This window comes from Corvus kubaryi, unplaced genomic scaffold (genome assembly GCF_017639235.1).
Source record: "Corvus kubaryi isolate FWS band 111438036 unplaced genomic scaffold, C.kubaryi_AGA036_p1.0 76, whole genome shotgun sequence".
NCBI classification, from domain to species: domain Eukaryota; kingdom Metazoa; phylum Chordata; class Aves; order Passeriformes; family Corvidae; genus Corvus; species Corvus kubaryi.
Genome location: NW_024582063.1, coordinates 1,820,389 through 1,890,242, shown reverse-complemented (window position 1 = coordinate 1,890,242; position 69,854 = coordinate 1,820,389). Strand labels below are relative to the sequence as shown.

Sequence of the window (69,854 nt, the reverse complement as noted above, 5' to 3'; positions counted from 1 at the left end):
GCAGTTCAGGACACAATTGCCAGGTGTAAGGATGAGGTGGCTGGGAAGGCTCTGACATAGTTCTGGGAAGAGGCTAGCTGGTTGATGAACTGTGCTTCAGGCAAGAAACACAAGCTGTGATACTGCAGGACCATTCTGCAAAAGCCAGAAATAGTGTGTTGTGTTTCCTTCTTGGGCCTGCCTTCACTTAGAACAACAATAAATTTTAAAAATCCAGGGAAGCTTTCTTTCCTGTGGATCTTGAGGGCTTTGCAGACTCCCTGATGCCTGACAAGGATGAAATGCTTCTATCTTTTTATTTTGCTTGGGGCACTGATAAGGCACTGTCCAATCCTGGTTTTGCAGGACTTAAAAGAACTAAGCAATTTTGAGGCCCCTCTCTTCATAACCTGGAGTTAAAATTGCCCCAAAACTTCAAAAGACTGCTTTGAGCAGTGAGGATTAGTATGACCTGGTTGATAATGTTCCTGTGCAAGCTTTTTCCTTCTTGCAGGAAATCTGAAATGTGGCCCAAGACAATGAGCTCCTGTCTGTCTCATTACGTGTTCTGTGGCAAAGACATTCAACAGCTGCTGACAAGCCTAGTTTCTGCAAGTGTGGAGCTCTTCCTGGCCTCATAGTGACTTCCTTCCCTACCTCTCTCTTGTGTAAGAATTTCTGGTATATGTAGGAAAGTGTAAGGGGAGAAATCTCACATTTGCCTTCCAGCCTTTTGTTTACTGAGTGTTGCTCTTACTTGAATGGATTTCTGTGATGACAGTAAAATTGCTGCCAGGCTGCTGCTACCTTTTTACTTAAAGGTTCTTCTGGTAGAAAGAATATTAGTGACTTTATTATCTCTGATCCCCAAGTCTAGGCAGAGGTTGTTTGGGAATGAGGCTTGACAGAACATCCTACTCTGGGTAGAGGTGATGTGAAGGAAGACCTCATTCACACCATTCACAGAACACTTCCATTGCTATGCTGCATCTCTTTCCTTCTGATGCTATTTCAAGTGTGATTTCCTTAAGTTTGCATGGCAGCTCCTCCTTTTAAAAAGGAGGTGACTAAGAGACAGCAGTCTGTGCCTCTTAAACATGGCATTTCTCTCTGACGGACCTGAAATACCTACAGATTAGCACAGAGTGCTCTGTGTGCTGCTCACTTGGAAGGGGCAGGTGTGTTCCTGTTTGACTTGTTCCTGCAAAAATAAACCCCAGTGCTTGTCTAAGATATGGCCAAAAATCTCCCTTCATTGGGAGTTACGATATAGAGGAGAAACCTGGGTAAAAGTGTGTCTGTGTGTGTGTAATTCAAGTCTTAACTGGTCACTCTGAAGCAGCAGAGGTGGGAGAAATTCTAGAGGTAAGCTTGCACTTTTCCTTTTTGCCTTGTGTGGGTTCAGGGAAAGTGGAAATCACTTGGGCACTGTAGAGCACCTAAGGTCCCCTGATAAACAGAGGAGTGGGAAGTGCAGAACCAGGGCTAACTTTGGTGCAGGCTCTGTGTTCTGTTTGGATGAAGGCAGCTGGAAGGTATTTGTCCTTCGAAGTAGGTTCTGGTTTTGTTCTCATTATCTGAAGCATTTAATACTATCAGGAACTCGCATTTGTTATAGAAGTAAAAGTAGGAGAAAGAACAAAAGGCTGTGGTAATAATTTGCATTTCCTAAGCATGAGGGTTAGGTGGGAGAGAGAAAGGTGTTCAGATCTTGTATTTTGACTCTGCCCGGGAGAGAGATGTGTGTTTGCCTGACATGAAAATCCAGTGATGTTTCTCTCTGGGACTTGGGGATGTTTAGATATGGGATTTTGCTTTGTCTTTTTGTAAGCATTTGATTTGACTGTTGTAAACGTTTACAGGTGTTCGAACCAGTAAGTTTACTGGATTACGACAGACTGCATGCCATAGCTGTTTGCACACTAATGGCAGATCTTGCAATAGATACAGTTAGAGGAGTAGGGAGATCCCTTTTCTGTGAGGGGAACACAAAGCAGAATGGCTCATACAAGGCTGCTTTGCCAAAGAACAGCGTGGTGGCTTTCAGCTGTCTTTAGAGACAACAATCCTCTGTCCTTGGAAGAGTTTGAAAACTGATATTCCAGGCACAGCTATATGGCGAGTATAAAAGGAAGAGAACATTTGTTATTTTTCAGGGGTAGATCTTGGCACATGTATACAGTCAAAAAGGTGGGATTCTCTGAGTTTGGTGGTGAGAACTCAAGTGCATCCCATGGACAGAATGCAGAGAGAGCCCCTGTGGTTATGCTGCTCTCGGTATTTGGCCAGCAGATCTTTTTCCCCATCCTACCCATTTTTACTGTCTTTAGTCTGGTCTGATGTTGGAACCCTGGGTTTAGAGAATTTAGGTTTTTGGGATATAATTATATATAAGTGTAACAATATGGAGGATTTGGGGTGTGGATTTATGTCTTCTTCTTTCTCCTTCTTCACAAATCTAGGATTTATGGTATTGGGTCAAAAGTTCTGCACTGCAGGACATGAAAAGTTAGTCATTAGATTGTAAGTAAAAACATATTACTTAGCATGTCATAATTGGTTAATTTAGACTTTAAAAAAGCTTGGAAGTGAAAACTCACAGCCATTTTCCACCCTGCCAACCTTGGAGGCACACTGTGCAGCTGTGTTACTGATAAGATATAATAAACAACTAAGTCCGAACAAGAATTCCGGCATCTCCTGCGTTGTAATCCAAACTCGGAGTAAAAGAACTCGAGAATTCAGAAACAGAGACAATTAATAGTCTGTAGTGATTGTCGCACCTTCCCTACAGAATCAGTGCAGCTTAAGGACTTGGGGAAGTGCCTGCTTTTGGCAATATTAGACGGTCACTTCTACCATCCTCTACTATACCAGTACAATGGATTAGTTGTCGCAGCTCAGAGGGATCCACAGATTGTCTGTTGCATGTCTCCCTGCTGAGGAGGGATTAGCTTAGTGATGTAGTCAATGAGGGTTCATTCTCGGGATGAAGTTCCTCAGCGGGATTTCTTATGGTAGCCAAAAGAACATCAGAGAGATATGTTTTAGGTCACAGAAGCAGAACACTTGAAAAATGCCAGGTTTCCAATGGATTGGGTAGCACATGGTTATCCTGTCCCTGCATACATACTTGGGGATAAAAGGGTCATGTGATCACAAGAGCCAGCATGGCACCATCATCACCCTTTTACAAGGTATGCATTGAACTTGCAGCTACAGCCTCCATCCCACCATTGCTAACTCCAGACTGCTGGACTTCTTATTAATTTTGTTTCTAAAAGCAATTTGAAAATGAACTTTCTGATGTGCATTTAAATGGCAAAAGTAAAGGAAACTGAGATTAAGTATTTGTAATTGCTGGTTTCTTCATGACTGGGATTTGAACTGGGAACCCCATTTGGTGCAGTAACCATTACTAATTAAGCTCCAGGGCTGACTGCTGCTTAACCGGCAGGTGGAGGAAGCTTTTTGGTGAAGAAAGCTGAGCAGATGACAGAAAAAGGCTTTAGAGGGGTTCATTTGATGTAAAGTTTCAGTATGGGACAGGGTATTTTATTTTCAGTTTGTATGCTAGTTCTGGTTTGGCTGATGGGTTTGTGGGTTTTTTTGTTTTGGTTGTGGTTTTTATTTTTCCCCTTCTGATGTGTGGAGTTGGTGAATTTCCTGCTCCATGTAGGACTTTGGAGGAAGAGATGGAAAGATGAAAATTACACTGTATGTCCTATCCAAGCTGCCTAACTGACCCTTGCTTCCAAGCTCCTGAGCTTGGGAAGGTTCCTGCTCCATGCATGCTCCCTGTCAAGGAGAGAACTGCACCATGATTCATGTGCCACATTCCTGGGAAAGGGAGGAGCAGTGGGAGGTAGCTTGCTGTCCTTCTCACCCTGCTTCATTTGCTCTATCAAGCTGCAGGTAAGCTCAGGGCTTCTGGAAGCTTTGGCTGCCTGTCAAAACAAACCAGAGGCACAGAAAAGTAACAGCTTTTAACACTCAGTCCAGTGCAAATTTAGGACATAAAATTCCACCGTTATTCCTAAAAATAGACACAAAGCCATTTCCCCCATAAAACTCACTTCAGCAGCATTGGTATCTTTTTGTCAAAAGGTTAAAGGAGAAGCTGGGGGATGTTTGCCACAGGAAATGAGGGGAAGCAAAGGCAGAGGATGCTCTGCCAGAGGTTTTGCTGTTACTTGCCAGCAGTGTTGACGCTTAGATACCGGCTCCAGGTGGGGAAGGTGATGCTCATCACTGGCTCCTTTATCTGTCTCCTCCTTTTTGATCCCTTCTCTCCCCGCTCTCTGCAGCCCCAGCGTGCTTTGTTCCTCCCGCAGTCCGTGTTTTCGCCGCTTGTCACCTCCCCGCACTCCCGCTGGCTCCTCTCTCTCCTTCCTGCCCCGCTCCCTGCATCCCTGCTGGGTTTCCAGCCGCATGCTGCTCCTCCCCGCATGGCCCCAAAGGCTGCGGTTCTGGTGCCGGGCTCCGCTCTCGCTGCAGGCTGCTGCTCACCCCGGCGCTGGCGGCGTGGCCGTGCGGTGAAGCGGGGGCACGGAGGGGCTCTTGCCGGTCTGATTCACCGGGCTGTCACGCAAACAGCGCACACAGCCTGGCCAGCACACTGCTGGGAGTGAGGCACGGGGCACTGCGTCAGAAATCAGGTTTTTATCCCTGCCCCTCCGTGCTGCCAGGGAGGTGTGAAGGACACACACACACACGAGGTGATCCTGCTGTTCTCGGCTCCTGCCCCGCTGGCAGTGACGCTCAGCAGGAGCAGGTCTGGAGAAGGCTCTGCTCATCTCTGCTGCATGGGGCTGGCACCCAGGGTGTCCGAGGAGCTGAGATGGACACCACACACCCCTCTGCAGACACACACATAATGGCAAAAGGCTTCTACTGGCGTGACAACCCTACCAAATTTCGAGGCCCAGCTCCAAAATGTTGTATCACAGCTTTTTAACAAGCTAATGGGACACTTTGTTTTAAAAGGGCAGAATCATGTAAATCCCCTGAGCCTGGTTTTCAGAAATGCCTGTTTCTAGAGGAACTATTTTAGAACATAATAACCTATCCCGACGCAGACCTCCAGCAGGAAAAACTCCCAACTGTGTAATGCTTTGTAAGCAAAATCACAGCCAGCTGAAAAGAGCTGTGTGTTGGCAAGTGCCAAGCAGCCTTAATTTAGGAGTCATTTTTTGCACAGACACTTCAGTTCAACAGAAAAGAGAGCCCAGCTGCCAACAAGTGCATCAATTTGGACAAGGGAATGGGAAACTATGGGTTTTTTCTTTCATTTGCTATGCATTGATATGTCCTTTCAGGATGCATACATACATCTGGTTCTTCTTGTCTTCAATGGCCAGTTTTGTAAAGTCTATCAGAGACACATACTTTTGTCCATCTTTTAACACTGTAAAATTGTTCATAGTATTGCCTTGGAAGTGGTTTAGTTCAGTGACCTTTTTAAGCACTGATTAGCTGCCAAATAATCGGTGTTTGAAAGACTCTGGACCAGATTGTTCTCTCCTTTACACTGTTTTTTCTCTTGACACCTGCTGACTTCATTGGAGCTACTAATTAAATACAGGTTTGGTACGAGTAGAAATAAATCTCTATATATAGAGAGAGATATATTTCTGTATGTATGAATATGTATATATCTATAGAGAGGAATTATATAGAATAGAAATGTAATCATAGTAACGGGTGGGTTTTGGTTTTACTTGACACAGTGCACATGTGCTGGGGTTTCCAGTCTCCTGAAGCATGCTTGTAAGCACCTCTTCCCTAAAGAATACCTTCTTTACATCTGTTCTTTAGAGTGTTTTGTGACTTGGCTGTTGCCTGTAAATTTTCCTGCCTGCATCAGATAGAGGATCAGAATAAAACACTTGTTATAAAAACACTAAATCATTTCTTTCAGCTTTGTAGGCAGTAAAATTCCAAATATTAACTCAGTTGTGCCTCATGCAAGGCTTAGACTGGTGCTGAATTAAAAAGCAATGAAATGGGGTAATTTTTCAGTCACCTTTCAGAAGGAGTCATTTTAAGTCCTCTTAGATAAGCACATTTGGTGATCCACCACCTTAATTTTTTCCCTGCCTTTGCTTCTGTCTTTTATCTCCATCTGTTCATCACAAGCTGAACACTTCTTATTGTGACATCCTTCCAAACTACCATCCTTTTTCTAGAAGACCTTTTGCTCATGGTTTTCCCACCCACTCTGACCTTCACCAAACGCATCACATACTTTATTTTCTTGGCTTTGGCTGTTCTCTCCATCCTCTTTCTACCTTACCAAATCCATGTTATTTCTTGCTAGATCAAGTAGGGTTCAGAGCTTTTACTGACTCCTTTTTTTCTAGGTAGGATTGGTGTGAAAAGTGCTGGAGACTCAAACAAGGGTCCTCAACAGACATTCCACCTTTCTGTTTTGAAACCAATCCTGGAAGTCTTTAAGATTAATGTAGGGTCCTTTCCATGGCTCCCTCAATAAATGCAGTACTTCTGACTAGACTGCTGCCTCTGTGCTTTGATTGTGTCTGATAACCATCCCCAGCTCACCTTCAAGAAAATCCCAAGCTGCCCTGGCTGCAGCTGGTGGGGTGTGATAGAGGTGACAAAATTATTTTCCACAGAGGTGAAGCGAGCAGTGACAGGGACCCCTGAATAGAGATACCATTATTTCCCTGCCTCAGCCTAGGAAACAAAACAAAAGAGAATGCTGCAGCTGGGCACTGCAGTGTGTATCCACAGACAGTGGATTGCCTTGCATACTCCTTTCAACATCTTTTTTAATAGAGGAGTACTTTGTGCTCCTCTGCTATTTTTTGTGACCAGACCTCAAAGAGGGATGCCAGCCACTGTCAAATGCCTACTACCCGTTTTGCTTCGTGTGTGTGTGGATAAATCCAGCTTCTCTGCAGAGCATCAGTGTTTCACACATCAGTGCTATTTTAAAGGTTTCTGCCACTAAAAAAACGCTGTTGCACTCCCTTCCAAAAGCATCTGCGTGCTGACCCTCATGGCATGGCATGAATCCAGCTCAGTGCCAGCTCACCTCCTGGGGGCATCTGCATGTCCCTTCCCCCGTCATCAGCTCTGCAGGGAGATGTGCCCATTCTAATAGTCAAGGTCTGTGTTTCAGAAATATTAATGGCTGGGGATATACCACATGCCATACCTTAGCAACCCTGTGTTTTAATGAAGAGCTATTTTCTGACAGCACAAGAGAGACTGTGGGAGTTTCAACATCTAGGAATGTTGGGGAGTGAAACCTGAAGCAGAACTTAGCAGCCTGCAAATTATTTATTACCTGGGAGCAAAAGAAGAGTGGGCAGAACTTCCACTGAATCACTGTGGCCTGGAGATATGGCCCTGCCTGCTTTCTTGGCCTTTGCCAGATCTCCTCTGCCTAACCTTTAGCTGAGAGGGTTGTTGTCTCCCCTGTTCTTTCTGGGGTGAGCCTTTCTCTGAGGAGTGTACCTGGGCCTCAAGAGGAATATATGTCCTTAAAAGATTTTCCTGGAAAATTCTCATTTTATTTTCCTGAGTGGTCAAAGCTGCTAACAAAGATGCTTTGAGTTGTCCTCACAGAATTACTTCAGTCAACCTTCCCAAGGAAGCTGCAGTTGCAATTTGTGATTAAAGTGATTCATGATCCCAGCTCATCCTGATTTGGCTGAACTAGACATCCATGGGATTTGAGAGAGAATCCCTGTTTGTGACTGACCTGAAGGATATGTAATACCTGACTATAATTTTAGGGTAAAACTCATCTGCATCTCTTCAGGTTCTCAGGCCAGATCCCAAGTTCGCATTTGTTTCCTTCTGAAATAAAACTTGGGTCAGGTTCTTCCCAAAGCTGTGCTTCAGCGCTGTTTATTGCAACATCAAGCTTTGGGACAGACATTGTTAGTCTCATGTTGGTTGAAGAAGTATTTATAGGAAATCTGAAGCAAGTTTATTTCCCCAGGGTTCCACACAGAGAATGTCAGATTTGTAGCTTTCCAAGGCAGCTGCCTGTTAAAATAGACTGGGAGAATTCCTATTGTTCAGGTGACATAATGAGGCTGAGATGCAAATGCAGAGGGAAGCAGTAGCTGGTATGTTTTGACTGATTTTTTTTCCATGACGTCTCTCTCTCTGTGTCTCTCTCTCTCCCCCTCTCCTTAATAATAGGTTTTATGGGGTAGAATAGAGGAAGATCAGGGGCCAGCTTCTGGCTGGAGAAGTTGGGATGTACAGCCTGCACAGAGGGTGAACGTGGCTTAACGCCTACATCTGACAGGAACCGATTTAGACATTTCCTCCCGCTCTGCAGAGGGCTGCACTGCAGTATTAAACACTGGTGCCTCCCTAGATCCCCCTCCCCTCTTTCCCAAAGGAGGAGAGGAGGAACAAGCAGAAGTTAATAGCTGGTGGCCAAAACATTCACTGTAAATTCAGAAGCACTGAATTGAAGTCCTTGCCCCAAAATGTGTGGGTAAGTTCTGATATCCAGCATCAAGCCTGCCAGAGTTCAAGAAATATTTGAACAACACTCTCAGACACATGATTCTTGGGCAATGTGCAGGGTCAGGAGTTGAACTTGATGATCCCTGTGGGTCCCTTCCAGATCAAGATATCCTCTGATCTTTGCAGACCATAAGCATTGCACTCTGGGGAGAGTGAGATGGCTCTGTGTGTCACCCCACCAGAAACCCTGCTGAGGCACAGGAAAACATATCGGTCAAACTTCATTGAATCCAGGACACTCTCACAGATTGTCTGGGTGAATCAGCAGTTACCAGCACTGGGCTACATTTTGTTGCTGAAAAATCCTGCTTGCATCAAGTGGAGTCAGAAGGATGGCAGGTGGTACAGCCCTGGGAATGAAGAGGCCTCGGGCCCATGTCCACTGCTGCCACCAGCTTTCCCCTATATCCCCTTTTTCCTACAAGGTCATTTTACTTTTTGTCTTTCAAGTTACCACCACCTTGTGTGAAATAAGAGAACTGTGAAAGAAGTAGAAGTTGTCTGTCAAAAGTACTATTTTGTCAACTAAAGAAGCCATGGCAACGTAAAGCTACAGCACAGTTTCCATCACAAGACTAATTTGAGTCAGTTACTGCCTTTGAAACATCTGTGGTGCAGGCTAAAAGTAGACTTTTCTACCAGAATTGAAGGACATTGAAGGAGTCACAAAAAATAGCCTAAAATAGGGTGAGGAAAAGAGGAATATCAGATGGGGGGGATGGGGGGAGGGCAGGGGGAGAAGGAAGAACAAAGGAGTGCAACAACAAGTGCCTCAAGTTTCCCTGCTTTTGTTGCTGTTATTCTTTTCCAGCCAGACTGATGAGTTTACAGGATATGCTGAATGGCGACCTAGCAAGTGGAACCACTGTTGAGACTCTGGTTGCTAAGATTCTTAATAATAACAATGCTCCTGCCAGGAATTACCTGCAGCTGGGGAGTTATACCACTGCTTACTTCTGTAGGGACTGGGAACTTGTAGGAGTCTTACCTGAGGGTTTTTCCAGATGGGTACCAGTTCCTATTTTGCCTTTGTCCTATGTTATGCCAACTTCTATCCTCCCTGCATTCCTCCTTGTTCTAGGAATGCATCTATCTGCAGCTTGGAAATGTGAGAACATGATAACCAGTTGATATTTTACCTGTAAAAATGCAAACATACGTCCTGGAAACATATGCTTTTCTATGAGAGAGATTTGACATATCTGAAATAGCTGAGATGAAGCGGGGAATATTTTGGAATAACTTGGTGATGTGACAAAACAGGCCACTTTGGGGCCTGCCTGTATTAAGGTAGCCTGCCCTTAGACACATCACACTTGCTTGGATGGCTAAACTGTTTTTTTATTAAAGAAAAACATTTCTACAATGTTTTTCCCTTGAATATTTCCAAGTGCTTTAATAGGCTTGGGAGATGCCGGGGAACAATCGACACAGAAGCTGTTCTATGAATCTCGTGGCATTTATTTCTATGAATGTAAACTTTCCTTACTCCCTTTTTATTCAGACATCAAAAGGAAAAGAACAACAAGACAAAGGGAAAGGCTGAGGCTTATGCAAAATATTTTTCTCTATCGTTTTTGCCAAAGAAAAGAAGAAAGGAAAAAAACACCATTGCATGTAAATAATCTTTTTTCCCCCTTGCCTACCTCTAGACACACTTTCACCAGTTCAGTATAATTAGGCATAAGGTACTGAAACATTTTATATGTCAGACCTAAGGGACAATATTGTGGTTCACTGTTATTAGGCAGAAGGTAGTGAAGTGGTTTACATTTCAGACCTAACAGAAAATGCTGTAATTGTACCATTCTTTTAACAGATGCTTTGACGTTGATTTGAAATTTGGGGAATATGACTTCAGATTACTTAGCCAAAGGCCACCTAAGAAAATGAGCAAGAAGACAGGAAGAGAGTTAATGTTTTAAGAGTCAGGTGTGCAGGGGTGCTTTTAAGATGTGCCAGAAAGCCTAATCCCAAGGCCAGGAAGACAACTCAGCCTACAGAGGAATCTCGATGATTAAAGAAATTGATGGCTGCTGTAATTAGAGGGAGTTTTAAAGCTCCTTTAGAAAGAAATTAAGGGTCTGCAGTGTTGGTAGGAGATATCATTGTCTGAGGGATGCAAAGTGCCCTGGAGAAGGAGGAGAGGTTTATGTGCAGCCTTGAAGAGGATGGGGAATCACTGTGGTTCCTGAACACCCATGTGGCTGTGCCAGGCTCGCTGGGCTCGGTGCTCACACAGCCACACGTAGTAGGTGCTGCTGTTCCAGAGCTTGGCTTGGGGAATCTAGGGACAGGTTTGCAGGGTGCAGTGAGCACAGAGGCAAGTGAGAGGTATGGGTATCTGCTTGCTCTGAGAATCAGGTTTTGCTGTTCTCAGACAAGCTGGTTTTGTAAATACTGACCTTGCCAGTTTTGCTTCCTTGTCCTGGTACAGGAGAGCTTGGAGGTGCTCCAGTGAGAAGGAAGTTTCTCTGTGTTTTCATAATTTTTTTGATTAAAATCTTCTCCCTCCCCTTCCCCCAAAGTGTGTTCTCTTGTCTCCATAAGAGACAAGTGGTGGGTCACCTCTTCATCACCCCTTGGACATTAACCTGTGATGAAACTCCACTGATGCAGAGTTCAGGAAAATTCTGTGGTGGACCCTGAATGAGAAGATGTGTACATATCAATGCCAACGTAAAGCAAATCCTTTCAAATCCCCTTCTTGGCAGCCAAGAGTCTGACTAGTAGCCTGACAAACAGCAACAGTCTCTGGGCATGGCGTGTAGGGGGTGGCTGCACCACGCAGTGCTCCAGGGTGACTCTCCTGAGGGCTGGTGGTGACAGCAGGGACTAAGCTGGCTCACAGTGGGAAGTCAGGAATTTTGTTTAAAAGTATTTATGCAGGCGAGTGTCAGATATGTGATGCAGCAGCTGTGTCTCACAGCATGAAGTCTGCATCACCCACCTTCCTGAGGGAGAAACCCCCCATCACAGCTGCCAGCAGCTCTGTGTTCCCATTTAATGGGCAGTGTCCCTGAACTGCTGATTGCCATGAACAGCTTCTGGAGGACTGTGGAAGTAGGAATGCTAGGGTGTAAGTAGCTCCCTGACTGAACCTTCACCCTGTCTCCTGAAACAGAAATCACTGTGTAACCTCTGTGATAAACCAGTTCCTGTGCTGAAGAAAGAATCCAGACTGGCCATGAGTGGTCTTGCAGCCCTGTGTGTGTAACAGATGTGTACAACTCGTAGTAAATAGTACAGATTATTTGTCTTTAGCACAGCACCTCTAAGGGAATGTAAACCTTCTATCCACTCTGCAAACAGTGCTCACGGCAGCAGGACCTGTTTCTCTCCCGTAGCTTTTGTAAATCAATGGCTGCTCTTCTGACCTGACCCAGATTTGTACTCCAGTTATTCCCTGGTGGGATGGAGGAGGCAGCAGCCTGCTCTGTGTTTGAACAACACTGTACACATCCTAAAATACCTGAGATGTGATGCTCTGTACCCGGGCCGCTGGTGTCAGAGATGAGGCTGGTGCACACTGGTTTTCAGTACCTGTGAGGCTGTGCTTTGGAAATTGGGCACTTCACTGAATTACCTGCACTGTGAGCACAGAGATCATTTAATCATTTCTTGAGCAAGTGGCAGCACTGCAGGGAAAGGCCAAGAAGGCCTGGGCTTGATGATGTAGCCCAGAAAGACAATGAAGAGTGACACTCAACCAGACCCAGTTCTCTGAGGTTATTACCTTTGGATGCTCATCTTTCTTGCCATCATTACTTCAGCTTAGAAAATCCTTCCCTCATGGAAGCCAATGTTGTTTTACCACTACTTTTGCCATTTATGTTGGCTAGAGAAACACGGCTAGTATGAGAAAACATTTAATTTATTGTTAGTCTAGTTCAAAGTTTTACCAGTGTGCTCAGAGAGTACTCATCAATTACAACGATGCTAAAAATGATAAACACTATTATCTAGAATATTAGAGAGAAAGGGTCAAAACTAACACACAGGAGCACTTTAGCTGCTGCAGCTTCTCCTGGGCTTTGCTCACCCCTCCACTCCCAGGGCACCAGATTCAGAGGTGCTGTCTATCCCCCAGGAGAAAGGGGAAGGCTGCAGGTGTCACAGGCCCAACAAGTCCTTTGCTCCAGCAGCACAGCAACAACGGTGGGAGGGTGATTCTGCCTCCTCCTCTTCTGCTGGAGTCCAGCTGCTTCTACCCTGTCTTTAAGGCTCCCCTTGCAGTATTCCTTGCTCCTCAGAGCTGGGTCCATCGCACTGACCCTCCAGGCAGAGCTGCTCACACCCTGCAGGGCTGCTCCTGGCCCTCCTCGCTGTGTGAGCGATGTTTCCCCGCCCCAAGGTCACGTCCCTCTGTTGATGCAGCGGCTGCCTGTGGGGGAGTAGTTCACAGCGCTGGGGCTGCTGGATCCCTGCATGTCCCAACCAAAGCAAGGTTCACAAACCTCTCTCTCAGGTTTTGCAGCATTAGTAAACAGCCTGTGGCCTGTTTCTGGCAGTGGCCAGGCTGTGTTCCGTGGGGCAAACAGACCCCTTCCGCCAGCCCATGGGCATGAGCTGTCACACACGAGTCCAGCAAGGACATTGCAAACCCTCCTGTGGCTCAAGGCTCCTCACCAGGACCGAGCAGCTGATCTTCTTGGAGGCATTTGCTCTTTCCTACCTGGTCTTGCCTCGTATGGGTCTGAGGGTGGCCTGTAGCTCTTGACTTTGGAGCATGGCTGCTACTTGGTTTACATAAGATTTTATTTTACAGCCAGTTTAAGAGTTTGCACAATTAAACGAATTCTTGCAATTCCCAGGATTACACTTCTAGACTTGGCAGCCTAGTTAAAAATCTCCATAGGTGATGGGAGTGCCAACAAGGACGGATTTACACCAGGTATGATGGCCAGCATCCTTTATTGCTGTTGTAGTAAGAGCAACTTGCTCATTTTTGTGACATACTGCAAACCTTGCTTTGGTGCCTGTGAGACTACAAAAATTACAGGTAGGTGCTCTTATCTGCAACAACTGATCAAAACCTAGCCCAAATGTACACAGTTTAAAAGCTTCTTTGTTCAGTATGCAGTTAAAAAGTTTCTAGCAATTTTAGTGTCACTTCTAAAAGCATCGCGTCATTAAAATCATACATTTAAATTAAAGTTACATTAATGCTCGTGTGTTATCAGACAACTTAGACATGCAGAGAATTTCTGGATTCTGGAGATACACAAACACAGCTGGATCCCATATAAGTGATTACATTCCCACTGGAAACCAAAGGATATATTTTATATTCACCTCTGGCTAGACCCAGTTCTAAACTGATTATCTTTTTGTAAGCAATTTGCACGTGTGAGTGCTTCTTGCTTGCTGGTGTTCCTCCAGAGAGGCAGCTGGGAGCACTCCACCTTGCTGGGCTGCTTGACATGGCCACTGTGCAGCTCTCATCTCAAAAAACCTCCTGCTGTCAGTGTCTAAAGTCACCTCCTCATCTCCTCCATAACCAAATAACAATTTTTATTGGCCCACTACATGTATCATCCATGTATGCAGTGATTTGATATCCCCATCACTGGGGACCTTTAGTTTTCTACCTCTCCCAGCACCATCAATTTATACATAGGTGCTCTAAATTAAACTCAAAACTGTGCAAATCCACACTAAGTGTATATATTTTTAAAATATAACTCACCCTACTAGAAATTTCTACACTTCATTTGTTCATCTTTGCTTCTCATTTCAAAATACTATGTTTCCTGTGTTACATACATAGGTGCTCTACATGTCAAGATCACTATCGATAACAGGAGGTATGTCCATACTCATCAAGGGAAACTAGATTTCTCTTATTTGGAGATGGTGATCCCTTCAAAATGGATCCACTTTTTCCTTGTCACCACAGTTTGTTAGTTCTTTTCTCTTATTTGAACTTCAGCAACAGCAACTGTTCTAAAAAGAAGGAGATTATATTTTTCCACACATCTATGCATGTATGATAATAAAGCAAAGTAAAAGCAAGAAAGAAAGCAGTAAGCATCATACAATTAATAATATCCATAATTTGGAATTGTTACTTATTCTTCTGTGCTACCTATGGAAGACAAAACAGCAAAGATTGTTATAAGTAGTTATCTCAGTTAACCAAGGTAGAAAACATTTACACCCATAGAACTTTAGATGATATTAAGGATCTAATAAACTGCACCTTCACATATTTTTATACAATTTATTAGCTTATGTTCTTAAACAGTTGCTCACCAATCCTCCATCAGAATTGTTTCACGTGCTTCCATCTTATCTCTGTAACAGAAGAACTTTACATTTTAATTTTAAAATATTACATTGATGTGTACATTTTTCCATTATAGGTCCTTTTTAATTATTTTCTTTTTTTTACTTCATTTTTCTCCACTCTAAGAAAAAAATGCTGGTATTAGCACATCAACTATAAGCATGCATCACAGACTTAACTTTTTGCTTTCAGAGTGAATTCTGTCCCAAGCCAATTAGAATATTTTATCATTAATAACCATCCCCTCAAACCTTTATGAGTACATTCATGATCTGCCACTTTTCCAGCTTGTAACTTTTTAAGCACTGGTAGCAATTAGTTCACATGCCTCTGTTTCAATCCTTTTTTCCCTTTTTTTTTTTTGATACCACTCCTAAGTTTCTTTGCTGCATGTACTTCCACACACTTACGTGAGAACACACTACTGAATTTAACAATACTACTGCTAAACATGAGCTGCTTCATTTTGTGGGTACCTCTTGAATTTGCTCTGCTTCTACCTCTTGATTTCTCTTTGCCTCTGACAACAGGCAGGTATTATTTTTTTAAATAGTGGGTTTTTTTTTCTTTTTGCAAGTCCAAACCCTTCCAAATTGCCTTCAGAAGACCCAGAAAGAAGATATTATTCTTTCCTCCTTGCTTCACCCTCAAGGTTTATACCATGCTTGGGACTCCTGTAACCTTCCTTGTATAGCCCTTCATACCTAGAGCTCATTCCCAGTCCCACTGCTGCACATCACTGTTCACAAACTCTGCAGCCCAGCTGGGATCCCAGCTCCGGTGTTTTATCAGTCCTAAAAGCATTCTTTTTCCCAAAACAGCTTCTGCTAACATGGCCTGAGCAGCATTTGGTATCCCTGCCCAGACTCAGTGCAGCAAAGTGGGTGCCAGGGTGGCTGTGGCAGAGCTCAAGCAGCCTCTGCTTTACTGCAGCCCTGACTTGTTCCTGCTGGAAAAGTCAACTTTCCCGCTGTGTTTCTCCTGTAAAAATAAGCAAACCCAAAACCCCTTAACACTTCACTCCTCCTGCATTTCCCTCACCAGAGGAGCCATCTCAATTTGCACCAGATACAGCCTGGTGCCTCAGGTTTTTATGTGACATGGATGATACCCAGAGGGCTCTGCTTCCCATCTCCCAGTGCTCCCAGCATGGGAGCCTTCCCCAGTGGTCCGGTTTTGGTCTGACCACGAGCCCAGGGAAGAGGGGTCTGTCTGTCTAGGCTGTGACAGGGAGGGCAGGAGCCCCGGGCTCGCTTCCCTCTTTTCTCCTGCTGATCTCCAGCAGGCGATCCAACAAAACCCTGGTGGGAGCGTTATCCCAGCGGGCCATGTCCTCCCCCTGCTTGCGAAGCTCCCTCCATATGTCCACTCGCATCGTGCCTAACTCCCTCCTGGACATGGTGTTTTGTTCCACAAATCGAGGGCCTGCACCGTACTGCCACTGTCTCTTGCCCTGCCACCTTCCTTTCCTCCCTCTTCCCACGAAGGGGCTCTGGGAGGTCACACCAGCAGAGGCAGTGGTCTGCAGCACCTCTGGGTCCCTCATATCCCTGGAGTTTTCCCTTCCTCTGCTGCCCCTTCCTCTCCCGGATCCCCCTCTGTCCTCCCTTGCCCAGACACTCCCCACCAACTGCTCTCTCCTTCCCTGGGTGCTCCTGGGTTTGAATTGGCGAGGGTCAGTGGTGGTTGCTCCCTCTGTGATAACTTGTTCTGCCTGTGGCTGCACATTTCCCTCATTTCCCTGCTCTGCTGCTCCCCTCTCCCTTTTCCCAACCACTGGAGCACAGGTAAGTGAAACAGGATCTGCTTTAAATCTTTCTGGCCTCTCAGACTCTAGTAGCAGTGGGCTTGCAGGCTTACACTCCTCTGTGGAGGAGTTGCCATCTGGATTAACCCATTTGTGTTCATCACAGTGCTCACCATCTCTTTGGAGGGGTGTTTTTGTAGGGGCCGTGACAGCCCCGTGCTTCGCCTCTAACGCGGCTTTTAACTTTTCCATCTTGACCTTGCAGGCCCGGTGGTCTGTGCCCCTCTCTTTTAGGATCTGTACTTTTTGCACCAGTAATCGGATTGTTCCTTGTGCCTCCTCTACAGCTTTTGTACTGATGGCTACTTTTTCCTTCAGTGCCTGATTTTCATTCAAAATGGCCTTTTTTTGTTCACACACCTCTTGATACTGGAGAACACTTCGCACTTGTTCCTCAGCCGCAGCTCCTTCTCGAGTTATACCCTCCTCTAGTTTAAGCTGCTGAGCCTTTATTTCTTCTTTCAGTTTCTTGTTTTCCTCCCTTAGGTTCTGAATTTCCACCTGGGCTGCCTGTTTTTCTTCAGTTAAGCTTTTGGCAACTAACCACACAGCCCACGCTGCTGCACACTTTAAGGATTTTCGGGAGAAGAGTTTAGACTTGGTCATCTCTTTTAATTTGGCAAACTCTAGGTCAGCCTGCTGGATACTTCTGCAAGAGTTTGGACCCCAGGGGTTTGGTCCGCACTGAATAACCCAATTTGCCAGCTCTGACATCTTTTATTCTCCTCTAAAGGTATTTTAGACTTTACAGAAGGGTCTGTTCACAAACTACAGCTCAAGAAGGCTGAGAGAAGATAGCAGAGCCTCACCCAAATCTGGGCTTGTTCCTCTGTTGTTTTTCTAGTGTACTTCTTCCCTACAGAAAATTTTCTTAACCAAGAAATCCCCTAAGCAGGGATTTCTAATTTATCTCTTCTCACAGACAAGGCAGAGAGCTTTCACTCCTCTGTCCAGGAATGGTTAGAGGCATCCCTTGAGCATTTCTCAGGAAGAAGGCTTTCAAACCTGCTGGATTTCCCACTTCAATGTTTTCAACAAGTCTGTGTTGCCCCCAAAACTGGATGCTATGCTTTCAACAAGACACTTGAGGCTATGTGAACACAGAGTAGCCTTGTTGCTGGTTGTCCCTGACTGCCACAGGATGGCACCCAAAAAAAGGCTCTCCCAGAAGGGTTACTCACAAAAATGCCATAAGGGCTCCCCAGAGGGCTGCTGCCTTCTCTGCTGGTTCTGTGCACCACAGCTCGTGCCTTTACGTGGGCTGGAGAAACGCACCTTACTCAGGAGAATCTGCTGTTTGACTGCTTCAGGGTTCTAACAGCCTGATCAAAGAAAGAGTGCTAATCAATCCACTTACAGTGCTGGATGATATTATCTAGACTATTAGAGAGAAAGGAGATAAAAGGGAAAACGAATCCCTTATCAGTATCAAACCCACTCCCTCCCTTGTCTGCTATGCCTTTCCCCGATTTATGCTCACCCCTCTGCTGCCCTAGGATGGCTGCAGGCATTCTGGCATGACTCCTTCACCTCCAAGAAGCACGATGCTGGTGATGGAACCCCTCTGTCTGCCTCTCCAGGGTGCTGGTGGCGGTAGGATTCTGCCTCCCCTTCTGCTGGAGCCCACCCAGGGCTGTCCGTGTGCCACCCCTAAGGCTCCCCTTGCCCTGCTCCTCAGCCCCCAGATCCAGTGATGTCCACACTGACCCTCCAGGCAGAGCTGTGCACACCTTGCAGAACTGACCTTGCCCTCCCTGCTGCCCGTGAGTGGAGTGCCCCAGCCCCAAGGCCGTGCTCCCTTGATGCAGCAGCTGCCCATGGGGGAGTAGCTCACAGTGCTGGGGCTGCTGCTATCACCCTGTGCCAGAGGTTTCAAGGCCCCACTGCCCTCCCCTACCTGCGATTTTCCTGCTGGCTCAGGGACAGATTGCTGTGCTCCTGCTGCACTGCAAAAATACAGCCAAGCCATGCTGCTGGAGACCTTTTGGCATCCTTTGGACCAGGGGAAGCAAAACTGAGCACTGATGGGTGAAGTCCCTGAGTCCTTAGGCCATTGCTGTAACAGCTACAAAGCTCTCCAAGAGGTCCCCAGATGGCAAGTCCCAACCAAAACAAGGTTGACCAGCCTCTGGCAGTGGCAAGACCATAGATCATGGGTTATGGGCATGCATTGCACCACCACCACCCAGCTGTGTTCCCCAAGAGCCCTGTGCTTTGCTACAACACCCACAGAAATAGAGGAGTAAAGGCCTTGTGCTTCACCCTGACCAAAAAGACCATCACTGATGCTCCTCAGCATTTTCACCAGGAGCTGCAAGGAAAGCAGTGAGTCTTTGGGGGCTCAATGGGATCATGGGTGATGATCTGACCTGCCCTATGGCCAAAGAAACTCATCAGGCAGCGCTGGGAGCAAGGGCAATAATCCTACATAGAAACAATCCCTTGAATAAGCAAAACCACAGAAATATTTGAAGTTCAGCAGTTATTAAAACACATAAATCCCTGCTCATAAACCCCACGGTCCCCACAGATCAATGCTTTGAGAGACATTTGAAGCTTTGTAAACTAGAAGAGGTAATAGGATTAAAGCTGCAAAGTGACAAGACAGCTAATTTTTAATTATTTCTAACTCCTTTCTAATTTCTGCTTCAGCCTGAATATTTAAAAACCTTTCCAAATGTATTTCACAGGTTTCAATAACAACCTAGTAACTGGATGTGGCATTATAGCAATTTATAATCACCTCCCAAAATGGGGATCTAAATTAATCTTTCTACATCTCATTAGTTTAGCTATCAGAGATCTTTTACAAGATAATTGGCTTTCAGTGGCTTTAATTTAATTTAATTTATTAATATCTTACATTTATATTTCATAGATGCTGTTTTAATTATTGAACTGATACATCTCGGAAACATAATTCTTTTATACAGCATCAAACTTTTGCTTTTAGGGGTCTAGAGCCTGTTTAAGATGTTTTAATGATAAATAATAAGTCCTTGTTTGTGTTTGTCTTTAGAGTGGATATCAATTTACTTTTGCCTTAGGTTCTCGCAGAGGAAAATTAGATCTTACTTTGGAACATCCTGTTTTGCAGATGAGGCTGCCTCTATTGTTAAACCAAAGCTTGTTCCAAGTTCGTAATGTTATAAAAGCATAAACAAGGGGAGGCAGAAGTAACAGAAAGAATGTGGAATAAGGACCCAATTCATACCTGGCAGGTGTGTGTAAATTATTCAGCGGGCAGCAGTCAGGGAAGCCGAGTCTCCCGTGGTGTTGTGTCCCATGGCTGAGCTCCCCAGTGCTGGTGGCAAAGCTGCCCTGCCTGGAGCATCTCTTGTACCCATCAGATGCTTGCTCTTCCTGCACCCACACCACTAGCTGGGTCTGGGGGGCTCCCCACCATCCCCTTGGCTAATTCACCTGCAGCAATACAGTATCTGGAAACTTCCAGCCTGCCAAAAACTTTGGCTGAAATGTCCTCACCAAATCGGTGAGGACAGACAGACAAGCACACTGCACAACTGACCCCAAGAACATCCTTCCTTCGGAAACCAGCCTAAAAATATGATCCCTCCTGGAGCAGAATAGCAACATTGAAACATCTGACAGTAAATGTGATGATGATAATTGATGCTTAATGAATAATCCAGGGTAGCTTTAATACTTAACTTCATAGAATACCTTCCGTCCCCAGGAGCTAAACCAATTTATAAAAGGTGTACTCTTCCCCTGCAGGGCCTTCTTTCACCATTATATCCACTGTTTCAGGGGGACCAGCTACACAACTGGCTGGCACTGGGCAGGTTGCACAGCACTTCAGCAGAGTGCTTTGTCCCTTTGTCCTTCTCCAGGACCTGCTCAGAGTGAGGCCATCTGCAACACCTGGGTTGGGGCAATCCCAGACATGAGTACAGATGGGGAGAAGAGCTCCTTGAGAGCAGCCCTGATGAGGACTTGGGGATTCTCATGGTTGCATCACAAGCAGCACTGTCAATCCTGCCCCTCTGCTCTGCCCTTGTGAGGCTCCACCTGGAGTGCTGTGCCCAGCTCTGGGGTGCAGCAGAAGAAAGACATGGACCTCTTAAAGCCGGTCCAGTGGAAGGCCAGAAAGATGATCAGAGGGTCGGAGCCCCTCTCCTGTGAAGACCGGCTGAGAGAACTGGGGCTGTTCAGCTTGGAGAAGAGAAGGCTCCAAAGAGACCCTAGAGTACCTTCCAGCCTTTAAAGGGGGCTTATTAAAAAGAGGGAGAGTGACTTTTTAAATGGGCACATTGGGATAGGACAAGGGGGAATGGTTTTAAACTAAAAGAGGAGAGATTTAGATTAGATGTTCGGAAGGAGTTCTTTACACAGCGGGTGCTGAGGCACTGGCACAGGTTGCCCACAGAAGCTGTGGATGGCCCTTCCCCGGAAGCGTTCAAGGCCAGGTTGGATGGGGCTCTGAGCAGCCTGGTTTAGTGGAGGGTGTCCCAGCCCCTGACAGGGGTTTGGAACTAGATGACCTTTGAGGCTCCCTCCAACCCAAACCATTCTACAGTTCTGAATTTACCTCGGGCCTGTGACTGCCAGAGGCTGTGATCCAAGGCCCTACAGAGCTGAGCACTTCCAGTTCTCTGGTGGGAATGAATTCCCACCCTTCCCCCCGCCCACCAGGGGCCACTTTCCAGGCGTAAGTTGTGCTCCTGAGCGCTGCCCACGGAGGGGCTTTGCTCTGACACGGCGCGGGAGCACCCGAGGGGCCACAGCAGCTGTCAGGACAAGACCCCCCTCTCCCACCCGAGACCTGGAGATGAGGAGAGGCAAGAAGCCCTTGCAGAGCCCCCATCGCTCCGTTCCATCGCGCACCCCTCCGGCACACGATGGGAGCCGACCCGCCCAGCCGGGGCGCTCCGGGACGGCCTGAGGGGCCCGCGGTGGCTCCGCTCCCTCGCCGGGCCCTGGGCCCGCGGGTGCCCCGGAGCGCGGGGCGGAGCGGGGCTCCTGCTCGGCCGGCGGGCTCGGCACGGGAAGCGCAGGAAAAGCGCAGGAAAAGCGGCCCAACACCCCCCTCTGCTGTCGGCGAACACCACGGCACGGGCTCCCCGCGCCGCCACCGCTGCCCCGCAAAAAGCCCCGGCAGGTCACCCCCCCCCAGCCCGCCGGGCTCATTCGTCCAGCTAAAGCAGGAAACAGGTGTGTATCAGAGGAGAGGAACACTCATCAGCAGCGTCTGCTCGTGCTCAGTAACACCTGAAGCCTCTGGCCCTCGGTAAAGCCAGGTTTAGGTTTAGATACACATGGACAGTTTTTACTTCATAACATCCCTGCCTCCCCGTCCCCGCAGGAAACAAGCTGCTTCTCTACAAAGTTACTCTGCAACGCAGCTGCTGCCAAATTTGCTCTTGTGGGTCGTGACTTCTTTGGATACGAGGCTGGTGGTCTGGTGTTGGGCTTTGTTTGCTGGGTGTGGAGGGCAGGAGGCCATAAAACAAGGCAGATGTGTTCCTGTTTTATTGTCATGTTAGTTTTGGCCAGTTCTACATTGTGGCCTTTTTTATTTTAGATACATTTCAGCATTTTAAAATAACTCTATTGGTAAAAGAATGCTGCAAGTCTTTCTTCTTTCTATCCCCACTCCAAGTGCCCCACGCTGACTCTGCTCTTTCTTGTAAAACCTGCTGCAATGAGGACTTTTTTGATAATGCAGCCATTCTTGGCAGCACCCCTAAGCCATGAGGGGTGTCCTCCTACTGCAACATTCAGGGCCTGGGAGGTGGCACCTCAGTGAGTCTTGAGGAGCTCCACTGAGCTCATGGTGCTGCAGCTGCTGCAGGTCAGTCTGGGACAATTTTCCCTTCTCCAGGAGGCTCCCGACATGGCGCACCCACAGTTCACGGCTTCTCCTTGATGGCTTGTTATTAAAACTGTACAAATACGAAATTCTTCCTCCTATTAATCAAATCAGAAAGAAGGTCAACCGGGTTCATTTTAGATCAGTCTGACGTGAATGTTTCTGGTAGTTTGGTTTTCTCAGCAAAATGAAAGAATTTCCCTGAAAGAAGTCTGAAGCCAGCCAGGGCCTCTTTGTACTTGGATTTAACCCTGCTGTCTCAAGCAGTGGTGTGATTGTCTGCTGACTTGGGGTGACATTTGTAAACGTTCTTCTTTAGTCCAAACCAACCTTTTTTTAGTGAGTAAATGATTGGTCCTGCCATGCCCCTGAGCCCTATTCCTATAATAACCAGAGATGTCCAAGTGTCACCCAGGGTCAGCTCGTGACTTTGGCATCATGTGCTCTTGCCCCAGACAGGCAGAAAGGCAAGTGCATGACTTCTAGACAGCTAGGAGAGTTGTCTTCCAAAAATACATGAAGAAATCCTCAGCTGCCACCCAGGTCTAGCTATTCAGGAGAAGGGACAAGCAAGAGGTCCAGAACATGAGCCAAGGTCTGGATCTGCCCTTCTATGCTTCCACCACTGTAATGTCAGCATTTTTGTTTGTCCTGCCAGGAGGCAGGGCAGACAGTGTTCCTCATTCATTAAAAAAGGCAAACCAAGGTCCCATAAGATGCACTCCAGTTAGGGACTGGGCCAGGGATCTCACTACCTTTGGAAGGTGAGATACATGAAATAAACCAAAAAAATCTTCCTAACAGCCCACTCTGGTTCCTCTCTACTAATTATATTTCCTGCAGCCAGACCCGAGTTCTGCATCCTGCTTCACGGATCTTAAAATCCCTACTGATTTCAGTGGGATTGGGTTCAAGCTGCCAGACCAGCTCCCCCCTGGAGCAGGGAGCTGGTCCCTGGGTGGCTGCTGTCCCCGTGTGCTGCAGCAGGGCTCCCCAGCCCCCAGGACAGCATATTCCTGGCTGTACCAGAGCAGAGTACATCATGTTTCATCCTTGCAAAAGGTTGTTATAAATGGTTTCATTTCAAGGGAGCTCAGTTAAATCTGGGAACTCTTGCAACAAGTTCACTCCTAATTGTGGCTCAGAGACTTTGCAGTAGTCAAAAGACAAATGGATGGTGAGGGAAAAAAGCAAACAACAGCAGGCAATTCCATGGTGTCCTCTTTGCTGCTTATTAGCTGTGCCCTGTCACGTACTGAGTACTTTGAGCACTTCACCTGTCATTTCCAAGACTGTCACATTTCTCTTCCTAAGTTTCCATGTCTTTTAGGGAAGAAGCTGAGTACACTACCTGCCAAAGGCACTGTCCCATTGCCTTTGGGAGACAAGAAATTTTGAAAACAGACATTGCTGCACCTGAAACTGACCTTCAGCTTTTGAACGCCTTCCCCAGGGCACGGGAGATCAGTCCTCACTGATGACTTCTTGCTAAGCACGGTAATGCGACCCGCAGGACATCAGTCTGGCAGATGCTTTTTAATGGGACCTGATTGTCCTGAGTGAGAGTGGCCTGGTTTCTTGGGGACTACAGCTGGCCTTGTTTCAACTTTCATCTCAGCTGAACGTGATTACTGAAGTCAGGTCAGTTCTGGGAGTGGGTGGTCTCTGTACAAGCCAGTCCTCACAGTGAAAACCAGCAGGCTGCTCTTTTCTCCCAGTGCTGGTGCTGGCCCTGGGGCTGCCTTTCTATAAGTCAGAGTAAGACCTTTACTTTCCTTTTCCCATTTTCTCCAGCTATAAAAATACACCCGTGGATAGGATTATCATAAACAACAATGTCATTAAATTGTGCCTTGGTCTTTGCTGCTTTGTTTGCAGTGACTCATGCTGCAATTCTTGCAAGTACAAGTGAAACGGAGCCAGCATTCAGCAACCACAGTCCTGGCTCTTTCCCTTTCTAATGCTGACCTCCCAAGGCAGTGGGTAAGGAGTCTCCTGTTGATGACCCAGAGACACAAGGTCCCTGAGCATCTCCTCCTTCCAGTTCAAGCAACAGCAAACTGGTTGCTGGTTCCCTGCCAGCTTTAAGCAGTGGGTTTTGTCCTTTGGGAGCAGTTCCATGTTGTGTTTCAGCAGTCTTGGTGCAGAGGCAAGGCTGGGCCGAATAAGGAGTTGGGGTGGTTTCCCCCCTCCTTGTTCTCCAAGCCCCTGTGCCACCGTGCTCACGTGTTGTGTCTGGGAGCGGGTGACAGCTTACATAATGCAGACTGGCAGGTGACCACGGGAAATGCAGCACGGGTCACGTCTCTGCAAGCCAGGCTCAGCCTAAGTCTCCCAAGATGCGTCATTAAGACTCTTAGGGCTAAATCCCTCCCTAAGTGCAGCCGGCAGCAGCCCTGCAGCAGGGATGTGCTCGGCCCCCACTTGTGCCCACATGCAGCCACTGCTCTCTGCATTGGTAAAACAGCTTGTCAAACTCCTTGTTTGTGAGCTCTCCTTAACCAGGGCTTAAACTTCCAGGAGCCCAGAGCAATGGAATAGATTTTACCTTTCTGTACCTGACAGCAAGGTGTGCATCTGGGAGCAACACCCTGCCAGGCTCCCATTGTCAGGAGGTTGTGACCATCCAGCAGCTTTGAGGGGGCTGTGATCTGGGAAGCCTCACTTAGAAAAAACAGCTCTTGCACAGCAGGGCTTCGCACTGCCCTGGATGCAGTTAAGCACTTCTCCCTGCCTCTTACAGGCAGGGAAAGGGACTGGCGATGGGAACCTGGCTGGCCCTTTGGCAGAGAAGGGGTACAGCCTGCCTCTTGCCTCCCCATGTATCATGCCTTTGCTGGGGGCCAGCACTGGCAGAGGGAAAGGCTGCCCTTTGGGTGGCCATTGCCCATGGCAACTCTTTTACACAACCAACCAGCACTACTCAAGCTTCTCTCCCACAGTTGTCCCCACGTGTACACAGCTCCATCCTAACTCCACAGCTCTCATCACTTGCCAGTCAGGTCCCAGCCACCCAACCATCTTGCATTTGTCTCTCCCCATCCCTGTCTTTCCTTTTTCTCCTGGGATCATTACTAAACTGGTCTCACCAGCCTTCATCTGGATTTCCTGCCTGCTGGAGGCAGGTCCTCACACATGCCCTGGGCAGGCCTATTTCTGCCCCATTCCCTTGCTCCCCACACCGGAGAGCCTTACACCTTCCCAGAGCAGAGGCAGGACACCCCATTGCCTGGCAAGACAAGTGATAGCACCTTTCTCACCACCTCCTTTCTTTCTCTGGGAGAAAAAGGTAGGAATAACATGCACACCCCCTCCAGACTGAGCAGACACCCTCGCAGTATCGCCCTGCTGCCCACAGCAGCATGGATGTAACGAAGGGCCTCGTTTCACGCAGAGGGCAGCTTCGGAAACATTTAGTAATTAGTGCCAGAGACAGCAAAGCTGAGAGCATTCCTGCTCATTAAATCCCCAGTTCCTTGGAGTTAAGTAGCTGCCAGGTGGCTTCCCGTGCATGGCAGGGGACCAGGCTGCCCCAGCTCCCTGTCTGCCCTCCTGCCCACATGCCGGCCACCACACTCAGCCCTCCACCCAGTAGCAGGGTGCCCTGTCCCCACTCTGAGGAGCTGTGTCCTTTCAGGCTGGAGATGGCCATGTGGTCAGTGCCCAGCAGCTGCAGCATCTCCAGCTGCGTGGCTGCTGGGCTCTGTTCCCTCTCCTCCCCAAGGATTTTTGTAGCAGTGGGGACCATGCCCAGACCCAGTGCCCTGTGACTTTATGAACAAGGCTTGTGTGTTTGTGGCCTGGAGACTGTAGGGGAAGATGTGGTAAAAGCTGTGCTTGCTTTTCTCCTGAAGGCTCTGCTGTTACACACAGGGCTGCTCTGCTCAGTCATGGTTTCATTTCTGGGTACACACAGATCAGGGCTGGAGCACAAGAGGCCATTTGCCTCTGTGAAAAGGTTCATACAAATGTTCTTTAATTATCTGGGGAAATAAGTAATCAAAGCCATCCTTCAGAAGTTATAGCTGTAGGACACTGCTGAAGTGCCTGTGCTTGAGACCAGCTGGATGGGTATTATTGCTGTGAGGACATTGTTTTAAGTTACTTGGAGGTGGGGTTATGCCATCTGGAGAGGAAGAAGCAAGGGCGGGGATCTGGATACTGTCATCCACCTCCTGTGGGGGGTTGGTGAGAAGGTGGGGCCAGACCCGTCTTGGAGGCACATACCAAGAGGCAACATGCACAAATTGCAGAGGGAAGTTCTGGTTGGAGAGAAAGAAAAATATTCACCATGGGGATAGTGAGGCCCTGGACCTGGTGGGAGGTAGTGGGATCTCTGCTCTGGGAAACACTTGTAGCTCACCTGGACCAGCCCTCTGCTGCCTTCTCAACTTTGCAGATCAGCTTGGCTCTAAGCAGGGGCTGGACAGGAGGCCCTGGACCAGTCCTGTCTGCCTAGATCTGCTTTGTGATTCTGTTATCCACGTCCTCCACATCCATGAGATATTTCTGCAATGAACACAAGAGTTTACTGGTGCACCACATCACCAAGTGCTCCAGCAGTCATGCCAACAGGGCAGTGTTGGGTCAATCCCTGGGACTCCCTAAAGCAATGCCCTAAACCAGTCTCAGGATCCCAGTCTCCCCCACTTCCATGAGTACCCCAGGCAGCCGCAGTTCAGAGCAGACCTGGATTTATTAACCAGGGGAGATAATGGGATTTCAGACAAGAAGCTTTGGTCCATCTCACAGGTAGGTTTGTCAGCCAAGGTGTCTGCATCTTGAGTTGTGTGGAGGAGATGACAACAGAAGACGGTTCTGGGACTTTGCAGTCTTGTTCCTGTGACACGGATGAATATGAGTGACTGACAGACAGGTGCTGTGCAATGCTGGGCCCAGCTGCGTATAAAAATACTCTGTTCCATCCATCTCCACATAATAAACACATTAAAAAGGAACAAGGTGTGTCTCCAACTGTCTCCAAGACTTTACATGGGCCAAGCTACATTTTTTTTACCTTTTTACAACAAATGGAAGTAGAGCAGTGGGTTGGTTTCAGGGGAGAGAAAGGAGTGGGAGGCAGAATATCACATCCTATTTCCTCTTTTAAACACTTGGCAAGGGAGTGAACTTTCCATTCCCATCTGGCACAAGCAGACTAAACACAGGTTCCTTTCTGATAGCCATCTGCACTCTTCTGCTACCTTTTCCCATCAGTCTTCTGCAGGCAAAATGCAAGCCCGCACACTATTTAAAGATTCTCAAATTCAGGGAGTGTAACAAAATGATCCCTTTTAGTTACCTTCTTTCCAAGTCACCGAGCTTCTAGCGCCAAGCCAAACAATAACCCGGTTAATCAACAGGCTCAGGACATGAAAGCAACTCCATTTCCTATTTGTGAATGCACAGATGTTGTTTATCTTGGATCTCCCCTCGTTGGTCCCCCAGGATTAAATCACAGGCCTTTAGGTGGAGCATGAGTGATTGCTTTTCTATTGAAGCAGCTCACAGCAAGGCTTGGCCAGCTCCACTGCTGTATCATCCTCCTTCCCATCTCCCTAATGCTGGCTCTCTCTGCTGGTCCAAGGGCTCCCCACAAGAAGTGGGGAGTGCTGTGGCACTTGGGGGCATGGCTCCAGAGACACTTGCTGACACAGAGCTGGGTTATCTCTGCAAGGACCTGCCCCAGGCACACCCTCAGGATGGTGGTGCTGATAGTTATTAAGACTCAGGCAATGCTGGGTCAACACTGGGCGCTGATAAGGGAGATGGGCTTCCTTGCAGACACAGATGTGGGGCCTGGTTTCTGTGCAGCTCCATGTTCAGCCAGCCAGCCCCACCTTGCAAGCCCGGTGTGGTTTTGGCCAGGTCAGGGAACATCATATTTCCAATGAGATGCTGTTTTTGGTGTGGTACTGCTATGAGAAAGCCATCCCTGGCTGGGCCTCTGTGCCATCCCTTGCTCCCAGGCACCGCAGCTGAGCTGCAGGTTTTGACTTTGTCCAACATAACCCAGGGAATCTATTGGCTCGTCTGCGAGCAGACTTGGCCTCCCCGTGTCCTGTGGTGGTGAGACCCTGTGGTCCACAGTCAGGTGAGTGGGACGAATCTGCCTTCATACAAACCAAGATGCTCTGAAGGTCCAGGGACATTTGCCACCTGATGCCAGCTCCTGCCACCTTGCTCAGCCCTGGCAGGGGGGGCTGTTAGTTCTCCTGCCTGCTTCTGTAGCCTTTAATTTCAGGTGGAGAAGGCCATCCTCCACCTTCCTTCCCCATGCCTGTCAAACGTGGCTGGCACGGCCTCATCTGCAAACCCTCCTGTAGGGGTGGCTGCGCCATGGAGGTGTCGGCGATGCTCATGCGCGGAAGCCATGGAGCATTTTGAGAGGCTTCCTGTGGGACGAGTGCCACTTCTTGCAGCATCGGTTGTGACTGCACTCGCAACCTGTCTCCTCGGCTGCCAAGTGCTCTTTTGCAGAGGGGGGAGCCATGGTGATAGTTTTCCATATTGCAGAAACACCCCGACTGCAAGACTAAGCTGGTGGTGGCTGAGGCTGTGTTTGGAGACACCTTCCCACCCACAAACCCTCTGCTGCCGTCTGCCTGCCGAACGGGAGTCCCCCCCGCAAACCCGGCACGCAGGCTCGCTCCGCAGCTGCGAAACGCCGAGCGGCCCCGCTCTGCGCACGGCGCGGCCCGTCCGCCTGTCCGTCCCGAGGACAGATGGACGCGCAGCGCCCGGGGCCGCTCCCGCAGAGCCCGCGGCGCGGGGATGCTGCAGGGCCGGCCGCTCCCGGTAGGGAGCGTGTCCCGCACGCCGCGGGAGCAGGACGTGCAGGAGAAGGAGGGGGTGGAGAGCCATGGGCCGAGACCTCGGCGGCCGGCCGCTGTCCCTGCTCCCCCAGGCACGCTCCAGCGTGCCTGACACCGGTCCAGAACGACTCGGAGAGCTGGACGGGCCTCAGCTCGTGCCGCCGGTTCACGCTCTGGACGCAATTTTCCCCTAAGATGCTTTCTGCAGGAATTTCAGTGCCCAGGTTTCAGTGGCAGGCGGGGGGCCGCTCCCACCTATGGGCACAGGGTGGCATGGGGACACCGCGTGTCCTGGGTGCCCTCAGCAGCCGGGAGCGATACGCGCAGCGGGGCAAAGGGGCTGGGTTTTGTCCCCGTGCGATTGCAGCGAAGTCCATAGAAGTAGAGGTAGGTGAGCAGAGAATTCTTCTCTTCTTTAGTGGCATGACTGAGCTGTCTGATTACAATTTTTCAACAGCAGTGACAGATTTAAGATAAAGCCCATCCCTTCCCGTGAGGGCTGGCCAGACAATGCAGCTGCCAGAGGACAGGAGCCACCAGGCTGCTTCCTACCATGGGAAGTACCCGGAGCTGTGACAGACAAACCACAGTGGCTCTTCCTGGGGGCCTTGCTGGATGAAGGGGCTACATAGTGAAGACTGTGTCCCACTCCCGTGTGTGTAACTATATGGGATGTGATGAGCTGGGGCCAGGATCCTTTCCCTGCTGCTTTGGGAATGGTAGGAGTAGTGGTGGGTGAGGGGAGAGAGGAACCATCCTACCACATGGTTATTCTGGGCAGTGGGTCACAAAGCAGGGATTGAGAAGTCTCACCGAGAGCAGGAACACAAATCCCCATTGGGGGGCCATGTTGCAGCCTTTGGAAAGGGAGGGAAGAGCTGCTACTGAGTAGGCACAGGACTTCAGAGCTGAGCTACTTCAGCTATTCATTCCTTGAGTCCCCAAAGAAGCAATTACTGCATCATTCCCTGTCTTAGTGAGCTCTTGGAGCAGAAGGCAAAAGGATAACTAGCCTCCACTCTTAAGTAGGAAGCTGAGGATTTTATGGGATTACTTCTTGCTCCTTGACAGATGTAGGTCCTGTTTGATCAGAGTTAATGTTGGTGCTGAGCATCGTGGTTTGATTTAATAGGCAGTAGTAAGAAACTTTCATCAGGACAGGGATGGGACAGGCCAATGACCACAAGGGACCATGCTGGCTCTTTCACACCTGTGCACATGCAGGACAGAGTGTGGAGATGAGCACTGCTGAGTCCCATGTGGTCAGAGTCCCTCTCTCCCAAGTGCCTGCATTTGCTCCCCAAGCCTGCACCTACCACAAACCCAGAGGAGCTGGATGCCTGCCAGGAGCCAGACCACCCAGCACATCCTGGTTTCAAGTTGTCCTCTGCCCCTCATCTGCAGTGTGGCTACAGCTCTTCCTAAGTCTGGCTTTCATCCAACAAGTAGAAGAGCTTGGGGCTCAGTGCTGGGTGAGCAGCTATGCCCCTAAATCAGTGCTAAACTTTCAGCACCGATTTTCTTCCCTCGGTCCTTTCAACTCTTTTTAACAAAGCTGACCCTGCTGAGGAAGCTCCGGGGGCTGCCACGCACCCACGTGTTCAGTCTCTCCCATGCTTTGTGGTGGGGACATGATGGTTTACCTGCCCTTACAGCAGCCAAAGCTAGAGCACTGGCTCAGTTCTATGGAGACAGATGTGCCTAGCATCGAGAATGTTAGTCCTCCTTTGGTGCAAAAATAGTATTACCGGTGTAAAAGCCGCTCTGTGCTGTGAGAGCAGCAGTCACAGCTTTAATTACAGCACCAGAGCCAAACAAGTACAACAGCACAGATGAGATACTACAGAAGCAATAAATTCCCCCAGTCAGATCCTGTGTTTTGGTGCCTTCTTGGTGCTTGGACTTCCATGTTGCCTCTCCTCCTCTTAGGGAGGGGACTCGGTGTTTCTCATGCTCCCACTTTCTCCCTGATGCTTACAAGTGACCTGCCAGAAACTGGGAAGGGGTGATGTTGCCTCCAGGGTCAACTCTTCTCAGGGAACTACTCATTTGACCAACAGATTTTAAAAGGGAAATAAATAGCAGTGTTAAAAAAATATACTCTGGTTAAAAAAAAAGCACTGTTAAGAAAACATACCCCGTTAAAAAAAATAAACCTGTCAATAAATAAAACTCTAGGATGATGAAAAGGGGAAATGCAGGGATTGAATAAAGGATTCAATTTTTTAAATGAAAGATCTTCCATACACCAATTCCAGCCAAAAGGCATTTCTGTTCCCTTGACAGAATATAAATATTAATCCAGACACTCGTTGTTCTCAATGTGTCCTTCTGTATTGGCATGATCTGGAGCTGCATTGAGAGCTCACATTTTCTGCTGGCTTCCTTGAGGGTGCAGGGTGCTCACTACAACTCCAGAGAATCCAGCAAGGATATATCATCCTGCCCTGAACATGGGGCTCTGCTGCTCATCCATGCTTTATCCAAGTGGATCTCCTGCGGGTGCCATCAGGGTTCAGCAGAAGGATGGAGAAGACACCTCCTCTTGCAGGAGCCTGAAGGGGATTCTGGTGAGACGCCTACTCCATGTGAGGTCCACATCAAACCCCCTTCCCTAGGGTTTGAACCCAATTCTCTCCTGCTTTGTGGAATTCTACCTTATTGCGAAACAGCTCTGAAATTCTGCCCCTCTGTTGTGAGTGGTGGGCAACAGAGAGGGCCAGGGAAGAGCCATGGAGACCAGCCACGAGTGACAGACATGCCCAGGAAGACTGCAGCCTGTGTGGGGACGTGTCCCAGGCAGGGCTGGGTGGAACAAGGGCCAGGCTGTGGGTGAAAAACTGGCCAGGGAGGACATGGGGCTAACAAGCTGTGTCACCTGTAGCCACGGAGAGGAAAAGAGAGGAAAACCATGAAGAAACCAAGGTCATCCTATTTTAGGTTTCTTGAGACGGAGAAGCCATGTCCTCTGTCCTTTCCTCCTATCACCAGCCCTTCCACTCACCTCCTGGTTATCTACAGGAGCTGTCCCCATGCTAGGAAAGGCCCCGATTCAGAGAAGTCTTTAAGCATAAACCTAATTATCAGGACAAGATTAAGGTCTTTGCTGAATCGGGCCTGCAGAGCTGGATGGAAACCAGCTGAGCCACCCCGAGCCAGCCTCACTAGAGGCTCCAAACTCAGCTCCAGCACGGCCCCTTCTTTCCTGGGGGGTCAGTGTAAAATAAAACCAGAGGCAACCTTGCAAAAGCAGATCCAATTCCCAAGCCCTTAGCAGCCCATCTGGGTCCATAAGATCAAACCCTGTGCTCTGCCAGCTGTATCCATCCTTCTTTCTGTTCAACACAGAGTATGAACCCCATTTTTCCTCTCTGCTCTCCAACCCCCTTCACAGCCAGGCACACAGAGCAGGACAGCCAAACACTGAGTGGCCTTTTCTTCTCAATCACTCTCTGAAAGTCACTGTGAAATGCAATGCTATGTGGAAAGTGGCTGGAAAGAATGACACTGCGAGAGCCTATTTTTTTCCAAGGAAATAAATAGATTGTGTGCCATGATCACAGAGAGGAGAGGGTTTGTGCCAGGTCATGCACAGGTAGGGCCATGCAGGGACAGTCCAGAGTTAGTTTGAGCTGCAGTCACCACCTCTTGGGAAGATTCTGCTGGGCAGAGGCAAATGGAACTGTCTCTGGTGGTGCCACCAAAGTGGCAGCCTGCAGGTGGCAGCTGTTTCAGCTTGTCTGCAGCATCCCTGGGCATTCAAGCTTTTTGCAAGGGGGTCATGAAACATGGTGAAGCAAAACAAGCTACTGCACATTATGTGTGGAGGAACGCAGAACTGGGGAGAGGCTGACCAGCTCTCAGCTGAGAAGGGGGGACTTTAATGCCCAAGGTGCTGGCAGGATGTCAGGCAAGCCAGAGCTCAAGGCCTGGCTCCAACATGGTTGTGGTGATGGCCTGGATTCAACTATTTCAAAGGGCACCGGACGGTCAAATCAAGCCCCAAATTTAAATTTGTTAAAATAACTTTTTGCAAAACATTAGTATGGAGAGAAATGTTTCCATGGTTTTGTTTTTAAATTCCAAGTGGGAAGAGTTTATTTTTTCACTAGGAAACTTTCCCTGTAGGATTCGCAACGTTGGCCGGGAGACAAGAACCAGCGAGCTCCGCTCCTGAATGGTGGTGACCCCAAGGGTGACCCCATGCTGGTCACGTCGCCTTGTGCAGCCTCAGTTCCCCCTTGGAAAAGGGAGGTGGCAACGTGCATGGCTGCTGAGGGGCTGGGATGCCAGCATGGCCGGCTATCATGTGGTCAGCCTGTGCCAAGTGGGATCGAAATCTGGACATGTAGTGTCTTGTGTTTGCTTGGAGGCAAATGCAATGAAAACTCCTACAATTGCAAACAGATTTGGGGAAGATATGGGGAACTTAGCAATCTCCTTGGCTCTGCTTATGCACAAGTGTCTTCTGTGGGGATAGAGATAGGCTGTCCTTCACCATTGTTCTGCTCCTGATGGATTGCTGCTGATTCAGAATGTACAAGCTACCACTTGTTTGTCCTCTTTTGGTTTACGCTCTCCTGAAAAGCAAAATATTATAGAGATTTATAAAATTAACTGAAGGCAATAAAAAAGGCATGAGGGCTCATCTGGTGTCCCTCAGCTCAGCACCGTGGAAAGCCCTTTACCCCAGCTGAGAGCCCAAGTGCTGCTGTTCCTTCCCCCAGGTAGCTGGGGAGTCCCCAGTGTTTAATGCAAAAACACACAGCAGTGAAACTTGGTGAACGCTTGAGATGAGGGAACGAGGGGAAATCAGGGCAGGTTGAACTCCATTTACTAGAACTGGCTGAAAACAAAAGACAAAAAAATACCAATTTGAAGTGCTTGTATCTTGCTCCTCTCAAGAGAGCAGAGAAAGAGCACAGGGGCTCATTCTCATTTGCAATCAAAGACTTTGAGCTGATCCTATTTTATTCTCTACTCCCATGTTCTGCTCTGTGGTTGTGGGGCCACGGATGGCAGGAAACTCCTCTTGCTTTGCTCCCTGAGAGAAGTGAGGGCTTGGCATTTTAGGATCTGGGATGGAATGAAAACTGATTGCTTGGACACGCCATTTCCAAGGTGGCAGCTCAGCAGCTCAAGGGTTAATCTGGCTCCCTCGGTTTCAGCCTAGACATTGTTATAAAGGGGAAAGCTTGTTCTCAGCAAGGTGGGAGCTGCAGGTACAACAGCCCCTCCTGCTGACCTCTGCAGCCCCAGCTTTTCACATCTGGCTGGGGCCAGCAAAGCAGAAGGAGGCACAGCTGTTACAGGACATCTCCCCTGCATGGAGAATGCCTCCCCAGGCTTGTAACACATCTCCCATCCCTGGGATACCTGGATACCTTCAGCAAGGCTTCCCCCAAGGGTAGGGCCAAAGGTGTGGTGTTCCTGGTTACACAGGTCACCCACAGAACCTCACCGTGGTGGGGATGGGCTGTGGAGCCGACCCGATGCAGGGAAGCAGCCAAGCGCGGCTGATGGGAATCACGGGAGGTGTGCCTTTGCTTTCAAAAGGACTATTAACGCGCTTAGGGTTAATCACACGAATAAATCTCACCGTGGCTTGGTGCCAAAGCGAGCAATAAAAGCACCGATCCCCAGGCCTCCAGATGGGAATTGGCCAGGGCCCGGGCCCATGTTCTCACCGAGTCGTTGGGAAGTAATCTGCATACTCAGTGCACAGACACCCAGGGATTTTGTTCTGTATCATCCCTCCCATGCCCCCTGAAAGGCGCTTATCCAGGTGGAAACTCAAAACTATCTTCCCCTGCCAGCCAAGATGGCAAGGCAATGTCCAGAGGACACAGGCAAAGGGCTGATCTGAGCTGCTTTTTGTCAGTGGTGGCTGCAGGAGCCATGGAGGGTGAGCCCCTGTCCTGGCCCTTGACCTTCTTCAGGGACACTGATGTATCAAAAATTATATACTTAAAGGAATGAGCTTCCCAAGGAGCGCAAAACCTTGACCCTCAAGACCTGCTGATTGGAGGAGGGCATTTACAGAGACATTTTGGAGTGCCTGTTGCAAGAGGAACTTGGGGTTTTCATTGGCCTTTACTTCGTACAGACAACACCAGGAAATCCATAGCAGGTGTGTGTATGTTTGAGGGACACAGGCAGGGTTCCTTTGGATGAAACGTCCCAGGGAATTGAACTATGGTCCCATCTCATGTCCCACGTTTTAGCTGGACATGGTGGGAGATGAAAGCATTTGGGGCAGGCTGCAAAGTTAATTTTAAGAGACTTTACTGAAGCAGCACCCTGTCTCTCTCCTTCTCCCAGAGTGATCTCCCAGCCCCCGTATGTACCACCAGCCACTGACTTGGACTGTTCAGCTTCAAAAAAGTGATTTATAAGTCAAGTCTTTGCGTTCTATTAGTGCAGAAATCAGCAAAGATAGTCAATGTGAATGTATATGTCCCACGGGATGCAGCAGGGAGAGGGGGTCTGAGTGGACAGGCCAGCAAAACACAGGGAAGCTGTTTCCTCAGCACTTTGGAGACTTGGTTGTCTTCTTACTCCTCTCCCTGGCTCCAAACCTTGTTATCAGGAGGCTCGAGGAAGGCAAAGGGACTTGTGCACCAAGTCTCCTCTGCTGCCTCCCTCCCGTTAACCTTGTGGAAGGTGACTGGTGGCCCTTTGCAGGGAGCTCACTCACACCCACCTGAATTTCCACAAACTTGCAGGGGCTCGATTGACTCCTTGTGATTCATTTTAATCTGGCACAAAGTAGCAGCTTGCTGAAGCCTGATGTGAAACACCCACATACGCTCACATTATATAATATGAATCTAAGAAGATTAAATTATCCGGTCTGAGGAAACGCATGCACGTATGGACGTACACATTTATTTATACACAGTCTGCAGGATAGCTGAGGGCAAAGCTTCCCTTCAGATGCACTGAACTTGTGCTTTTTTAGCACTTAAAAAATGGGACAAAGAGTGTGTATTTGGCCGTGCATACATATGTGTGTGAAGCACGGCAGCAGCTGTGTCCTGCGTTTGAGGGAAACACGAGAAGCATTTGTAACTGTGTGCTTGGTTATCCACTGTGTTGGCCAAGTCTGAGCAGCAGCATGGAACGACAGGTGGAATCCAAACACTCCCGGCACCAAACTTCACCTGTCAGCGTACGGCAACATACCGCTCCCTGGGAAAGCAGGCAGAGCAGGGAACGGTCCCCAAAAGCCCTGAGCACCTTTCAGCAGCCTTGGAGAGCCCGGCTCATCCTGTGGCCGAGCCCTGCCCTGCAGGCATGTGCCTCGGGGCACAGCCCTTTTCTTAGGCTGCACGAATACGGGCAGATCGATGCACAATGGCGGGACTCACGTTGAGTTTCGGGTGCCCAGGCCTTTCGCCCGAAGATGTACTTTGCCTTCCAGAAGTTTCATGTTGGGAGGGGAACGCGGGAAATGTGCTTCACCTACAGCTGCCCACAGTGCTCACGCTGCTCGGGCAGCGAATGGACTTGCTTCTCTCTCTCTTCCTGCGCCTTCCCGTCATTGATTCACATTGGTTTGCTAAATATAGCTCGGACCCGTGAAGATGCTCACTCAGCTTTTACTCCAGCAAGAGGTGCGGGGCACGAAAGGTGCTGGCAGGAGCAGGGCTGAGCAGCCACTGCCACTTCTCCGGAACGTGCCGTCCCTGGCCGTGTCCCCGGCCCCCCCCCCCCCCACGCCATCACCACCATGAAGGGGGTGGGCTTCGTGAGACCCAGCCCCAGTCATGCTCCGGGTACCGCCGGTACGTCCCCCTGCGGCCGGCGGCGGGCGCGGGGGGCCGCATCCCACCTCGGCCCGGGCTGAAACAGCGGGAACACGCGTGTCTGCACCGGGAGCACCTGGGCTGGGCCGAGGTCGCCACCGCCACCTGTTCCCGGGGCCACGGGGACTTGGGCGATAGGGCCATGGAGACACACACACACACACACACACACACACACACACACACACACACACACCCCCCCCCGGCGGCGCGCGCCGCGGCCGCCCATGAAAAAGTTGACGTCAGGCGGGTGGGCGGGGCGGGGGCCGGCCACGCCCCCGGGGCCATTTAAGGCGGCGCGGCGGCGGGCGCCGGGCTCAGAGCGGAGGCGGCGGCCGCGGCGTGAGGGGGTTTGGTCGGTCCCGAGCAGCGCCGCGCATCGTCCCGCCGTGTCCCGCAGCGCCTGGGTGCCCCTCCCGCCTCTCCCCGCCCGGGGCAGCCTCTGCCGGGACTTCATGTCTGTGCTGTGCCCCCTGCCCTGGTGAGTGGGCGCTTCCCCTGGGGGGCGGGCGGGGGGTGGCGGCTCTGCCGATGGGGTGCTGCCGGGGCCGGGGGCCGCTTGAGGCCGAGCCCCTTCAGCCGCCCCCTGCCCCGGGAGGCGGCCGGGCAGCGGGACGGCGAGGGGCCCCGGGGAGCGGTTCCCAGGGCGGGCGGTGCGAGCCGGGCGATAGCGGGACGAGCCGCAGCGGAGGAGCTGCGAGCTGCGGGAGCTCGCTTCGCTTCCCCGCGCTGGAAATGCTATTAAGGCTGTAAAAGCCGGGCTGGAACTGGCCCCGCGCGCTCCGCCGGCGTGGAAGTCCCCGAGGTTGTACAATAAGTCAGCGGGGTCTAAAGCACACCGGCTTGAAAAATTAAAAAAAAAAAAAAAAAAGAAAGAAAAACCAAAACCCCCGCGCTTGCACTTTATTTACTGTGTTTTTTCAAGTTCAGCCTCCGCCGCGGGGCAGAGCTGGAGGAAGCGGAGTTAAAAGCGAAGCGCTGCTGCCGGAGCGTCCCCGGGTGTGCTTGAGCTGGGCTCTTGGGGGGAGAGCCGGGGAGGTGCTCCGAGGGCATTGGATGTAGCTCTGGCTTACGAGGTACTGAGCTTTTTCCGCTGCCTTCCAAGGGGGGGCAGGAAGGAAGGGACCAGAAAAAGACTTGCCTACAGGCTCTGCTGCTCGCTTCGCTGCTTGACTTGTGCTCCGTCCTCCCGGAGCCCCTCAGATCACTGGAATGCTGTCTTTTGTCTCTAGCGCTGATTATCTGAAATCCGCTGAAATGACTGAAGTGATGATGAACACCCCAGCCATGGATGAGATCGGATTAAGCCCCCGCAAGGATGGGCTGTCGTATCAGGTAAGTGCTTTTCTGGCAGTTGAGGCATTAATCCCATGTGGAATTACCTGGGCTAGACTGTAAGCTTGGTCTAACGTACCTTTCCATAGCCTGACCTAATAGCACGTCTTTGCCGTAGTGAGACCTAGTCAACAGACTGGAATGTTTGCTTGGCAGGAGATGGTTGTGTAAAATATCACTTGCTATCAGTGTGGGTTGGCAGAGGATTCAGTTGTTTTGAAGTGACCGAGCCCCCACTCATTCAGCATTCCCGGGGCTCAGTGGGAGATGGGTTAAAGAAGGATTCATGCCACTCACTGGGCTGAGAGGGCTCTTGAGATCTTTGTAACACAGCATAGAGTTGAGCTGCCGAGAGCAGGAGGATGCTGTTTATATGGCATCCACACCTATTTGATCTAGTTCCTGGTTTTCCTGACTGATGTGCCCATTTGAAAGGGTTAACAGTCTTCTGTAGGATACAGTGAGGCCAGCCACAGCCTAAATGAGCCTTGAAATGTCACTGGAGATATCGGTATTTGGGGGCACGAGTTGCATTCATTCTGAAAGTTCTGAGCAATGTAGTTAGCTATTAATCTCTAGATCAATGGCTGGGGTGAAGAAGTGGTCTTCAACTAGATTGAGCCTTAGTCTTTTAGTCTCAAAACCCCTTTCATTTCCTAGCCTGTAGTTAATCAAAGCACAAGTTAGGCACCTTAGCCTCCAAGCTCCATGGCTTCCTGCACTTCCAGGAGACTTGTTGATGAGATCTGACACAGATGCTGAATGCTGGCAGATGACTTGCATCTGCTCTGTACATTGGGTGACTCTTACTGGCAGATCCAGATGCAGGGTTCGTCCTTTGCAGATGTTACACAACCTGCACAGAGGCACTTGCTCTAAGTGTGCATTCAGATGAGGTGCTGTATGTTTGCATATTTATGTCTGAAAAGGGAACTACAAGGCAGCAGCAGTGCGCCGGAGCATGAAATCGACTGAACTTTGGGCCATGGCTCAGGCCTCCAGCAGAAGCCAAAGCTATGTGGAAGAAAAGGGGATGCATTCCTTCTTTTAGTCAGGATTCTGGATAATGCATGTTGTGTGGTTTATAGCTGTGCTTCAGTGCTTGAAATAGTGGGGAGTCTACGGCCTCTCCTCCTCTCTTACAGACGGAGTGCGGAGGAATGACAGTGGTTAGACCTGAAGCAAACTAACCTGCATGTGATGTCTTTATGGGTCACCTTATGAAGAGGCTTAACCCAGTCAGGTCAAAGGCTTCTATTTATCCATCCAAATTCCCAGGGAGAGGCAGAATCTAGGTGCCCTGCTTGTTCTAATGATCACTTCAGCAAGGCTCTTCCCCAAGTGCTAAGGACCTTGATAAGTCTGCTTGGGCCAACTGGGGAACAGGCCTGTTTGGTTTTGAGTGGATCACCTGAACCTGAGCATGTGAGTCATAAACGCTGACAACTCATATCTGTGCAGGGCTTTTGATCCTAGATCTGTTCTCTTTAGTGGTCTAGTCATAGATGATTTTTTTTCAAATGCCTGCAAGGAACTTCACCTTGATGTGAAGCAAACTGATGGCAGCAAGAGTAAAGGAGCTGAAATGCAAGACTCTTATGGCAATAGCAGTGTGTGGGCTGTGTATGAGGTCTACCTCTAAATTAGGTTAGTGTAAAGAGGATTGGGGAGCAGGATCCAGCCTTCCTTCTCTGGCTGCTAGGCTGAGAATGTCACAGTGTAAGTCAAGGTAAGTTGAAAGCATCCTTAAAGGGTTGAAAACTCAACTGAGACCAGCAAGGGCAAATCTGATGCAAATAGCACTATGAACTTTTTGTTCTACCTCAGACTTTGGCACTTTGTGCCTCATCTTGCTGATGGAGAGAGTTTGGTACGTGGAAAATTGTATGCTTGTCTGAAAGCTGTAGTGCAATAACTTAAAACCAGACAGGGCTAATGGAGCATGACTGCTCCTACACTGAGGCTTGTTGTTCTAAGCTTGCAGCATCTTCCTCCACTCATCTGCAGCGTCAGGCGCTCACAGTCTAACAGCCCTGGGCTGGCTATGAGAGGCAAAAAATAAAAAGTGGAGCCAGAACCAGGAGAGGCAAACTTTTAGCTTCAAAAATTTCTCTTGTTCCTTTAGTAGATCGTGAATTTATTTTACTACAAAGATGACCTCAAACTGAGGTTCAAAATTTCCACCTTCAAGCTGTGTAGAGCAGGGACTGCCTGGGAGTTGCTCTGTAGGATGCTGCCTGTGAGACTGGGGGCTGCTTCTGCCACTGGAGGCAGGCATGAAACTGTCTGGACCAGAGGAGGTGGTACAGCACAGCAGCACTGCTGGAATTCTAAAGCACACCAGTACCTGCAGCAGACAGACTTGTTCTACCAAGACTACTGTTTCAAAGTCTTTTTGTCTTTACTTGGAAATAAACTGAGGAAGCAAGCTCATACCCTGAGTATAAACTTCAGCAATCTGATTCCTCTGTCTTGTGGAGTTCATTGAACTTCAGGGCTCCTCTCTGTCTTGGCCCTTATGAAGGGAACTTGGGTTGTTGACTTTTTTTCTTCTGCATCTTCCACCCCCTGGGGTGTCTGTCTGTCCTGGACATTAGCTGAAGCTCTGTACTCCCCTCCCTGGTGAAGCACTGTGCCCTTTGCTGGGCTGATCATCACTGCTCAATGGTGTGAAAACTCAGACTGCAGAGGTAATACCAGTATTAACTGAGTTGCCTCCATAGGCTTAAGGCAAATGTGCTTTCTCATCATAGGAATGCCCTTTTTCCAGTTAATATGCAAAATGCTTGTAAGCTAGTGTGCTAGCTTCAAAATCTTCCTCTGCAAGACACCTTTCATTTCTGTATTTGTGACAGCAAGCTGCTGAGCCCCCTGAAGATGGTTCAGTCAACAGATTTCAAGGGCCTGAGCAGAAGTGAGTGGTGAATTTGGGGCATGAGTCCCAGAACAGGGCAGCATAGACAAAACAGAAGAGGTGACTGAAGAGATGATGTCATGCTGGGTCTTGTGCCTGCAGTGAGAAGCTATTTCTGGATCTTTAATAGATGTCCCATAATTCCCATGGGACTTACTAAACAAAAAACTCATTGAAATGCAGCTGATGGCTCAAGTTGCCCCTGCTACAAACAGATGTGGCTATGGAGGGCTTCATGCACTTCCTGCCTGGCAATGTCCAGTGAGCTGGGCTGTTCCTGCTGCCAGCCAGAGCTAGTGCACTGTTTGCTGTTTCCCAGCCCTAGAAATACCCATTCTTTGAAGAGCCTCATCAGCACTCTGCCAGCTTGTCCTCTGCTGCTGTCTCCCAGTGGCACAAACAATGCCACTGAAACTGAGGCTGAATTAATCATTTAATGGAGCTGCTGTCAAAACAGTGCCTTGACCAGAATCCTACCTTGCTTCTTGGAAGTGGAGCAGGGTCTGAGCACAATGGAAAATACTTCAAGTTCCAAAGTGTGTGTTCTGAGCAAAGGCAGTGTCCTGAGTTGAGTGTGCTGCTTTGCTGCTGGCTGGTGACTTGCTGGTCCTTCAGGCTCCCATGTAGGAGACTGGCCTGTGGGGGCTGAGCTTGCCTCATGCCATCAGCTGAGGTTTTGTTGTCATGGGGAGCTTGAGCTCTATTAAGTCGTGATCTCATGCTGGGATCTGTCTAGGTTAATCACAGCCACAGCTTGCTGGGAAGCACGTCAGAGTAGCTGAATCTGGGTAAATAGGCTTAAGGCTCTATCCAGTGGCTGTGCCAAAAGCTTGGTGTTGGGGAAGTCATTTCTGGTGAGTGCAACATCTCTTCACCAGCCCTGGGGAAGCACTGGCTTCCCATGCTGAGGGGCTTGAGCTGTGTTTGCTGGATCCCTCCAATTAAATGACCACCAGTATGTTAATGACCATGGGGCTGTTGGCTCAATGGAAATTGTACTTCCTCTGTAATTGTTTTCTTGTGAGGTGCTTCATGTCTGTGCAGCCTTGATTTGTGCAGGGGAAGTCCTTCAGCAGAGCTGCTGCTTGCTGCTGTGGAAGGTTTTGAGGCAAGGCTGCAAAAAGGTGGTGATAGCAAGCACAGCTGCTAGACAAGATTAGTAGGCAGAGTCAATGTGTATTCCAGGGTCTGGGACCTAAATGAAGGCTGAAGCAGGATATGGGATAAACAGATCCAAAAGTAATCATGTTTGCAGCTATGCTGTGCACAAGTGTTCCACTGAAGTCCAAACTGAGACAGCAGCTCATTGGAACACCTCAGAGCGTGTTTTTCCCCCCTACTTTGATGCCTTGTTACTCTGAGGGAAAATGGTTAGATGTAGGAAGTTTCCCTGACATCATGACCTGAGACAGGGCAGTATTTCTGTGGCTGGGGAGTTGTTGTGGCTCATCACCTTGAGTCACAGCTGCTATGTACATACTTGGAGCTCATTCTCAAGTCATGACTACTGTGTGAGTAAATGTATGCATTGTAGCTGGAGAAGTCCTCCCAAAGAGGACACTGAGAGGTGGCTGAGATACTTCCTGAAATGAACTTGCCATGTTTCTCAATGGCAGTAAAGTTTTATTTTCAGAACTTAAATGATGGTTTGGGATTTGGAATATTGCCTCGATACTGCTGAAGAGGCACAAAATTCAGCTCTTCAGCCCAGGGAGGATGAGTGAGATGTGTCCATCAGGGGTGTGTATCCTGTACCTGAAGTGGGATGTCTCCCAGTACAGACTTTGCAGTCTTGTATAGTGCTACCACAATGAAGCAATGCTTTCCCCCAAACCAGTAACTTAATTTGGAAAGATCTCATTTCTTTAGTCTCCCTGTAATACAATTTAAATAGTTTTCAGCCCCATGGGAGGGGAGACAAGCATTTTAACTATGGGTGTTGGTATGGAGTACACATGTGGAAGTTGTTTTGAATTTACAAGTGTCACTTGGATTATAGTAGTGCTGAGCTAATCTTCTTAATTGTCTGACATCTCTCCTGCTTTTGGTGTTTCTCCATCCCTGTGAATGCTGAGAGAGGGTATGAGCCTCCCCAGGGCAATGAAAACTTTCCGTTCTTGTTGCCAAGACTTCATCTGAGGATAGCAAAGCTAGATCATCTGAAGCAGAGGCAAACATGATCTTCCTAAAATCATTTCAAGCTTTTGTTTCAAGTTCTGCTTTTCCCTGCCCTTTCCAGCTGCAAGGCAAGAATTTGGTAGATTTGTGTGTGATCTGGGTAAGTTCATGAGGAGAGCAGTTCCCCAGACATAAATCCAGAGGGCCCTGTAAAAACCAGTCTTGCTGTTAGCAAGAAGCTGTGTTGAGTAGTGCAAGAAGCAACATACGACACTCTGTGGGTCTAGAGGTGTTGGATGTGTCTCTCCATGGTGAGGATTAGGGCCCAGCTACAGGGGGAGGCTCTGTGGAAGCAGTTGCAGCCCCTTGTGCGGTATCATGCAAGTGAAGGGGTGGAAGATACCTTTGAATTGTTGCTAAATTTGCTTTTAGGCAGCCATCACAACCAGTTGGTTGTCACTTGTCCCTCATCAAGTGACCAGGTCAGCCAAGGGAAGGCATCTGCCTCAGCTGTGTGCAAGGTGGCTCTGTGTCATGAATGAGAGGGAGAAGCTAACTTGAGTCTGTTGCCCTCTTTGTGGGGTGGGAGGTGCAGTGTCTTGCTCCCCTGCTCCTGAGCAGGGTAATGTCAGCAGAAAGGCTTGGAGGCGAGTTTTGCTGTTCTGGCTGCTTTGCTGGAGGGTGCAGAGCTCCCAGGTCAGAGCTGAGCTGCTGCATTCCCAGCATGGAGCTTGCTGCAAGTTAGGGAGGTTTTTTTTTCCTCCCCATTGTCTAAATCTGGAGTGGGACCAGATTAGGTCTGTGGAACCAATGTAGCATGGCACTACTGGAGCAGGACAGAGAGAGCTGGTGCTTGCTTATCCTTTTCTATAAAGAGGAGTGGGGAGGCTGGTTGGGGTAACCTTTCCACTTGGCTTCCTCACATGTACACTTAGTCTTAAACCCTCTTTCCTTGGGCCCTGGTGCTTGGCCTGCTGTCACCCTGCCTGTCACATTGGAGGAAATCTGCCTTTCTGTATTTTTTCCATTGACTGTCCACGCCCCTTCAAAGTGCAGTTGCAACATCTCCCTTCATGCTGCCTCAACGATTAAAAAGCATGACTTAGTGGAAAAAATCCTGACCTTCTTGGGTTCGGCCTGTCCTGCAGCTGCTTGAGATAAGATTGTGCTGGGGGTTTTTTTTTTTTATTATTAAAAAAGCTGCTCACCACATTTTGTGGATATTTGTTTGTAAGGAAATGACTACTACTTAGTTTCTGGAAAAAAATCTGGCAGGCTATTTTCAAAGAAATTGCTCCAATTTGACCTAATGTGCTTAAAATAATAGCAGCCAAAGGTTAGTTTAATTATTATACTGCTATTTTTCTTGCATAGGAGGCTATTTTCATGACATTATCAGCTTATGTAACCTCTTGAACCACACTTTTTTTTCCACTGCAACCTTCTAAACCATGTAATGTCAAGGATATTTTTTTCCCCATCCTGGGTTTAGGTAACTTGATGCTTAAGAGCCACTGACTGTACTTTCAGTAATGCACTGTGTGCCTGAAACTGCCTTTGTTTGGCCAAGCAGAAGCCACAAAGCTCCAAGAAACAGTTGCTGTCTCACCGGTGCGGGGAGTGACTAATAGCAAGTAGCTCACACTGTGATGCCCAGGTTGATGTGGCTGTGCTCAAAGGACCTCAGCTGCTCTTGTGCACCTGAAAAACGTGGATGGTGGGAGCCGGTCTCTTGCACCACTGTCCCCAGGACCAGATGATCATGTGCAACCAGCCCCTGATTTGTGCATTACTTTGTTACCTTGCCTGGCTTTGCATTAGGTAGCAGCTGGGTGGCTTTCTCAGCTTGGCAGTCTCATTGCCACAAAGCTTTGGATGTGAGGGAGAAATGAGGCTGAACAGTAGAAGACTGAATGTTGCCAAGGAGGTGATGCTGTAGTTAATAGTTGCTAGGCTAAAGAAGGAGTTGATAGGATGTTATTTCACTTTCTGTGGCCAGGGCTTCCCAAGGTGGTGGGTACCCACATGATTGGCACAAGGAGAAAGAGGCTTCATGGTTAATGCTCAGGGCTCCTGGACAGGGAGTCTGCTTTGGTATCTGGAACCACAAAGATCAAAGCAGATCAGGTCTTGCTCTCAGACTGGCAGTGCTGCTCCCTGCAAGGATGCTCTTGCAGCTCACTTGAATGCAGATGACTTTCAAAGAAGAGTACAGCCACATGACTTCTCACCTGGCCTACAACCTCAAGGGGAAAATGCACTTTGTCATTTTCTTCTTTGGGGTGTTTAAATGCAACTCTAATGTGAAATGGGCACTGATAAAATTGTTTGAAATAGCAGGTGGTGGTTTAACCTTCTGGTTGTTTAAACTTCTGGTTACTAACCAGGAGATCTGATGTGGCAAGTGGATTTTAGCACCCAGCAGTTCCCTTCTGGATGAGATGGGATTTGAAGCTGTTCCCCTAGCAAGTTACCTACAAGTAACACAACCTTTTCTGTTCACGTTGCAACCTAGTCGTGCAAAGCTGCTGCTAATGCTGCAGCAGCAGTTTTATTCCTGTACTTGTGCTTTGCCTCAGTTCCTAGTAGGACCAAAGTGTGCATCCCAGTGGCACTACCAGTGAGTGTGGGCCCTGGTACTGCTGCACTGCACGAGCCTGTGCATCCATGTGGCAAGCAATGGGTGGGAGGGAATGGGTAAGGTCTGTGCACCTTGAGGGGCTGGAGATCAAGGAGTCCTCATAATCACTGCATGAGAAATACAGTGCATAACTGCTGGCTATGGCACAGGTACCCCTTTCCTGAAGAAGTGTGGTCCAGTCCTTAGCCCTTCCATAAAATGAGTGTCCTGCTCAGTTTTGCTGCTGATGTATGGTAGCTGTAGTGTGCAGAACACTGCCAAAATTATCTCTAAAATGCAGCTGGGCTATTTCAGGCTGGCACTGTGGCCCTGGAGTGATACCAGGCACAGGCCCTTGCTGCATGGGCCCTGGCTTGCCATGAGCCTCCTGCCTCCCAGCAGCAGGGCCTGGAGAACAAGCCTGTTTTCATGTGCAGCCTGACCAGCAGCAGGAAATGAGATCTCAGATTCTCTGATCGAGATAGCTCTGTGTGCAAACTCAAGAGCATTAATGCAAAAGCAGGGCTGGGGGGGAGAGGCATTTGGATAAATATCCAAAAGGGCAGACACCTATTTGCTGAGCACTATCCAAGCAAGCGCGTGCTTCAGAAGCCTCTTGGGCAGTGCTCATTTCCATTACTTGGAGACTTGAAAAGGTTATTTACAAGTTCAAGAGTATTCCCATCACTCAGTGGTTGACTCTGTGTCCAGACTAGTCTGCCCAGGAGACCTAAATGTCTCGAGCTGGGTTTTGGCTGAGACTGTGTGAATGCAGCCCCTCTCACAAGCCTGTTCCTTGGCTCTTTCAGATCTTCCCTGACCCCTCGGACTTTGATCGTTACTGTAAGCTGAAGGACCGCCTGCCCTCCATTGTGGTGGAGCCCACGGAGGGGGATGTGGAGAGCGGGGAGCTGAGATGGCCGCCTGAAGAGTTCCTCGTGCAGGAGGAGGACGAGGAAGAGGAGGAGGAAAACTGTGAAGATGCAAAGAAGGACAACAAGGAGCAATAAATGGCATCTGAGGAAAGGCAAGGGACTGCACCCTTCTGAAGGAAGAGCCACTCTTTTTTTGAAAGTCTTTTTAAAAAGACAAGTTCAATTTTGCACCTGCGAGATCTTAGTTTTTTTGTATTCTCTGTATCAAGAACTGAAGCCCTCGGTGTCACCAGACCTCCTGAGGAAGGAAGGAAGTAACGCAGAGAAATGTTTGCTGTTCTCGAGATCATTATCTGTATTTTTCCGAGGCGGAGGCAGCAGTGAAATTCCAAGCACATGGCAGAGGGTGACCACGCGAGGACTGCTGGAGGGGGGAGCTCGGGGAGGGGGAAGAAAGTTGGAGGTGGCAGCGTTTGGCTGGGAGCTGCCTCTGGCTAAAAGCATGAGAACAGAGCCGAAATATCTCAGATTTGCCTTTCTTACAGCTTCCATTTTGTGTGTTGGGGGGTGGAAGGGTGTCCATAGCGAAGCATGGCTAAATGATCTAGTGACAAGGGGCCTGCAGCTCTCCCTGGTCTGGCACCTCCTAGGGTAAGGTGAGCATCCATAGGAGTAGTCTGGTTTCTTGCTCTTGCTGTTGAGCCTGTTTTCCAGCCACTTTTCCCAAAGTTACTTTCTGCCCCTTTGTTTGCCTTTAGACTCTTCAATGCTGAGCAGCTGTATTTGCAGGGTAGCGTTAGGCTGCTGCTTGTCGTCTCTCCTGCGACGCCCTAGTTTGTCTTGCAGGTGGTGAGTGTGAGGTGATGTGCATCCGATGTAAAAAGGTGCTTCTGTCTGTGGCAAGAACACCTCAGATTCTTCTCTCCTATTTGCTGAGGCTGCTGTGGGGTGGTCTCGTCTTGTACGGTGCCCCAAGCCCGAGGGTGGAGATTTATGCCTCCTTGCCTTGGTGTCCTTGAGGTTGTAGGGTTTTGTGTCTCTTAACTTGCTGGTCAATGGGCTTGAGAGGGCTGGGGTGGGGGGTTCTCCTCCAGCTTTGCACTGCAGGGCCTCCTCAATGCAGGACAGGCTGGTGGGGGGGTGTTGTGGGGAGGGCTGCCAGACCTGGGGGTCATCCAAAGATGAAACACCAGATCTAGTGTGGATCACCAGTGGGGTTTGCAGGATGGGGTCTGCTGGGAGAGGATTAGCCTGGGTGTCCTTAGACAAGATGTGTTCCTGCTTCTTAGTGAGGGTGAAATGTTCATGGTTGCTTTAATGGAATGCAGACTGGCTTGTGAAGTCTGTGGTTGTCCTTTCTTCACCATATCCTTCCTCAAGGAGAAGGCCAGTCTGCTGCCAGACAAGGTAACCTGCTGCTTTCCTGGAAAGGGATGATCTTGCAGCTTTGGGGACCAGCTTGGGAGCCAGTCAGTCTTGGGATAGGATGAGAGCAGTTACCACCTAAACCAAATCTGGGGTCATGGAAGAGAAAAAGAAATGTCAAGGCCTTAACCAAACTTCCATAATAATCCCAATGCCACCCCCCTTTGCTTATAACTGGTTCCATTTTTAAAATCTATTTGGACATGTGTGTATTTGTATTTTTAATACCTCATGAGTAGTTAAACGCTGGTGGGGTTTGGGAACTGCTTTTAACATACTGGCAGCACTGTTTTAGTCTTGTCTTGCTTGCCTTTCAACATAATGGCAATAATTTATCAGCTCTGTGTAACTATTTTCGGACAGATCGGAGTTTGGAGATGAGTTAGCACAAAGCAGGAGAAATTCAGTGTTCCTACACTGCAGCTGGCCTCTGGCCCAGCCATGCAGACCCAGTCAGACACTCTCCCTGCCCACCTTGGTGGATGGTTGATCACTGAATGGCCATGATGTGGTGATACCATTTTCTCTAGCGATGGATTCAGCTGTTGTGTCTGTAACACTTGTTCTAGTCTCGCTGTCTTACTGGAATGAGCTTGTACACCTGCATACCAGCCAGTCGTCTTAGTTCTAAGTGTTACTCTCTATTGGTCTCTACCATCTGTACCACCAAGTCAAAGCTCTATATCAAAGATATTACCATGTGGGCAGCAGTGAGATGGCAATCCTTGGACTTCAGACCTGCTGTCTGCCCTAAAGACTTGCATATTTCTGTCTGCATCCTTTTTTTGGAAGTATTGTGTATATTTCTATTTGTTGTTGAACGTATCTAAAGAACAAAGCACTCCAGTAAAACTCCTCCTGTTGTATTATATACATTCTATATTTCTGTAATTCTTTTTTGAGCCTCAGGGAGAAGCTAGCATTTTTTTCAAACTACATTTTTGTCACTGTGACAGTTGTAAATAAAGTTTGAAAATGCTTTCCAAACATACTGGCTTTGTTTTTACTGCAGAAGTGGGTTGGGATGGTCAGCCTTCCAGATCATGGCCAGCCCTGGTGTTTCAGGTCTTAGGTGTGCTGACTTGCAAGGCTAATGCACACACCTGAAGAGACTCATGTCTATCAGTTGCACCTGGAGATGCTGGTTTCATGCTTGTGGCTGGCCTCAATTCGTGCCCTATGGCACTGGAAACCTAAATCAACTTAAGAGTGACTTAGGTTTCCAGTGCCATAGGGCATTGGAACTTGAGTGAGGGGCAGCACCTTTGCCTTCCATCTTCCTGTGATTGCTCATTGCTGTGTGAAAAGCTGCAGCAAACTGCTGCTTCAGCTTATTTGTTCCTGAAAAAAAAATCCATATTTATATCTGTAATCTACATCTACCCCCCTACCTAACCTTACAGAACATGAAGTCATGGAGAGTGGAAACTATTCACAGCTGCTGTTAGTAGTCATGTTCCCTGTGCATGCTCTTCCCTGCCCTAAGCAGCACTCATGAAGACAAGTCTTGCCTTGCTGTGTGCTTGTAGGGTCTCAGCTGAGCTACCCAGGGTTGTCTGTGTTGGCCATTTTGGGTCTAGAGGTCAGCTCTTCCTGAGGAGTTGTCTGTTTCTTGTCACACACCCATGGCTCTGTGCTGTGGTTCGTGGTGCTGCTGGAGGAAATTGCGTTTCTGAGCGTGAGTCTGAGCTGCTCTGCTACCAAGGCACTGTTCTGGGTGTAGAAGTCTGACCATGCCAGGATGCAGTAATTCAATCTGTGTACTTAATGGGATTAAATTTTCCACTAAAACCAGGTGATAAGAAGCAAATACCCTGGAATACCCATATCTTTAAGGTACATAGATAGAAGTTCCTGTGATTTGGCAGCTAACACTCTAATCTTACCTAGGCAAACAAGCTCAGCTGAAGCTGGAGTGTTATGTTTACATGAGACTGGTTTAAATACACTAACTAATGACCCTTCCATTTAATGCTTGAACTGAGGGCATGCTCAGTGGGAGCCCCGCAGTTCAAAGATGAATTGTATCGTGCTCAACCCTCATGGATGTTTCATGCCATGGAAACAAATGCAATATTAAAGCTGACCTCTCCTTTTCTTCAGTCAACCTCTGGCAGAGATGCTTTGATTTTTTCCTCTCCTCAAGAATAGAGTTGCTTGCCTTGTAGAAGCTTCTGCAGCACTTCCAAGGTGACCAGATGTGCTGGTCTGAAATCAGTGAAGATGTTTACTCTTGACCCAGAATGTTTTTGTTTAAAATACACCACTGGTTAGGGAAGGTGCAAATGTATTGAACTTGTCTGCTACTTCCATGTGCTTCACATCAACAGGTTTTTCAGGCTCACATCAGAATGGAGAATGAATCTTGATGGATCATCCTGTTTTGGGGCAAGACCAGAAGTGTTGGCCTCTGAGTGGGGCTTGCTCAGCCAGGGGGTCTGCCCTGTGTCAGCCTGGAGCAGGGGTGGTGGGAAGGAGGCTCTTCTCTGCTCCTTTACTCTAGCTATTGTGGCCAAACTGGAACTTGGATCATGAAATGAAAATGGGCTTGCTGCTGAATGGGTGAGCCTTAGTCATCCCAAAAAAATGATGGGTGGAATAAGGACCTTTGGTTGCACATAGAGCCATGTTTTTCCTGGCTCACATTTAGACCTGAGGCATCTGTCCTCCTCACAGCTTTGCCTTTGTAGTTGAAACTGAAGACACAGCTGTCCTGCACTGCTGTCCTGCTTAGTTCAGCCTGTGTTCACTCTCCCAGACATTTCTTTTGCAGTGTTCAGTGTGCATCCACTGCTGTTTGGCTTCATCAAAGCCCAGAGTCGCTGGAACCTCTGCACATGAACTGCTGGCATCTGACTTTGCCTACATTTGGGTGCAGACAGGAAAAATTCTTGCTTTGAGGGAGTGCAAAGATAATTCACCAGCACTGCATGTGGCGAGCAGTCACCCCTAAGATATAGGTCCCCTTGGTGCAGGTCAAAGTCGTGCTCTGGTGTAACCACACTCTGTCATTGCAAGCAACAGGAGAAGCTGAATTTTCTTTCAGGTGAGCTGTCTCTTCCCAATTTTAATCCCCGTAGGAAGTTCCCAGCAGGTGACGACATGGAGTTTTCATCCTTGTGATGTTGATCTCCTTTGAGACGCCTTGAAGCACAATCAAAACTAAAACAAAATCCTCCAAATCTAGTCACCTGGAACAAACCAAGGGATGCAAGCCTGTAATGCACATGCTCTGAGCTCTCAGAAAGCAATCCCAAGCACTACACATCTCTATATAAACAAGAGGAATTACTATCCCTAAATCCTTACTTGAGGAGAAAAGCTCTGGGTGTTTCATGGTCCAAGTGATGCCTTTCTGCTTATGTTTGGACAGCAAAGATCTGTGTCTGGATCTGGAAGAGCACAGCAGAGTTTAGTTATGCACCTGCCTGGTGCCCCCACGCTCAGCAGTGTCTGTGTCAATGTCTCTGCAGCAGGAGGGCAGCGTGTGGGACATCCCTTGTGCCATGGGACATCCCTTGTGCCATGGCCCATCCCGGGCTTTCCTGGAGGCCAGCAGTGTCAGCAGCACAGTGACATGGCGTTTGAGCCACTTGGGTTAAAAATGTGTCACTTTCCACGGCTCCAGTGATCATCCACCTGCAGAAAGGGCTGTGCAAGCCTGGCTCCAGAGCAGCTTACTGAACTAAGCTCAAACTCATCCTTACACAAATGAAGGCTTATGAGTGCTGTTTTTAGGAGGGGGAGGGAAGAGGCTTCATGCCCTTCCTCCACCTAGGGAGGAACTGAGTGCAGAGAAACCTGCTTCACGCAGGAAATGCCTGGGACTGGTGGGAGCATTGTGTGTTTATGTGATAATCAGCAGGGATGGAGAGAACAGGAGCTGCTGCAAAGTGAGGGAGGCACTGTGGGTGGGGTTGTTAGGTGTGATAGTGGGGAGCTGCTCTGCCAAAGGTCCTTATGGCTCCATGGTTTTGTGCCTGATATGCTGGAAATGGTGCCAGGACATACCCTGACCTCTGCAGCTCCCAACTTTTGCTCAGTGGAAGTTCACCTGGAGGATAAGATGAATGGGGCTTGACTGTGTTGTGCTGTGCTGATGGCCACAGCATGAGCTGAAAGCCTGGGCTAGCAGGCTAGGGCAGTTTGGGTGCCAGGAGTGGATACAGACCAGCTGGGGAAGAGATTCCTTTATTCTCTGGTCCCACCTTCCCTATAATGGGTAAAAGAGGAAGGATTTGGCTCAAAGCAAGAGAAGTAATTTTTTTTTGTTGTTGTTTCAAATCAGACCTTTTCCTGTCAATGAAGAGCTTTTTCTCCCACACCATATTACCAACTCCGTGAAAGTTGTCTTCTGCTTTTTCCACGTTAAAACAAAAAAACCCAGCCCCATGCTTGGGTCACAGACCTGTACACTGCCCACCGAAGACAGCAAAGACAGGACAAGAGATGGAAGGTAGCAGTGGCTGGTGGGCAAGGGAACAGAGCCTGGAGGGGTGAACCTCCACCCATCACAGCAGGCAGCTGAGGCAGAACAAAGTCAAACCCACTGTTCTGAGAGCCCTGAGGGGTGGGAAGACTGCACGGGGAGAGAAGCCACAAAGGAAGCATGCACTGAGCACTCGTTCCCTGCCAGAGCTGTAACCACACAGGGTTACTGTAGCAGCGACCATCAGCTTCATCTGATAAAAATAAGCAAGGAAGTCGAGTGTATGAGAGGGAGGGGATGTCACAAGCCAAGCATGAAAATGTCACAGCAGCTCTGCTTTCATTTTCAGTGCTTCCTTCTTTATTCTGCCCTCAGCCAGTTCAGGAGCCCAGGTATTTCCTGCCCCATCTGTCCCAGAGTGTGTCCTGCCTGTCTCCCAAACATCCCCTGGCCCAGGGGTGCTCGTGGCCACATGCTGTGTGCACAGTGCCCTGCCAAGATGCTGGGAGCCTCATGCACACACCTGCAGCTCTGCTGCAAGCTGCAGGGATGGAACAGCAGCCAGAGCCTCGTCCAGCTATGGCCAGGCAGACCCCCACCTCCTCCAGGGTCCCATCTCCTGGTGCCTTTGGCTCTGGACTGCAAAGGGGAAACACAGGAATATAATCCCAGTGTGGTCACTGCCACACAACAGCCTGCTCCTGCCGTTCTCCATGCTGAGAACAGCTCAGCTGGGCTGAGGAGGTGGCTCAGGTTTGCAGCTTTCTCCAGCTGCACCGGGGCAGGGAAAAAAGGGTGGCTGCTTTACAGGGCTTTGAGCTCTTCCCCACAGGTTCTCTGCATTCAGAGGTATGAGCCAGGCAGGTTACAATCAGCTCAACAAATATTTGTCAAGCACGAGCCTTCCTGAGCGGTGTTTGACAACTCTTTTCCACTGCAGTTGTTGCCAGCACTGTCCAGCCTGCCGTGGCTGCTGCCTGCGGGGCTGAGGACTGACCCCTGCTGCCACAAGAGCTGCAGCCACACTTCCCCTGCTTGGAGCGGCTCCTCTTTGGTGGCCGGGTGACAACAGCCCTGGGTCCCACGGGGTGGAGGTGAACTGGCTGAAGGTGGGTGGTGGGGCAAGCAGAAGAGGTGGAGCTGCTTTCCATGTTCCCTCGGGTGGGAAAAACCTTTCCCGTGCCCCAGGAGGGCCCTGCGTGTGTGTGTGCGCTTGTGGGATTTGCCTCTCAGTGCCCTCCCCTGCTCCCGTGCCCACAGCTTGCTTTACCTTCGGCACAGCCTACTGAGTAATTGGCACATTCTGACATTGGTTTGGTGGGCTTAATCCAGTAATGTTTCACCTGGTGGCATTTAGGATACCTTCACAAGAGGGGAAGACAGAGGCAGCTTTAGAGCAGGGTCTTGTGCATAAACTTGCTCTGACAGTAGGATCAGGGGGGCTTTGCAGGAGCTCTTCAGTCCCTGCCAGGCTCAGCAGATCGTGCTGGGGGTATTATCCCCTGCACCCAAGGACAAAGGGACTTTGTAGTGTGCAGTCTCATGACCTGTCTCTAAATGTGGGGCTCTCAGCTGAGCCGAAATGGGATTTGCCCAAATCTTCAGCACTCGGATGTGGATTCCTGGCTGGGTCTGCTCTGGGTGCTTGTGTGTGGAAGAGGCAAGAGCCTGTGGGCATTCATATGGGGTGGGTGAGAGCCATCCTGCATGCTACTGTGCACCCCATTGGTGCTCTCAGATGGACTCCCGAGCTGTCCTGGCCCGTGCCAGGGCCTTTCTCAGCTGCCTGTTTGCTGCAGCTTGTTTCACAGGCTGTGCCCTGTCCATGGGGTCCTTTCCATACAGAATCCTTTCTACTTTTTCTCAGTAGCAGCTCAAGCCATTTCTCCAGGGTTTCCTATCTCTGCCTCGCTTGATCTGGCCACAGAATACACGAAGTATAATATTTAACTTAAGTGGGTATTTCGTTCTTTATAGGGACTTGCCATCAGTGACTTTCCATACCTGTCTCTTCCAATAAATCTTAGACATTTGTCTACAGGGAAGGTTCCTGGTGTGATGCAGCAGCAGTCACTTGTGAGGAAACCCGACCAGAAGAAATCTCCACAACCACTGCTGTTAGAAGAGATGGTTTATTTGGCTGAGTTTTACCCAGAGAGCCAGCAAAACTCCAGACTCTCGAAAAAAGGACCCCAAAAGCTGCAGACCCTGTGATGCCACCTCCCACCCTGGCACTGGGCTAAGTCATGCTAAACTGCCTCCATGGTAATTAGAATCTGTGTGTTTAGTCTGAGGTAGTTGTTAGGTCTCCTCCTGTACTCCATGGAAGGAAGTAAACAGCTCCAGAAGGTGAATCATCTTAACAGCCTATCTGGAAAGAATGTCCTCAGGCCAGCAAGAAGATGGAGATAACCATGTAGGTGATTAGAGGGGTGGAGCAGCTCTCCTACAAGGAACGGCTGAGAGAATTGGGATTGTTCAGCCTGGGAAAGAGAAGGCTTTGGGGTAATCTAATTGCACCCTTCCAGTACCTGAAGGGAGTCTACAAGAAAGATGGAGAGGAGCTACTTAGAAGGGCCTATAATGACAGGACAGGGGGAATGGCTTCAAACTGAGAGTAGGTTTAGATTAGATATTAGGAGAAATTCTTTACTGGGAGAGTGGTGAGACTCTGGAACAGGCTGCCCAGAGAAGCTGTGGCTGCCCCATCCCTGGAAGTGTTCAAGACCAGGCTGGATGGAGCTCTGAGCAGCCAGGTTTAGTGGAAGGTGTCCTTGTCCATGGCAGGGGGCTGGAACTGGATGATCTTTAAGGTCCCCTCCAGCCCAAACCATTCTATGTTTTTATGAGTTTGCATGCCCAGCTTTCAAGCAGCTGAATCCAGATGAGCTGAACCTCACCCCTAGTTTCTTTTGTGCTTTCACTTTGTTGGGTTTGCCCCTACACATGTCAATGCCCCCACTTCTATAGTGTAAAAAGATTTATGCATCCATGGCCAGACATTCTGTGTACGCCCAGTGGACTGAATTTGCTGGAAAATTCACATTTCTTGATAAATAACCCCAAACCAGCAGGACATCAGTCACATGAAGTGACACAACAGGGTGGAAAAAACCCGAATGGCGAATGGGAAGAATGAGGAAAACACAGTACAACTGCAATGAAGACCATGGAGATGGAAGGAGAGGTGGCAGGGACAAAACACATGCAGATAATTCACAAAGTCTTGATGAGGTTCATCCCACCTGAGCTGAGGAAAACAGACCAAGAAGGTTAAACAGGCTCTGGGTCTTTTGTCTTTTGTCTGCAGCCCAGCTGTAGGGCCTGATCCTGTTTGCTCCCTTGCTCCCAGAGCAAAAACCTGTGGCTGTAGATGGGTCTTGCACAGTACCCCATCTTTCTGTGTGTGTCAGGGATTCACCGTAACAAATGGCAGACAAACACAATCTGCTCACCAGGAATCACCTCAGTTTCTCAGGAAATGTTCTTATTTCCACTCTAATTTTTCATATTAAAATGTTGTGGACTTAAGTATTTCTCTTGAGCGTTTTTCTGTTCCCACACACGTCAGTCCAAGTACGATCAGAGGTGGCTCACACGTGCAGGTTGGCTGGACAAGGATTTCAGGGGGATGCTGGTATTTCAACCTTCTCTGCTGGGGTCTCACAACCAGTCTATCCTACCAGGGAAGAAAATATGGGGACCAGCAGCTTCCCCTGCGTCTCGCAAAGCACGGGCTTGTGTAGCACCCTTGGAAACATTTCCTAGAAAGGCAGAGCACCCATCAGCAGTGGAAAGCAGAAGCCTGCCATTCGTGCAGATGCAGCAGTATGTGACAATGGATGGGCAGTAAAGTCAGCTGTGAGCAGCACAGATGAAAGGCACTATAAGAAACACGGTAGGAGAAGCACAACAATGAGAGGACAGTATTTTCACTTTCCATCTGATGCCTGCATAGTGGTAACCAGAAGGAGAAGTGAGAAAATGATGCCTCTAAAGTTTTATTTCATGTCTTACCTGCTATTTACCATGTTACATAATGGCCAAGTCTAGAGCTACTTCAATGACCAAATGTGTAATATGAGGATGTGTGGAAGGGCTTCAGGTTTGGCACCTGTTTTCTTCACTTGGCTGCCCTCGTCCTCTGGACCAAAGCAAGTCTTGGGAAATGACTGCCAAAGCTTTGCCTGTGACCAAAACACAGTGGAGGCCTGGCAGGAGGAAGAGTAACCGACAGGAGCTGATAACAAGTTGACTTTGCTAATTACTGTTTTTAAAGTCCAAAGTCGTTGGAAAAAATGAGTAAAGTTAGATTTCGCACACTAACGACAAGAAGAAAGTGCACTGGAATGTCTGAGTCACCGCTCTGAGCACTCCTAATTATACAGAGATACGGTTTTCATACGCTGTGTTACATATTACAAATGTGTGCAGAGGCTTGGAGCAGCCTGGTGTCTGTCATTATGAACGTTGTTTACCAGAAGATTTGAGGCTGGGTGAGATGACCCAGTGGGCTGCAGTGAGGAGGGTGGGTTTTTTGTAGGTGATTTTATTTGTTTTACACCAAATTGGAGCCAAGCCTGAAACCAGCAAACTGAAATAGCAGGTAAGGATTTTCTTGTGAACGTGAGAGCTGGGTTTTCACCCACCCAGCTGCTTTGTGCAAGGACACACTCACCTGCCCTGTGCCCTTCCCCCTGTGTCTGCACAGTGCCCGGCTCAAAACCTGCCACAGTGCTGGCTCTCTTGGGAGTTACTCTAACACGCAGATTTGCTCTGTGTGTGTGCCAGCCCCTTGCTGGCAGCCTAAGGGGCATTTGGAAACCAACTCTGGTCCAAATTTCACAGTCCAAATTGGGATGATTGCGCAGGGCAGGGCAGGGCTGGTGCCCGCTGATGGTGAGGGAGCTCTTGGTGAGGGGCTGTGGACCTGGGGAGGTCTGGGTGGTGCCCGGCTACGTCTGGATGGAGCAAGGCAAGAGGTACATCTGCCTCTGCTAGAGGACGCTGCTCTGGTAGCTCCTGGGCCAAATCTGCCAGCCGTGGGTAGGAGCCTCGGGCACCCAAAGGCATCTCAGAAGGCAGAAGGTACCTATGCACAGGCTCACACATTCCTCCTCAGCTGTCACATGGCCTTTCTGGGTAATCCCAGGGCAGCCAGCACGTGGGCCCTGTTAGGACATGAGTTTCCTATGGGGCACATGGACCATGAGCTGCAGAGCCAACAGCAGTCTGCCCGGCGAGGTGTAAAGATGTCCTCTCACCGAGTGTCCTCCTGGGATGCTGGTCCCAAGGCTGTGGGCAGAGTTCAATTCCAGAGGCAGTGCCAGCCCCCAGAATTGGGCGCACTGATAGCACTTTTCCTGGATTACCTTCACACTCATGTGACTAAGCTTTCCCAACAAAGCAGGCGAGCAATTAAGGAGATGAGGCCTCATTAAAAAAACCAACCACACCACAGGGCTTGTGACAGGTAGCTGGTATCTCCAGCACAATTACCTGATAAGAATAAGGCTTTGGAAAAATCCAGTGTGGAAAGGGTTAGGAGCTCAGTTGCATAATTCCTTTAATAAGTTGTTTTGTCATAAACCATATGATAAACAGGCAGGAGTGGGGGCAGGAGGACGGGAAGGAGGAGGATGAGGAGGATGGAAGGCTCCTCTTATCCCCCCCGCAGGCTGTGGAGGCTGCAGGTCGTTAACTGGTGGTGACTAATGTTGTTATCTATTTTTTTACCGCTTTGAAGTGGTAATGTTTCATCTGTGGTTTGGCCTCTTTATCCTTTTGTTCAAAACAAGCCTTATTTGCCTTTCCTTCTTATCCCCCATTGTTCCCCTCCCCTGAGATGGGAGGGATGGGTGGGGAAGCTCACCGGCTCCCTGAGGGTGAGGATGTGCAGTCCCACACAGCACATTGGACGCGAGGGGAGAAAAAGGGCAATTTATGAGTTTTGAACCCCAGGTTTGTATCCTCTCCAGAAGAGCTGGCATCCTCTGCAGCAAGGACCCCAACCCATCCAGCTTCACTGCCACCAACATTTCCTCAGCCCATGAGCAGATGAGAGAGAGGTGACCATTGCACTGCAGTGAGGGTTTTCTTAATAATTTTACCATGAAAATAACTCCTGTTGGCTTTGTGCTAGCCCAGATTCCCAGGAAACACAGTGCTGGGGACCCTGTGCCTCCCCACTACCGGGGCAGGGGCAGCTGATGACCAGAGCCAGCTAATTGCTACAGGAGCACAAGACACAGGCAATTGTGTGGTGGCCAAGCCCCACTGACCGTGTTAGGTAAGCTGGGACTAAGCCTAGTCCCAGGCTGCTCGGTTTAGTCCCCTTGGGCCTGCTTTCCACTGCACCAGGGTTTTTTTAAGCACGTTTATTATATTTTCCATCCTATGCTGGGGATGGTGCCTGCTTATCAGTGTAACCATGGCCCCAAAAGGAGGAGATGCCCTCTGGCACGCTGCACCAGCAGGAGGGCTGGAGGTGCCTTGTCTGCTTTCCAGCAAAGTCCTGGGAGAGTAAAAAGGGGCTGGGCAAAGCAATTGCATGTGCTGGGATGTGCCCCTTCTTCGTGTTGGAGCACCTCAGCCTCTTGTGTTTGCACACACGTGGGTGTGGATGTTCAGTTCCCTGGGAGACCAGGTTTTCCCCATGGTGACAGCGCTGGGAGGGTGTGTGAGCACACGTGTGGGGTCACTGGGTCTTCCTCCTGCTCCCCAAGGTGGGCCAGAGTAAGGCAGGACTGGTTTCTTTTGGAGGAAAAATTCTAACCAGCTTGGATGGCATAAGAAATGAGCTGAAACAGAGCTGAGACACAGTAAAGCATGAAAAATAAAATAGGAGCTTTCTGGTAATGGCAGCCTGGGGTGTTTTATGGTGACAGGTCAGTGTCACAGGATGGGCAAGGGGAGGGGGGCCCTCTCCCAGCTCATGTCTACTTTTTCCCTTTTGGAAAGGTGGTGTTTTTATATTTGACATCCAAACGCTTTTCTCCCAGCTGCTAAACCAAGCTCTGAGTGTTTAGCCCTTCTTTTTGAAGGGGTCAAGGAGGGAGCTGAACTGTGAGCCTGGATGCAAAGGTGCAAATTCAGCCTCAGCATCACAGACTACACTGAAGGACCCCAGCTCCTCCCGCTTCTGAAGGGATAATTAATCCCCTGAGGTGGCTGCTGGCTGCTGTTTTGGGGAACTAGTTTCCAAGTCAGGGACTAGAGCATTAAGGACCAGGTATTAGAGGCAGCTGAGGGTGCAGAAAGGGAGGAATAGCTAATTTAAACAAGAATTTTAAGCTTGGGGCCAGAGTGGCTATGCTTGTGAGAACGGAATGGAGGGGGATCTAATTTTCAAATAAGTGCCACCTCACCTCTGCTTCGTGCCAGCCTCCCCCACCCCCTCCCCAGTAACAGGCTCTTTACCACCATGCAGAAGGGAAAAAAAAAAGAATAAAAAGAGAACAGGGAAATTCTTCAGATTCTTTCCGATGGAAAAAATGTCTCCACTTATCACTCAGTGTCAACAGCAGCAGACACCTGTGCTTAAACACCCAACAACGAGGGCAAGCCAAAAGGTAACCTAAAGCCTCTGCTTCTACCTCCCCATGGGTACGCAAGCAGGACAATGGATTTGGACACTCCTCCATCAGCCCGGTGGGGCTGTGGCCAACGACTACAAAGCTGGGCGAGGGCAAGCTTTGAGGAGGCAAAGCTGGCAGCATCCCGCGGCCAAGAAATGCCTGCAGCCCGGCTGCTGGAGCCAGACGTTATCACGCGGTCCTTAATTAGACTGTCACCTACTTATCCCTCCCTCCTCCCTATCCTCCTTCAAGCTCTTGCTTCATCACTCGCTGCTTTCACGTCCGGCCAGCCTATGTGGGAAGCTCAGGAACGGGGTTGATGGACGTGGAACAGGGCGGGAGGTGGGTGCTGGGAAACCTGGCACGCAGTTTGGGGAAGCGTGGAGTCTCTGCTCCTGGGTGAGGTGGGTGAGGTGATGCTCTGCGGGTGACAGGGTTATTGGCACTCGTGGTGCCGCAGCAGGCCTCCTCTTGCTGGCACACCTGAGCCATGTGCTCCCATTTTCACCTGCTGAGAATGCCAGGCCCTTCAGGCACTGCTACTTTTGGGGATTTCTTGGTCAACCCACCAAAGCTCCTGCTCTTCCCACTGCCTCGTCCACCACTCTCACTGATAACCAGCACCCAGACTTCCCCCATTCCGTTCCTGCCTTTCTTCAAGTTCTTGTCCCTGGAAAATATCACAGTTTTGGGGAAGAGGACCTCCAAACATTACAGCAGCCTTGTGTTTTATGGGTTCTATGCAATGCCAAGCTGCTGGCAGGAAGCCACTACAACTGGACAGTCTGGTCAGAGGAGCACCTGCTTCCCATCCCTCAGTCCTCACCCATTTCCTGTGTGATGTTGAGCAAGCTGCTGATTTTCTACATTAATTTCTTAATTAATACTAACATTTCAGCTTGATTCCTACCTGTAATGAATGGAAATAATGATAGTAATAATACTACCAATAATGAAGGCCATTCATAGAATGTGCAGAAACACCCTGCACATGAAGACATAGAGATGGTCAATGATTAGTGAACGTATAATCATAGAATGGTTTGGTTGAGACAAGACCTTTAAAGGTCATCTCTCCAACCCCCCTGCAATGAATGTACACCAACAGGCATCACTGAACATGTATCCACTGTATTTCTTTCTATTTATTTCTAATTTCCTGTTTCTGTTGCTGCTGCTTTCCTCTTGGCTTGGTCAGTGCTGATGCTATTGGGATGTCTTCTAAATAGAAAAAATTCTCTCTCGCCGTCAATAGGATTTAATTTATCCTGCTAGCAAGATGCATCTTGGTTAAGGTCCATGCATCCCACAGCATCTGAGCCACCAGAATGGAACATTGGCTCACACCTGCCTCCAAGACCTGGTACATCCTGGCTGATGCTTGTTAGCTGAAGTGCTTGGATTTGGTGTGTGATTGCTCTCAGCACCTCCTACAGCAATGCAGATGTGTCAAGGGGATGCCTAAATTTGACCTTTCCCAGTGCAGGTTTAACTGTTTAATCCCATATTCTTTTGCTAATAGAGTTCAAAACAGTGAGAGTTTTATTAGCATTGCTTTATCAGTCGGAGAAGTGACTTTTTTCTCTTGTTATCCAGCGTTTTTTCCCAAATCCAGCCACTAAGCAGCATCCGCTAAGCGCTGCATAATTCAGCATCATTTGGTGCCTGTAATTCTACAATTACTCTTCAAGGCTCATTTGCTTCAAGGTCTTCAGGCTGTAAAGTTATGGGAGTGTGGTTAGTTGATTTTCAGGAATGTCTACTCTCTGGCAGGGGCTGGAGAAGGAAAGAATCGAAAAGAAATGCATGCAAATTCAATGACATAGCAGGAACTTTAGAGGCATTTCAACACAGCAATACCCACAGGCAAAGGAATTGTAAATGTGCAGGGGAAATAGGGCCTGGCCTCGCCAACTCCTACGATTTTATCAGGAGTCTGGTAATTTCCAGAGTGTCCTTAAAAGCCCAGCTGCTGGAGTCATCTCATTGTTAGGGAGTCTCAGCTTCCTTTTAAAAGAAAAGGAGCATTTCCAGTCTTCTTTTTTTTTTTTTTTTTTTTTTTTTTTTTCTCCACCAGAGAAAATCTTTAGGAAGTAAAGTAACCTGAAGGTTCAGACCTGGAAAGAAAAGAGAACCCAGGTCATACCTAAACTAAGCAGAATATTAACGCAGAGATCTGTGATCAAAGCCATCCTTATTCAGTGGGGTTTTTTGGTTTTGGAAAAACTCAGTGCCAAAACAAAGCCTATCACCATTTTTATCTGAATATCTGATTTGCAATCAATGTTCCAGCCTTCCATCCTTTCTTGGAAAAGCCTTTGGCAGCTCCAGGGTGGGGCAGGAGGAGATGATGAGGCTCTACCCTTGCTCTTTTTCTTTTTCCTATCCTCATTTTCACCTGTGACCTGCGCTTCTCCAGCTCTAAGGGCCCTAGAAGTGTTTGCAGGACAGCTGGGCCCTTAATGGGATGAGTCCTGAGGAGTGCAGGCTCCAGGACCAGCTAAAGTCTCCATGTGGACATGGTGGAGAGGGAAGGGAAGGGAAAAGGCAGCTGAGCAAAGGGCAAAGGAGATAAATACAGTCAGAGATGGGAAAACCTAATGGTTTTAGAAGCTTCACTTAGCACTGGATTGACATCCAGAGGTTTCAGCACTTATTTTGAGTGTGTTTGGACTTAACTGGGCCTCCTGGTTCCTGGAGGGAAAAATGAGCTCTGTCACATCATGTGTTCTGGTCTCAGCAGGCCTGTGGCAATGCAAGCACAGTGCCAATTGCCCCCAGCCCTCTGGGACAGCCCTCTGGCTACCTGAGATGCTTCCCCAGCTGGTGACTCTAATCTTGTCCCAGCGAGCTGTTGCCCCTCACAGAGGAGGTGCAGGTACAGGGCTCTCTCCGTAGCTTTGCTGTCGGTCCAGCACCCAAATCCCAAACTTCCAGAATGGGTTTTGGGTTTTTTGTGTGAGTTCTGTAGGACATTTGTGGAGGTGCAGCTGTTGTGATGTGAGGAGCTGTTCTACATGAAGAGCAGGTAGTGCAGTGCCTTTGTGCCAATAGTGAGGGCTGTGTGGGAAGGACTCCTGCACACTTAGTGCAGCACTGAGCTCTGATCCCCTTTGCTCTTCATATTCCCATGAAGTCCCTCTCTCTGTCTCACTGCCTATGTGATTCTGCCAAAGGTTTGGGTTCATAATGCTGCCAAAATGTCTTGCTGAAACCTAAGAGTGAAAATATTTCTGTTTCTGGAAGGTCCCACGTTGCTGCTGACAAGGAGTGAACTCTTTCTTTCCATAGACAAAACCCTAAATGTCTGTTCTGGCTCTAGCAGACATTAACTTCAGCCTAAGGAAAACAGCAACAAATCAGGAAAGCCAAGTTTCCTGCAGAAAGCCCAGTGTTTGGCTGGCCGGTAACTGAGTGCTAATTCCAGGAATAAAACAGCTGCTATCCTTGCACACAGGCAGTTGTCTTGGAATTTAGAGAGGAAATAAAATGAGGAAGGGAAACAACAACAAAAAATTCTTAAAACATCGTGTATGAAACCGTGCCAAAGGTATAGAGCAGCAGAAGTTCTCGTTCAGTGAATTGCTTTATAGGTCAGCAAATAGTGCAGGTGAAATTCGGGGTCCTCTGAAGCTGACTGTCAAAATTGGAGGCTGGATCTTTCTCACAGACCAGGCCGTGGATGTGTACCTCATTTTGCCTAAAATGATTGCAATCTGTTCTCATGCTGTTCATGGGAAATGCTGAGTCCCAATCCATGGGAAAAGAGAGACTGAGATGCAACCTGCGTCAAGTCAACGTGGTCCCTCAAGTACAGATTCAGGGAGGCTTTAAAATCTAGGAAAAAGTCATGAGAAACAGTTTCCACTGCTGATTGAGTTGAAGCAGAGAGTTCTACCTCGGTGGGAACTTGCACAACCCCCATCACTTTATCATCTTGGTGCTTCATCCTCTTCATTGCATTCATTCTTGTGCAGCACCAGGAGGTGCAAGTCTCTCCTAGCACAAGTGAAGAAAATAATCAGAGAGTTTTACTGCAGTCTCTTCACCTGGCTGTCTCGCCTATCAAAGGCCTTTGTCTTCAGCTGTGGCTTAGTACTGCTGCAGGATCTTTTCTTTTTTTATCTTTCTTTTGTCTCTGCCCCTTCCTCCTGTCAAGAGCAAAATGGTTTCCTCTGTATTTAGTAGAGGTGCTGTGCATCACTGAAGAGCAGCACTCTGAGGTAAGCTCCAACACAGCTTTTATTCATGCTGTGCTGCTTCTTACCAAGGGCTCTTGTGTGCACAGGACCTATTTCTAGTTTCCATTTGCCACATCTGCATCACCCTCCTGTTTTGTATTCCCCTTTACTCCCCAAATTCCCTCTGTGAGACTCTTGTTTTCTTCTCTGTCCTGATTCTGCTCTGCTGTCTATCCCCCCCTGCTGTGTGTGGCCTGGGTAGGGTGGGCTGACGGGGTCTGCTGCCTCTTCCTGGGGCCCTGCTGGCGTCCCCTCCCTTTGTAGGAGGCTCCTTTCCTTGCCCATGCAGAAGGCACTGGGCCTCTTTGTGGCATGACATTGATCTGTGTGCATCAGAAAACAGAATGGCTCTGGAGGAGGAATGGCTTTGGAGCAGCTGAGAAGCTGACATCACTCAAAAGCCTTTAAAGCTCCTGTCATTTGGTCTACAAGGACTTTGGAGTGTGTTTATAGATGCAATCTTATAGATTGCCAGAGGGAAAAAATATTCCCCTGTCCTTTTTGCCTTTTCCACTATCAGAGGACACCTGGGGAGGGAAAAGCTGTGCTCCCAGCATCTGACTGCCCTCTCTGTGTTGCTCCGTGGCAGGAGGTGGGCAATCACCGACATCACTGTGCTGTTTGCTTTGCCTCCCTGCAAAGTGCCACTGCTGGCAGGGAGCCACAGCTGGGGCAGCCTGCTGAGGTGCTTTGCTCTCTCTTCCTCTCTCCCCAGCAGCCTCTTGACTTCATGGGAACAAAGGGATGATGTGACTGGAGCCTTATAAATGCTAACCCCCCTTTGAGGCTGTCGCACCGAACGGGAAGCGCAGACAGCCCCAGAATAGAAATGCAGTCCTCGCTCTGCTGCTCGGCAGAGGCTGCTCCAGGGAATGCTGCCTGCCACACTCCTCCTCGTGTGGCCGAGCTGCTTTGCCCCACACTGTGTTCCCCAGGCCTGGTGCTTTGACAGGACCATGGTCACCAGGAGGTCGTCCCCTACCTGGAGCTGGCAGGTGGATTTTGGGATGTGCCTTGCCCTGGCAGGGCTGGGCCTGGCAAGTGATGTTTTCTCCAAGGATGGAGATATGTCAGGAGGGTGGCAGGAGCCTTGGGAAGGTGAACAAGGAGGTGACCCTGGTTTTGAGGTCAGATCACAGGGGAGGCTGTGCTGTGCCTGCCCCCGTTGCCCCTGCTCTGAGGTAGGCTGCTTGTTGCCAGAATTGCAAATATCCCCTTCACCTGTTAAGAACTTACCCTCTCCAAACTCATTTTCCTTTTTGCACCAGACAGGGGGGCATTAGCACATGAACTTGCAGCTGCTGCTGGGGTGTTGTTCCCTCTCTAACACATTTACTGGGACATCTGTTGAAATCAACAGACCATTAGGAAGTACCCTGTAGGGGTGTTGATCCAAGTGAGGATGCACACCAGGTGGAGAGTTTGGATGTGTCAGCCAGATTGCAGGACCTCTACCAAAGCAAAACTTTAACACCTGCTTGCTTTAGCTGCCCTGAGCTTCCCGAGTAATCCCCTTGCTCCCTCTGCTCGTCCTTCATATTTGGTGTGTTTTCAGCTCCTGAGAGTGGGCATGCAGCATTTAAATGAGGCTCCAGTCACTGAGACCTGCTGCTCCTCCTCCTGCAGTCCAGGAGTCATGTGACAGTGCTGGATTTTGGACATCAGAAGATTAATTTGCGCCAGGCACGTGCTGCTCACTGGTGCAGAGACAACACTGTGTGGGTCAGTGGTGCTGAGCAGGCACAGAAGCGAGGTGGTGCAGCAGGGTATCACATGGTACTGAGGAGAGCCATAGCCTTCCCAGGAAAATCCTGCTGTCCCCCAGGCTTTGGCTGGCTTCCTGTCTGAATGAGGATCATGGATCTCTACCTGTTAGACTGAGCTCTTTGCAGCAAGTGCCATCTCCCAATCTTTGTGCTGTAATAAATCTCTTGGTGCTGGAAGTGAGGTATTACCTGCAGCACTGGCCTCTGGTATAAAGGCAGGAACCGTGCTGTGGCCAGAGCTAAATCTTTGGTGTTGACTTTATCAGAAAGTGTTTGGGCTGGGAAGGGGCTCGATAGAGATGCTTAGAAAAGACAATTGCAAGAGAGGTGTTCCAGTGTGCACGGATGAGTGTCCCCTCTGGGGGAAGAGAGACACAACGATGCTTTCCTGGAAGACATAGGTTGACTTCCTAGCTCAGGGACCCATCAAACCTCAAAGTTTCCCTGAAGACTGATGCACATCCAGGCTCTGGGTCCGTGAATGGACTATGGAGTTGTAGTCATATCCGACCTGACAGCATGGCAGGTCTTGCCTCCACCCAAATGGAGTCTCTCCATCACTGTCTGAATTGCTTTAGTCTTTGCCAGGTTAGGAAAAGAGTTCAGAGAGCTGGGGACAGGCAAACGTGTTCCTCCCTTTGTGCTATTGACATGTTTTAGCACAGTTTTAGCTGGTATTTCCTGGAGTTTGTCCTGAGCAGCTAAATGTAAGTAAAAATGGGAAATTTCACATGGAGGAAGAAAGTAGCTTTGGTAAGCACCAGCCTGGCATCTTGGACACTTTTAGGCAGCCCTTTGAAGACCCATTTCTAGGGGCTTTCACTGACAATGGGGACATCCTGACCTGAGTTGGTAACAGCAGACAAAACTTTGGGTCACTTTCCTGACCATCTTATGTACTTCTGTCTCATTTTCATTGCTATTCTTTAACCTCAGCCTTGCCACTCTCCAGAAAGTGCAGTAGTGATGACAACGTGCTACTTTCATCTGCAAATTGTGCTGATATCTGTTGGTGGAAACACCCATAAGATGCCGCTGTGCTGCTGGTAGGGGAAGGATGTAAGGCCACTCCTCAAATCCTCTGTTCAGTTTTTGGGCCCCTCACTCCCAAGAAAGACACTGAGGTGCTGGAGTGTGTCCAGGTAACCGGCAATAGGACAGGAGGAAATGGTCTCCAGTTGCACCAGAGGAGGTTCAGATTGGATATTAGGGAAAATTTCTTTACCAAAAGGATTGTCAAGCCCTGTACAGGCTGCCCAGGAAAGTGGTCAGTCACCCTCCCAGGGGGCATTTAAAAGATACGTAGATGTGGCACCTAGGGACATGGCTTAGTGGTGGACTTGGCAGTGCTGGTTTAATGGTTGGGCTGGATCATCTTAAAGGCCTTTTCTAACCTAAATCATTTTATGATTTTCTGCCTTGGCACGCAGGACCTGCCAGGCTTCCCTTGCACGTGTAGGTAGTCAGGAGGGTCACCAAGCTTGCAGTTTCAAGACAGGATCCAGGCTTTCTGACATTTCCAGTAACCATCTCTAATCATTATTTTAACTGGGGGAGAAGGGTTTGAACTTGCAACTTGTGTGAGGCTGAAGGTGTATCTGGTTTTTAGCAAGCAGTTCATATGATAGCGACCCTCTGGGAGTTAGGCTGAGATAAAAGAACACATCACTGCATCTTCCCGTGGCTGTGTCTGAAGTATCCAAGTTACAACACTACTTATTCTCAGCTTCATGCCCTAGTGCTACTGATAATGCATGTTTCCAGCTTCTGTCATGCACAAGGTTAAACATGACCTCTCCTGAAATGCTGACTGTCTTCTTCCCTGCACCTCAAGGTGATGGGCTAGGAGCAGATATGCTGAGAAGGAAATAAAAAAAAAAAAACACTCAAAGATGAGGAAATGTGTTTTCACACTCTGTTTGCAAGCTGAGATTGAAGGAGAAAAAGAGCAGGGACTGAACTTCTGTGTGGCAGCTGGGAACTGCATGGCTCAGGAGGCTGGGTAATGGGCTATGAAAGTCCTTCACCTCTGGGTTCACAGTGTTCATCCAGGCCAGCAGTGGGGGAATATTGTTGCTCTGGCAGAGCTGCTCAGTGGTTCCCGTCAAGTTAAAAGGACTTGGTTCCTCTCTGAGAAGCTTTATTCCTGCTGCAGCAAGTGCTTAGGGAACCAAGAGCTGGTTTTGGCAAGACTGTTGTTGCCCCATTGGAAATTACCAGGCTGCAATTAGACCAGCTGATAGAGGTGTGCACTTGTGACTTGGGCACACAAGTGTTTTCTCATCTGCTTGGTGCCAGGTGAGAAAATGTGAGTGCTCAACTCAAAAGAACTGAAGAGATGGGCTGGATATCAAAAAGCAGTAACTGGCTGGACTGGCAAGACAAGAAGTGAATGAGAGTACCTTCCCATGGGCAGATCAATCCTTGGTGGTGGTAGCTGTGAGCCTGGAGAACCATCCAAGACTACAACCAACTCCCTGACCGTGCCCTCCTGGGAACAGGGTGGTCTCACGTGTAGATGCAAACCATTACACACTTGTTATCAATACCTTATCAAAATGTTGCTGTCAGACCCTGGAGAAATTTGCATTCAAGGTTAGAGAATTTCTGGCTGAGGGACCAGTTGTATGAAATTCAGGAAGGGAGAAGTGTCAAAAGCATTTGCTATTCAGGAGAGGGCTGGGGAGGTGGCATATGCTTTTGGTGACTTTGCAGGCGTCAACAGTGACAAAGTGAAAACTTCCCAAGTCAGGCTGCACTCAGCTGGAGGCAGTGGAAATGCTAAAAGGTTGGTGCAAACTGTGACTGCCTCAGCGGCTCTGGGCAAGGAGTGCAATTATTGGCTTGACCTCGGGATAGGTGTCAGACAGGCCGTGCTTGAACACTGGCTTGTTTCAAGAGACATCAGAAAAAAATGTTCAAAACAGCCACTGATGGAAAACCTCCAGGAGGGAGCTTTGGGACCCTCAGAAGATGGGAGAGCAGCTAACTGTGTGCTTCACTGATGAGACTGGACTAAACAGAGCTTTTGCAGGAAGACTGATGAAAACTTTTAGGAAAAAGGTTCAGGAAGAAGAGCAGTTAGATCCAGATCTGCATTTTCCTGTGCAGATCTTGAGAGACTGCAATGCTTTACCCATCCTATGTGTTTTAGGCACTGTGACAAGGAACTTCAAGCATTGCCTCAAAATCTGGTGTTGAGCTGGATGCTTGATCCTGCTCTAGCTAAACTCCCCTGCTTTTAGAACAGATCACCATGCTACAATGTACTGTAAAATTGAACTGGTGGTGCCTTCAGGATGCTTGTACTATGTGTGAGACAGGCATGGGGAAAGCCTGGCATTCAGAAACTTGCTGAACTGGGAAGATGAGAGATGGCAAAGCCACTAAACCCATGCAAAGCACGGCTGTAGCCAGGGTGAGATAATGGGGCTGGCAGCTGCTGAGCAGGGCACCCTGGCAATGCTCTGACTGAGCTGAAGGGCCTGGAACACACCGGGATGGTAAAG

The 69,854-nt window shown here is 48.9% G+C and overlaps 2 protein-coding genes and 1 long non-coding RNA gene across 3 annotated transcripts in view; 2 read left to right on the top strand and 1 right to left on the bottom strand.

The window, feature by feature from the left end:
* Positions 1 to 12,349: 12,349 nt before the first annotated feature.
* On the bottom strand, positions 12,350 to 21,529 carry LOC121675924. Its single transcript, XM_042051767.1, has 2 exons — positions 18,070 to 21,529; positions 12,350 to 17,911 (listed from the first exon to the last, which is right to left on the bottom strand). Exon 2 carries the CDS (start codon positions 17,301 to 17,303, stop codon positions 15,999 to 16,001), a length of 1,305 nt encoding a protein of 434 aa, XP_041907701.1. The 5' UTR covers positions 17,304 to 17,911; positions 18,070 to 21,529; the 3' UTR covers positions 12,350 to 15,998.
* Positions 21,530 to 37,354: 15,825 nt separating this feature from the next.
* LBH (LBH regulator of WNT signaling pathway) lies at positions 37,355 to 49,319 on the top strand. Its single transcript, XM_042051655.1, has 3 exons — positions 37,355 to 37,526; positions 38,278 to 38,380; positions 46,842 to 49,319. Exons 1-3 carry the CDS (start codon positions 37,501 to 37,503, stop codon positions 47,040 to 47,042), a joined length of 330 nt encoding a protein of 109 aa, XP_041907589.1. The 5' UTR covers positions 37,355 to 37,500; the 3' UTR covers positions 47,043 to 49,319.
* A 15,084-nt stretch (positions 49,320 to 64,403) lies between these two features.
* The window catches only part of LOC121675974, a 25,926-nt gene continuing 20,475 nt past the window's right edge, over positions 64,404 to 69,854 (top strand). Inside the window, exon 1 of the long non-coding RNA XR_006020304.1 lies at positions 64,404 to 64,561. This is a non-coding gene — a long non-coding RNA (uncharacterized LOC121675974). The remainder of the gene's footprint in view (positions 64,562 to 69,854) is intronic.

What these genes read in the sequence shown, in the direction of transcription:
- LOC121675924 (XM_042051767.1), bottom strand. Translation starts at nt 17,303, where the DNA reads ATGTCAGAGCTGGCAAATTGGGTTATTCAGTGCGGACCAAACCCCTGG.
- LBH (XM_042051655.1), top strand. Translation starts at nt 37,501, where the DNA reads ATGTCTGTGCTGTGCCCCCTGCCCTG. An exon ending in GTGCTGTGCCCCCTGCCCTG is followed by an intron (nt 37,527 to 38,277) that starts GTGAGTGGGCGC and finishes TTTTGTCTCTAG; the next exon opens with CGCTGATTATCTGAAATCCG. An exon ending in AGGATGGGCTGTCGTATCAG is followed by an intron (nt 38,381 to 46,841) that starts GTAAGTGCTTTT and finishes TGGCTCTTTCAG; the next exon opens with ATCTTCCCTGACCCCTCGGA.